We start from the raw sequence: 72,089 nt of genomic DNA, 5'->3' as shown, positions 1-72,089 counted from the left end.
CAAACTCAGTTGGGTCGTCCCTCGTCTCTTCTCCAAACCGTAATGCCACCCGAATCTGTTCAGAATTGAACTGAACCTGTTGATTGTTCACCGTCGCTCGCATGACCGGGGGCTCAACACGACAATCGTATTCTACCGTCTGCCAAAAGTCTTCGATATTTGGTAAGGATATCGGCAGAGTGTTCGTGATAGCATGAAAAATCCTCGAGCGTATGAGGAAAGTAATAATCTCGCGGTAATCCTCAACGCCGCTCGCTTCCGGGTCAAGGGTGATGTACATATTGTGACCCGGGAAAAATTGCCTTTGGTTATCACCATCGTCTCCTCCTGCACCTCCAGCACCAGCTACTGCAGCCATATCTGCAACAAACGAACCAAGTTAGATAAACGTTAATGAATAACACAAGTTCGCTAGTTACCATGAGCGAAGTTGTGATAAACTCTGTATAGGCGAAGTTAAAGATGAGGCGAAGTTGGGAACAACTTCGCTTCAGCTTTAAGTTCGTCTCATTAATATTAAGTAAAAATGATCTAGGCGAAGTTAATGTTAACTTCGCCTCATCACAACATCGCCTCAGGCGAATTTAAGTTTCAGGCGAAGTTGAGCAGCAGGCGAAGTTACGGATAACTTCGCCTCAGGCGAATTTAAGCTCCAGGCGAAGTTACGGATAACTTCGCCTAAACCCTAACTTCGCCTGAATCTGAAACGGCGACAGTAAGGATTATGGAACAACGTGCAGTTGATGTTTTTGTGATTTAAGGAATCCGGAAAACATGATGTTAAGGTTATCTAGACGATCAAAGTGTTTCTTAACACGTAAAAACAAGATTTGAAAATCGGTTTTTTAAATTCCGATTGTCCGCGGTTTCGAAATCGGTCCAAACGACCCCTGATTTGCATGAATGAACATGGAATATATGATAAATCGACATCTCGAACCTTGAATCTTAATGAAATCTGGGAAAAATAACTCGGAATCGAAATAAACAATAAGTTCGCCGGAAAATCAGTAAGTTCGCCGGATAAGTTCGCTGTTTTTTGAAAAGTGATGAACAGTTTGACTCTTGAACATCCTTATATAGGGTCTGGGTTATACAGGCGAAGTTACGGATAACTTCGCCTAGGCGAAGTTATTCACAACTTCGCCTGTTTAACAACATCGCCTATATTTACAAAATCAAACCTTATAATTTGAACATTTTTCAATTAAATCTTTAAAACTTCCCTTTAAGAAATAAATGACATGATCAATTCCAAGTAACCAGTTAAAAAATCATAAAACTATCTAAGTACAAAAACTTAAAAAATTTAAAGTATAAGGGATCAAATTTCAGTCTAGTTAGGGACTACCACGTTTTTAGAAAAGATCCGAACAGGAATCATACTAACTACGTGACTGTCACATAGATCAGTGTTTAGCTGTATTATGACATATAGAGACAGGTTGTAAGCAGGTATAACTTAAAGTGGTTTTCATCGTGTCTGTGATACGAGTTAGGTTCGATTAAGCCTCAAAATTTAAGTGGGCAACAACTCAGAAATATTGATGCCTCCTATCTATTCTCAAAGCGTATTTGGCTTTCCCCAAGTCACCCCGAATTGACTTCGACCCATAGTGTCTGATTAAACTTGTAAGTATTCTTGATCTGCTTCCCGTTCTTCTCTCTTACTCAATGATTGTGAAGTCTTGATTTTGTCATCTCTAAAATGTTTCAATAACTCCAAAAAAATATATTTTTTTTTTCGATACACTTTACATACACTTCAGAGTAGTAACTAACTGCAAGTCCCGAATCTGGATCACTGCAGTTTCTTGAAACGCTATCTCCACGGGAATCAGAACACACATGGGCTCGTGTATGACTGGGTAATCGCTTTTCTGCCTATCATTCGGAAAGATATGAAGACATGCAAAACTCTTAAGGAGTTTCCACGTAAAATCAAGTAAATTTAGTTTGTATCACATCTACTTTTACGCACCATTAAAAAGTTACCATGACATACAATGACTGTTCTAAAGCCTTTTAAGCCTAATAACTTCACTAGTTAAGCACACAGAATCAGTATAACTATCATTTTCCAAGGTTGGATCAATTTTCTGTTAAACATAGCAAATGAACTTCTTACGAAGTAGTAGACTTGAAAAGTAATTTCATTTCCCATTTCTTTCAAAATTTTAACATTAATCCCCCCGACCAAAACAAAGTCTTCAGGTAAACGGCTATCCCGAAGATCCAATGGATCAGCTGGACCGACCACATACTAGTATGTGTCCTTCTAACTAAGTATGATCGACTAATTTTAAGCGAAAGAATGAAAAACTCATCATAAACCGCCCCGGTCACTATCAGTAATCTGGTTAATGGCTATCCTCAAAATCTTCAAGTAGAAAATGAGGACCAAAACATATCCGAAGACAAGTCCTTCAAACTGATGTAACCGACATATTTTTTAAGCGAGTAGTGACGTTTTTTTTTTTTTTAAATATCACAAGAAAAGCATAGTTACTCGGGATTGATCATCCCATTCAGTTCAATAAGGTTTTGAAATCTGGATTTGTCAAACGCTTTAGTATATAAATCAGCGAAATTATCAAGCGTATCCACCTTTTCAAGCACAATCAATTTCTTCTCAGCACAATCCCGTATAAAATGATGACGTATGTCAATATGTTTAGTTTTACTATGTTTCACGGGATTGTTAGTTACTGAGATAGCAGCTGTGTTATCAATGCAAATAGGAGTAAGTAAGAAATTCAGACCATAGTCGCGCAACTGTTGTTGAATCCAAAGAACCTGAGAGCAGCAGTTGGATGCTGCCATGTATTCTGCCTCACAGGTTGAAATTGCGACTGAAGTCTGCTTCTTGCATTGCCACGACACCAATCTGCCACCAAAAACTGACATCCTCCAGTTGTTGACTTCCGACTCTGATTGCACCCTCCATAATCAGAGTCTGTGTAAGCGACCAGCTCCAAGTCTCCTCCTCTCGGGTACCACAACCCCAGCTTCGGCTTGCCCTTGAGATACCGCAGTATCCTCTTTGCACCTTTCAAATGAGATTCTTTTGGATTTGCCTGAAAACGTGCACAAAGACAAACATCAAACATTATATCAGGCCTAAATGCAGTTAAGTACATTAAAGAACCTATTATTGCCCGATATTGAGTTGGGTCCACATCTGCATCACCGTCTACTTCAGCACCCAATTTGTGATTGACGCAGATTGGAGTATCATATGGAGAACTGTCCTCCATCTTGAAGCGCTTGAGCACATCATGAACATACTTCGTCTGATGAATGAACATCCCGTCCTTCTTCTGATCAACCTGCAATCCTAGAAAGAAAGTTAGTTCACCCATAGCACTCATTTCAAACCTTTTCTTCATGACGGCTTCAAACTCCTGACACATGGAGACTTTTGACGCAGCAAATATAATGTCATCCACGTAGACTTGTACCAGCAGAAAGTCGCTTCCATCTCTTTTGAAGAACAACGTGCTATCAATTTTCCCTCTTTCAAAACCATTCTCGAGCAAGTAATCCGATAAAGTTGAATACCAGGCACGAGGTGCCTGATGTAATCCATACAACGCCTTGCTCAACCTGTACACGTGATCTGGAAAGTCTGGGTCAGGAAAACCCGGAGGTTGCTCAACATACACAACCTCATCAACTTTCCCATTCAAAAACGCACTCTTCACATCTAGCTGAAACACCTTCATCTTTTCATAAGCTGCAAACGCTAAAAACAATCTTATGGCTTCCAACCTGGCGACAGGAGCGAACACTTCGTTATAATCAATCCCTTCTTGTTGATTAAAACCTTTAACAACTAGCCTCGCCTTGTTTCTTATAATAATCCCCATATCATCTCTCTTGCACTTAAACACCCATTTTGTGCCTATCGCATGCACATTCTTTGGTTTTTCAACCAAAGTCCAAACTTCCATCTTCTCGAATTGAGCCAACTCTTCTTGCATGGCTTCGACCCACGAGCTGTCCTTTAAAGCCATTTGTTGGTGCATAGATGTCAGTAGTTCATATGTCAAATGTCTGTAATCGAGTCTGTAATATTGTTTGTGTATTTGTTTGAACAAGCGAAGTTGTTGACAAGTTCGCTTAGACGAACTTGTTAACCAAGCGAAGTTGTTGACAAGTTCGCCTAGGCGAACTTGTTGAACGAGCGAAGTTATAGACAACTTCGCCTGAGGCGAAGTTGTCGTGTATTTATATAGTTTACAGTTTACTGTTTACGGGTTAGAGTTTTGGTTGATCGAGTTGGTTATTTACGTGTAAGTCTATTGACGTGAGGTCGAGAGTTTGTAAGTAACACGGTTCGAGTTATTAATATAACGTGTGTTTGTTCGTATCGTGTTCGTGTGTTCGTAAGCTTATATTCTACGTCCGTAACGATCTACACAGGGATTCAGCACCTGTGTATATCGGGATATCTCTTGTGATCCGTCCCGGGAACCTACAATTGGTATCAGAGCTTTTGCTCGATTGTGTATATTCACGCGGGTGTAGAATTCGTCTCATTTCGGGTATTCACGGGACGAGTTTTTGGTGTTTTTGCTCATTCTAGCCTCCTACCAGTGTGTTCAAGCCTTTAAACCGTCAGAAACGTCGTTAAAATCCGTTTTTCAGATCTGCAGAAAGTTTAAGTTCGTCAGGCGAAGTTGCTGTCCATCAGGCGAAGTTGCCGTCAGGATACGTAGGGTTTCAGTGAAGATATAAGGAGAAGCGAAGTTATTCACAACTTCGCCTACCTCCTCAACTTCGCCTAACTCAGCGAAGTTCTCATCAAGTTCGCCCAGTTCAGCGAAGTTCTCTTCAAGTTCGCTTACTTTCTAAGTTCGCTTAGCCTAAGCGAAGTTATCCTCAACTTCGCCCAGTCACGCGAATTTAAGAAGAATCCAGCGAAGTTATTACTTAAGCGAAGTTATCCTTAACTTCGCCTACAGTACTGTTCAGAGGAAATTTTTTTTAACTTCGCCCTTTTTAGAATTTTTCGGGTTTCTTAGTCTTCAAGAAGGATGTCGTCGATCAACATTTCAGAGCTTGTAAAGATGGAAGTTGAAGCGGGGTCAGCTACAAAGGCCCCAAGGTTGCTGAAGGGAACCGATTTTGTCGCGTGGAAGGATCGGTTCATACAATACGTTAAGTACCAGGATGCGAAAATGTGGGTATGCATCCAAGATGGATATATTCCACCAATCATGGAGTATGAGGGTCGAGACCAAATCAAGAAATACAGTAAAATGGAAGAGGAGGAGAAAAAGATGTATGAAGCCGAGAGCAAGGCTCATGCTGCAATCACAATGGCTCTTCCATAGGAGATCCTCCAAACATTCAGAAAGTATACATCAGCTAGAGAGCTTTGGGAAGCTCTTGAGAGCAGATTTGAAGGGAATGTAGGTATTCGGGCTTCAAAGATAAAGTTGCTCAAGACTCAATTTTCAGTCTTTAAGTACTTAAAGAACGAATCTCTGGATGACATTATCACTCGATATTATCATCTAATGACTGAATTGAGTAACTACTCCATTTCATACCGAGAAGAAGAGATTGTGGAAAAACTTCTCGATGCTCTCCCACCAAAATGGGAGATGTATACTGTACTAATGAGGGAAGACAAGGACTTCCTTACTTATGATCTTGAAACCGCTGTCAACAAGCTCAGAACTTTTGAGCTTAATATGGTAAGAAAAGAAACATCTATGGATCAGGTTCAAGATCCAGGCATGTACGGTGCGAAAGTAAACTCCAATACAAGTTCAAAGACTGATTCTGCCGCCTACTACTCGAAGGGTGAGTCGGGTGCCAATTCTTCACAGGAGGGGCATGTCTCAGTAAACTCAAATGGGGATGTTTGCTTTGTTGCGGGTGGATCAAGTGGTACTCAACAGACAGCAAGCAAGAGTAGTGGATCTTCAAGTTCCTCAAGCAATAATTACTCTAAGATGCCAATGAGCGTCAAATCTGCTGAAGAGCAGTTTGGCCTCTATGCTTCGTTTATTGCTTCATACGAAAACTATATTCAAGGAAAGGTTGTTGATCCAGCGATGCTGGATGAAGACTACGACCAGATCGATGCTGATGATCTGGAGGAAATGGATTTACAATGGCAGATGGCCATGATAGTGAGGAGAGTAAAGAAGTTTATGAGAAAGACGGGAAGGAAGTTTGTTGGTGGCAGGCCAGGGTTCGACAAGTCTAAGGTGAGGTGCTATAACTGTCAACAAAACGGGCACTTTGCCAAAGATTGCAGAAACGAGCGAGTTGAACGTGGTCAGGGCCGGTCTGCACAGCACACTGTGAGTAGTAAAGAAGTCAATGCCATGCTGTCCAGAGAAGCAGGTGAATACAACTGGAACCTGCATTCGAATGAAACAAGTGAACAGGCAAATATGGCTAAGGTTGAGAATGAAGATTGTAAGAAGATTAACGGAGAAGAGAAAGCTACTGGTAAGGAAAAAGCTTTCATGGCAGATAACAATGATCAAATCTCCGAGGTAAGTTCTAAATCTTTTTGTACTAAATGTGAGAATTTGTCTGAGCAACTTGCTACCATAACTGATCAGTATGTTCGTTTAGATGCTGAATTTAAAACTCTTAAAGAAGATCATCACTTTACGAAAGCAAGAGAAAACAGTTACAAAGTTAAAATAAAAGCATGTGAAAAAGATGTTAAAAGCTTAAAAACAAAACTTGCTGAAAAAATTGAAGTAATTGATCTAAGTTATGAGGTTTTAGAAGAAAAGACTAAACTGATTGCTGAACGAGAAAAGCAGATTGTTGACCACCAGGTGAAAGTGGTGGAACTGAACCGAAAACTAGAACAGTTCAGAAATTCCTCAGCTATTCTTGATCACCTTGTTAGTGATCAAGGTACCTCTACAAAGAGAGGAGGAATTGGTTATCACGAGGTTCCACCACCTTATAACCACAATTACACTTTTAACCCTAGTGTTCAGAAATCTGTTGATTTTGAAGTTCCTCAGACAGTTCCAATCAAGGTTACGAGTAAAGAACCAAGTGTTAGTAGTGGCGAAACGAGTTCGCCTGTTTCAAGTGAGAAAATTTCTTTTACGAGTCCAGTCTCATCGGATTCGGATAAGTTGTCCGAATCGGGTAAGACAAAAGAGAAGGTAGTGTTACCCACTGGTGGAGAAAAAGATAAAATTTCTAAAAAGAATACTCCACTCAACCCGTACGTCCCACCTTATGTGAGACGAACGGCCAGTAACACAGCCTCTACATCCAAAACAACATTTGAAAAGAAAATGGAGTATAGTTGTTGTTTTAGGTGTAATAAGTTAGGACATCTTGTTGCAGATTGTCCTCTGACGCCGAAATTCAGAGGCGTGAAGCCTATTAAAACTGAGCATAAGTCTAATGGTAATTTTAATACTGTTAAAAATGAAAACCCTTCAAAGTTTCGAAATGTAACTAATTCAGGTTTTCACAGAAACATGCCTCAGTTTAACAATGCTAATAACCAAACTGCTAGATATAATACTTTCAATACACATAGGTTTGGAAGGCCTCACACTCAATTTCCAAGGAGATTTCCTAATAGGACTGACAGGAATTATCCAAATGCTAACTTTGGAAAGCAGAAGTACGGGATGTATAGATCCAAGACCAATTGGTCTTGGGTCCCTAGATTCTAATTCTTTGCTTTATTCTGCAGGAACAGTTGAACAGGGCTGCCCACAGTCTTTGGATTGTAGATAGCGGCTGTTCCCGGCACATGACGGGTAACAAATATTTGTTGCACGACTTAAAACCTGTTCAAGGAGCGAGAGTTAGTTTTGCTGGTGAAAGTGGATGAAGAATTACTGGAAAAGGAACGGTGTCCAATGGGAAAATGACACTTGAGAATGTGAATTTTGTAGAAGAGCTGAAGCACAATCTGCTGAGTGTGTCGCAGATTTGTGATAAGGAGTATACTGTTCATTTCACGAAGAATGAGGCGATCGTGTTGAAGCCTGGTTTTCAGATACCAGACGAGTGGATAGTGATGACAGCTCCACGTGATACAAATACTTATGTGATGGATATGAGGTCTACTGAAATGGCCACGGGAGAATCATGTTTAATGACGAAAGCAAGCGAATCGGAATCCGAACTATGGCACAGGAGGATGGGGCACATTCATCTTCGGAAGATGAACCACATTGTCAGGAATGGGCTTGTGATGGGGGTTCCCTTGAAAAGTTTTAACTTTGAAGACAAATGTATTGCATGCAAGAAGGGAAAGCAACACAAGAAATCCCATCTCACCAAGAAGGTCAACTCTATTGCCAGTACTCTAGAACTGCTTCACATGGATCTCTTCGGTCCAGTGAATGTAAAAAGTCTAGGAGGTACTTCTTACTGCTTGGTGATCACTGATGACTACTCGCGATATTCGTGGGTATATTTTCTGAAATCGAAAGATGAGACGGCTCAAATGGTGAAGAATTTGATTACTAAAGTTGAGAACGTCATGAGTAAAACAGTTAAGTTCATCAGAAGTGACAATGGGACGGAGTTCAAGAATTTTGAAATGGAGATCTTCTGTCTTCAGAAAGGAATTGAACATCAATACAGCGCTCCGTATACTCCGCAACAGAATGGAGTGGCTGAAAGGAAGAACCGAACTTTAATTGAAGGAGCCAGAACTATGCTGGCAGATTCGAAGCTTCCTGTGATGTTCTGGGCTGAAGCAGTTGCTACAGCCTGCTATGTTCTGAATAGAGTGTTAACCGTTAAGAGACTTGGTAAAACGTGTTACGAGCTTATGCATGGAAGAAAGCCCAACTTGAGTGGTCTTGAACCATTCGGGTCCCCTTGTTCGATCTTGAAGACAAACTCTAAATTTGGCGAAGTAGCCGATGAAGGTATCTTAGACGGTTATGTTGTTGGTACTCCCAACAGACGTGTCTTCAATACTTCGACCTGCAAGGTGGAGGTGGTATGTAACACTGACATCACAAGTTACCAACCGCCAAAACCAAGCAATGGACCTGCTGAGCTTTTCGACTATGTTAAGCTTTTTAAGTCGTTTAACGTACCGGATTTGGAAATTTCTGAAGAAGAAGAAAGAGCTGCGACGAAGATGATACTCGATGAGGAAGAAAATCTATTACAAAGACAGCTGATTGATAAATGTCAACCTTCCTCATCAAACACTATCGGTACCCCTGCTGCCTCAACTGAAGAAGAATTTATCAATCCATTTCACTCTCAGCATGAAACAACCATTGATGAGATCTCTTCTAATTTGGAAGATAATTTGCATGTCGGTTCTGTTCCGACCACGAGAATTCATAAAGATCACCCTTTGGATAATGTGATTGGTGATGTGTCCTCAGGTGTACAAACGAGAAGCAGCTTGAATGAACACACCTGTGTTTATACAAGCATTAAGGAGACAGGAATAATTGATGAATGCCTGTATACCTGCTTTATAAGCCAGATTGAGCCGAAGAATTATCAAATGGCTTTAAAGGACAGCTCGTGGGTCGAGGCCATGCAAGAAGAGTTGGCTCAATTCGAGAAGATGGAAGTTTGGACTTTGGTTGAAAAACCAAAGAATGTGCATGCGATAGGCACAAAATGGGTGTTTAAGTGCAAGAGAGATGATAAGGGGATTATTATAAGAAACAAGGCGAGGCTGGTCGTTAAAGGTTTTAATCAACAAGAGGGGATTGATTATAACTAAGTGTTCGCTCCTGTCGCCAGGTTGGAAGCCATAAGATTGTTTTTGGCGTTTGCTGCTTATGAAAAGATGAAGGTGTTTCAGCTAGATGTGAAGAGTGCGTTTTTGAATGGGAAAGTTGATGAGGTTGTGTATGTTGAGCAACCTCCGGGTTTTCCTGACCCAGACTATCCAGATCACGTGTACAGGTTGAGCAAGGCGTTGTATGGATTACATCAGGCACCTCGTGCCTGGTATGCAACTTTATCGGATTACTTGCTCGAGAATGGTTTTGAAAGAGGGAAAATTGATAGCACGTTGTTCTTCAAAAGAGATGGAAGCGACTTTCTGCTGGTACAAGTCTACGTGGATGACATTATATTTGTTGCATCAAAAGTCTCCATGTGTCAGGAGTTTGAAGCCATCATGAAGAAAAGGTTTGAAATGAGTGCTATGGGTGAACTAACTTTCTTTCTAGGATTGCAGGTTGATCAGAGGAAGGACGGGATGTTCATTCATCAGACGAAGTATGTTCATGATGTGCTCAAGCGCTTCAAGATGGAGGACAGTTCTCCATATGATACTCCAATCTGCGTCAATCACAAATTGGGTGCTGAAGTAGACGGTGATGCAGATGTGGACCCAACTCAATATCGGGCGATAATAGGTTCTTTAATGTACTTAACTGCATCTAGGCCTGATATAATGTTTGCTGTTTGTCTTTGTGCACGTTTTCAGGCAAATCCAAAAGAATCTCATTTGAAAGGTGCAAAGAGGATACTGCGGTATCTCAAGGGCAAGCCGAAGCTGGGGTTGTGGTACCCGAGAGGAGGAGACTTGGAGCTGGTCGCTTACACAGACTCTGATTATGGAGGGTGCAATCAGAGTCGGAAGTCAACAACTGGAGGATGTCAGTTTCTTGGTGGCAGATTGGTGTCGTGGCAATGCAAGAAGCAGACTTCAGTCGCAATTTCAACCTGTGAGGCAGAATACATGGCAGCATCCAACTGCTGCTCTCAGGTTCTTTGGATTCAACAATAGTTGCGCGACTATGGTCTGAATTTCTTACTTACTCCTATTTGCATTGATAACACAGCTGCTATCTCAGTAACTAACAATCCCGTGAAACATAGTAAAACTAAACACATTGACATACGTCATCATTTCATACGGGATTGTGCTGAGAAGAAACTGATAATTCTTGAAAAGGTGGATATGCTTAATAATTTCGCTGATTTATATACTAAAGCGTTTGACAAATCCAGATTTCAAAACCTTATTGAACTGAATGTGATGATCAATCCCGAGTAACCATGCTTTTCTTGTGACTTAAAAAAAAAAAAAAAAAAAAAAAAAAAAAAAAAAAAAACGTCACTAATCGCTTAAAAATATGTCGGTTACATCAGTTTGAAGGACTTGTCTTCGGACATGTTTTGGTCCTCATTCTCTACTTGTAGATTTTGAGGATAGCCATTAACCAGATTACTGATAGTGATCGGGGCGGTTTATGATGAGTTTTTCGTTCTTTCGCTTAAAATTAGTCTATCATACTTAGTTAGAATGACACATACTAGTATGTGGTCGGTCCAGCTGATCCATTGGATCTTCGGGTTAGCCGTTTACCTGAAGACTTTGTTTTGGTCGGGGCGATTTTTGTTAAAATTTTGAAAGAGAAAGGGAAATGAAATTATTTTTCAAGTCTGTTACTTCGTAAGAAGTTCGTTAGCTATGTTTAACAGAAAATTGATTCAACCTTGGAAAATGATAGATATACTAATTCTGTGTGCTTAACTAGTGAAGTTATTAGGCTTAAAAGGCTTTAGGACAGTCATTGTATGTCATGGTAACTTTTAATGGTGCGTAAAAGTAGATGTGATACAAACTAATTTTACTTGATTTTACGTGGAAACTCCTTAAGAGTTTTGCGTGTCTTCATATATATCTTTCCGAATGATAGGCAGAAAAGCGATTACCCAGTCATACACGAGCCCATGTGTGTTCTGATTCCCGTGAAGATAGCGTCTCAAGATACTGCAGTGATCCAGATTCGGGACTTGCAGTTAATTTCTACTTTGAAGTCTATGTTTATTTCAAAAAAAATATATATATATATATATATATATAATATTTGGAGTTATTGAAACATATTAGTGATGATAAAATCAAGACTTCTTAATCTTAGAGTAAGAAGAAGAACGGGAACCAGAAGAAGAGTACTTACATGTTTAATCAGACACTATGAGTCGAAGTCAATTTGGGGTGACTTGGGGAAAGCCAAATACGCTTTGAGGATAGATAGGAGGCATCAATATTTCTGAGTTGTTGCCCACTTAAATTTTGAGGCATAATTGAACCTAACTCGTATCACAGAAACGATGAAAACCATCTTAAGTATATTACCTGCTTACAACCTGTCTCTATATGTCATAATATAGCTAAACACGGATCTATGTGACAGTCACGAAATTAGTATGATTCCTGTTCGGATCTTTTCTAAAACGTGGTAGTCCCTATCGACACTGAAATTTGATCCCTTATATTTTATATTTTTTAAGTTTTTGTACTTAGATAGTTTTATGATTTTTTAACTGGTTACTTAGACTTGATCGTGTCGTTTAGTACTTCAAGGAAAGTTTTATAACTTAATTGGAAAAATGTTAAACTTCTAAGGTTAAATTTTGAAATTTTAGGCGATGTTGTTGAACAGGCGAAGTTGTGGATAACTTCGCCTAGGCGAAGTTATCCGTAACTTCGCCTGTATAACAGATCCCCTATATAAAGAATTCTTAGAGACACACTGTTCATCACTTTTCAAAATAACAGCGAACTTATCCGACTTTTCCGGCGAACTTGTTATTTCATCCGATTACGTGTTATTTTTCCCAGTTTTCACACCGATTCAAGGTTCGAGATGTCGAATTATCATATATTTCATGTTCATTCATGTTTTCCGGATTCCTTAATCACAAAAACATCACCTGCACGTTGTTCCATAATCCTCACTGTCGCCGATTCAGATTCAGGCGAAGTTAGGGTTTAGGCGAAGTTATCCGTAACTTCGCCTGAAACTTAAGTTCACCTGAGGCGAAGTTATCCGTAACTTCGCCCGAAGCTTAAGTTCGCCTAAGGCGAAGTTATCCGTAACTTCGCCTGAAACTTAAATTCGCCTGAGGCGATGTTGTGATGAGGCGAAGTTAACATTAACTTCGCCTAGATCATTTTTACTTAATATTAATTAGACGAACTTAAAGCTGAAGCGAAGTTGTTCCCAACTTCGCCTCAACCTTAACTTCGCCTATACAGAGTTTATCACAACTTCGCTCATGGTAACCAGCGAACTTGTGCTATGTCTTTATGTCGTTCTAACTTGGTTAGTTTGTTGCAGATATGGCTGCGGTAGCTGGTGCTGGAGGTGCAGGAGGAGATGATGGTGACAATCAGAGACAATTTTTCCCGGGTCACAATATGTACATTACACTTGACCCGGAGGCGATCGGCGTGGACGATTACCGCGAGATCATCACGTTCCTCCTACGCTCGAGGATTTTTCATGCCATAACAAACACTCTGCCGATATCTCTGCCGAATATCGAAGACTTCTGGCAGACGGTCGAATACGACTGTCGTGTTGAGCCCCCGGTCATGAGAGCGACTGTGAACAATCAAGAAGTTCAGTTCAATTCTGAACAGATCCGGGTGGCGCTACGGTTTGGAGAGGAGACTCGAGACGATCCAACTGAGTTTGTCGCTCCCTTTCGTGATGGAGCGTTTCTCCGAATGGGCTACTCTGGTCCATTAGGAGATACCCAGAGGAGGAAGGGTTTCCTTCTAGATCAGTGGCGCTTCCTCATGCACATTATGATAGTTTGCATGTCTGGGAGGAAAGCGGGCACTGACGGTATGGGTGCGACCATGCAGTCTGCAATGACTGCACTGACCTATAAAAAACGTTATAGCTTCAGTCAAATGGTCTTCTACGAGATTGATAGGCAGAGGAGGGCGATGTCTCGGGAGCGGTTCATTATGTACCCACGGTTCATCCAGATGATATTGAACCATGTCGCTCCGACTCTACCTCAGAGACGCCCGATAAGATACGTGGAATCTGTGAGCAAACGTATCTTTGCTCAATGCCGCACGTCGAGTGCGAGGAGCAACCCTGAACGTCGTCCCAGGCATACTCCACTGTTTGGGTTTTTAATTAACCCAGAGTATGTTCCTGCTGGTGGGGACGAGTTCAGAGATCCTCAACCGCGACAGGCAAGAGCAACTCAAGCTGTTCCTGCTCCTGCTGTGCCTGTTGTGTCTGCTGCAGAGGATATTGATCTTGACGCTGTTTTTGGATGTTAAGGCTATTTTGATATGGATCACGTTGAAGAGGTGCAGGTCTCGGCTGCACAGGGTTCGGGTGTAAGTGTTACTAGAGCAGCAACGTCGATGGCTGACTCCGATTTGGATGAGATTATGAATGAGGGGAGACGGTTGATGGTGTCTCGAGAGAGAACGATAGGGAAGAGGAAGAGAACGGAGGATGATGATGAGAAGAGGAAGAAGACATACATAAGCTGATAAGAAGATCAAGACGGGAGAGGACAGGTGCTGGCATGGGAGCTGGAGAGACTTCAAGGACTGTACGTTTTGCTCCGGCCGCACTGTCTGGTATGTCCATCGTTCCTACTTCTGTACAGGTGACAAGTACAAGCGCTGCGGATGTTCCCGTGGTGGCTACATCATCGGCTGGCATTCCATCCATCACTGCTATCCAGACGTCGACTCCGGAGATCGTGTCTCTACCGCCTCCAACGCTTACTCAGTCGGTGGTAGCTGCACGTTTTGTGGAGTCAACGGTCGTTACTGCTTCAGGGTTATCAGGTATGGTACCACCTGCGGTTACGCCTGCATCTGGTGTCTCGCCTTCGCCTACTTCAGACTCAGAGAGAATAGCTTCACTAGAGCGGATCGTGGCAGAGCAATCTAAGACTATTCAAAGCCTAGTGGAAGCAAATCAACTACAGGCATCCCTCCTGGTTGAGCATGGGAAAGTTATAGATGCCTTGAAGGAGTTCTTGGCATCTCAGGGGGAGATGAGCTGTAAGGGCGACGAGCTCAGAACGAAGAAGAGGAACGACCGAGACGATGATCCCAATGCATCGAAAGATGCAGGTGGTGAGCTGCCAAGAACTTCTCAAGCTCTTGGTACTTCCACAGCTGAGGGGGAGTTTACCGACGCGGCTGGTGGTGATGATGTGGTGTTGGTGGAGGATGACGTGATTGATGCGTTGAAGGAACTGGACGATGACATGTTCAGCGATGATGTGTTATTTGATGAAGATGTGCTGCCGAGTGATGTGATTGAGAATATCGGTGAGCAGATTGTGATTGAAGATGGAATAGAAGAGGGGGAGATAGTAGAAGAAAACGTTGAACACGAGATCCCTGATGTTGAGAAAGCCGACATGGGTGCTGAGATGGATGAGACTGAGTGGGAGGAGCAGCCTAGGTGGAAGGAAGGCTGTGCTCATTGGTTTATTAAGACCAAGAAGCCTGCTGTTCCAGCCATGTTCAAGAAAAGTTATAACATCAAAGGCTATGCTGAGTCGAAGAAGGGAATCATCTGTTGGATATATGATGAACAGATGAAGTTGTTTGTGGTGAAGCGTTATGATGGTATTCAATACTTCAAAAGAATGTTGAGATCTCTCAATACGTTGCCGGAATGTGAGGTGAAAGATTTGGCCAGGTTGGGCCTGATAAATAGAAGTGACAACAACATGGCAAGAGTGATTGAGAAGATTGTGTGGAAAGAAAGCATAAAAGAAAAGAAGTTTGAACTATTAAAGCCACAGAAGGGAAAGCTCGTGGAGGATACAGAAAGGGGATTGAGAGCAGATGGCAAGCCATGGATGGTGATGAAGTACAAGCCGATCCGATGCATCAAGGAGGTTCCAATGAAGAATATGCCTCAAGATGTGTTGAAGAATCTAAAATGGTGGTACGTTGATTGCCAGACTGCTGAAGCCGTGATGGAAGACGAAGATGAACAAGAAGTGCTGAGGGTGTATGACCCGATGCATCTTGTTAACTTATCGAAAGCTGATTTGCAAGTGTTGAATGAAAAGAAGATATTCTATATTCCTGCTTGGAAGGATGAAGCAAGGAAATATCAGCGAGTAGTCACGGTGTGTGTTAGAGAAGGAGTGCACGCTTGAAGATACAGGATTACGAGACAAGAGCTGAAAGATCAAGATATGAAGCTACTGCCAAGGGGGAGTCTGTTGGTGCATAGATGTCAGTAGTTCATATGTCAAATGTCTGTAATCGAGTCTGTAATATTGTTTGTGTATTTGTTTGAACAAGCGAAGTTGTTGACAAGTTCTCTTAGACGAACTTGTTAACCAAGCGAAGTTGTTGACAAGTTCGCCTAGGCGAACTTGTTGAACGAGCGAAGTTATAGACAACTTCGCCTGAGGCGAAGTTGTCGTGTATTTATATAGTTTACAGTTTACTGTTTACGGGTTAGAGTTTTGGTTGATCGAGTTGGTTATTTACGTGTAAGTCTATTGACGTGAGGTCGAGAGTTTGTAAGTAACACGGTTCGAGTTATTAATATAACGTGTGTTTGTTCGTATCGTGTTCGTGTGTTCGTAAGCTTATATTCTACGTCCGTAACGATCTACACAGGGATTCCGCACCTGTGTATATCGGGATATCTCGTGTGATCCGTCCAGGGAACCTACAATTGGTATCAGAGCTTTTGCTCGATTGTGTATATCGGGATATCTCGTGTGATCCGTCCAGGGAACCTACACCATTTGATAATTCTTCGGTTCAATCTGGCTTATAAAGCAGGTGTATAGGCATTCATTGATTATTCCTGTCTCCTTAATGCTTGTATAAACACAGGTGTGTTCATTCAAGCTACTTCTCGTTTGTACACCTGAGGACACATCACCAATCACATTATCCAAAGGGTGATCTTTAGGAATTCTCGTGGTCGGAACAGAACCGACATGCAAATTATCTTCCAAATTAGAAGAGATCTCGTCAATGGTTGTTTCTGGCTGAGAGTGAAATGGATTGAAAAATTCTTCTTCAGTCGAGGCAGCAGGGATACCAGTAGAGTTTGATGAGGAAGGTTGACATTTATCAATCAGCTGTCTTTGCAATAGATTTTCTTCCTCATCAAGTATCATCTTCGTCGCAACTCTTTCTTCTTCTTCAGAAATTTCCAAATCTGGTATGTTAAAAGACTTAAAAAGCTTAACATAGTCGAAAAGCTCAGCAGGTCCATTGCTTGGTTTTGGCGGTTGGTAACTTGTGATGTCGGTGTTACACACCACCTCCACCTTGCAGGTCGAAGTATTGAAGACACGTCTGTTGGGAGTACCAACAACATAACCGACTAAGATTCCTTCATCGGCTACTTCGCCAAATTTAGAATTTGTCTTCAAGATCGAACAAGGGGACCCGAATGGTTCAAGACCACTCAAGTTGGGCTTCCTTCCATGCATAAGCTCGTAACACGTTTTACCAAGTCTCTTAACAGTTAACACTCTATTCAGAACATAGCAGGCTGTAGCAACTGCTTCAGCCCAGAACATCACAGGAAGCTTCGAATCTGCCAGCATAGTTCTGGCTCCTTCAATTAAAGTTCGGTTCTTCCTTTTAGCCACTCCATTCTGTTGCGGAGTATACGGAGCGCTGTATTGGTGTTCAATTCCTTTCTGAAGACAGAAGATCTCCATATCAAAATTCTTGAACTCCGTTCCATTGTCACTCCTGATGAACTTAACTGTTTTACCCATGACGTTCTCAACTTTGGTAATCAAATTCTTCACCATTTGAGCCGTCTCATCTTTCGATTTCAGAAAATATACCCACGAATATCGCGAGTAGTCATCAGTGATCACCAAGCAGTAAGAAGTACCTCCTAGACTTTTTGCATTCACGGGACCGAAGAGATCCATGTGAAGCAGTTCTAGAGTACTGGCAATAGAGTTGTTCTTCTTGGTGAGATGGGATTTCTTGTGTTGCTTTCCCTTCTTGCATGCTATACATTTGTCTTCAAAGTTAAAACTTTTCAAGGGAACACCCATCACAAGTCCATTCCTGACAATGTGGTTCATCTTCCGAAGATGAATGTGCCCCATCCTCCTGTGCCACAGTTCGGATTCCGATTCGCTTGCTTTCGTCATTAAACATGATTCTTCCGTGGCCATTTCAGTAGACCTCATATCCATCACATAAGTATTTGTATCACGTGGAGCTTTCATCACTATCCACTCGTCTGGTATCTGAAAACCAGGCTTCAACACGATCGCCTCATTCTTCGTGAAATGAACAGTGTACTCCTTATCACAAATCTGCGACACACTCAGCAGATTGTGCTTCAACTCTTCTACAAAGTTCACATTCTCAAGAGTCATTTTTCCATTGGACACCGTTCCTCTTCCAGTAATTCTGCCTCCACTTTCACCGGCAAAGCTAACTCTCGCTCCTTGAACAGGTTTTAAGTCGTGCAACAAGTATTTGTTACCCGTCATGTGCCGGGAACAGCCGCTATCTACAATCCAAAGACTGTGGGCAGCCCTGTTCAACTGTTCCTGCACAATAAAGCAAAGGATTAGAATCTAGGGACCCAAGACCAATTGGTCTTGGATCTATACATCCCGTACTTCTGCTTTCCAAAGTTAGCATCTGGATAATTCTTGTCAGTCCTATTAGGAAATCTCCTTGGAAATTGAGTGTGAGGCCTTCCAAACCTATGTATATTGAAAGTATTATATCTTGTGGTTTGGTTATTAGCATTGTTAAACTGAGGTTTGTTTATGTGAAAACCTAAATTAGTTACATTTCGGAACTTTGAAGGGTTTTCATTTTTAGCAGTATTAAAATTACCATTAGGCTTATGCTCAGTTTTAATAGGCCTCACACCTCTGAATTTCGGCGTCAGAGGGCAATCTGCAACAAGATGTCCTAACTTATTACACCTAAAACAACACCTATGCTCCATTTTCTTTTCAAAGGTTGTTTTGGATGTCGAGGCTGTGTTACCGGCCGTTCGTCTCACATAAGGTGGGACGTACGGGTTGAGTGGAGTACTCTTTTTATAGGTTTTATCTTTTTCTCCACCAGTGGGTAACACTACCTTCTCTTTTGTCTTACCCGATTCGGACAACTTATCCGAATCTGATGAGACTGGACTCGTAACAGAAATTTTCACACTTGAAACAGGCGAACTCGTTTCGCCACTATTAACACTTGGTTCTTTACTCGTAACCTTGATTGGAACTGTCTGAGGAACTTCAAAATCAACAGATTTCTGAACACTTGGGTTAAAAGTGTAATTGTGGTTATAAGGTGGTAGAACCTCGTGATAACCAATTCCTCACCTCTTCGCAGAGGAATCTTGACCACTAACAAGGTGATCAAGAATAGCTGAGGAATTTCTGAACTGCTCAAGTTTTCGGTTCAGTTCCTCCACTTTCACCTGGTGGTCAGCAATCTGCTTTTCTCGTTCAGCAATCAGTTTAGTCTTTTCTTCTAAAACCTCATAACTTAGATCAATTACTTCAATTTTTTCAGCAAGTTTTGTTTTTAAGCTTTTAACATCTTTTTCACACGCTTTTATTTTAACTTTGTAACTGTTTTCTCTTGCTTTCATAAAGTGATGATCTTCTTTAAGAGTTTTAAATTCAGCATCTAAACGAACATACTGATCAGTTATGGTAGCAAGTTGCTCAGACAAATTCTCACATTTAGTACAAATAGGTTTAGAACTTACCTCGGAGAGTTGATCATTGTTATCTGCCATGAAAGCTTTTTCCTTACCAGTAGCTTTCTCTTCTCCGGTAATCTTCTCACATTCTTCATTCTCAACCTTAGCCATATTTGCCTGCTCACTAGTTTCATTCGAATGCAGGTTCCAGTTGTATTCACCTGCTTCTCTGGACATCATGGCATTGACTTCTTTACTACTCCCAGTGTGCTGTGCAGACCGGCCTAGACCACGTTCAACTCGCTCGTTTCTGCACTCTTTGGCAAAGTGCCCGTTTTGTTGACAGTTATAGCACCTCACCTTAGACTTGTCGAACCCTGGCCTGCCACCAACAAACTTTCTCCCCGTCTTTCTCATAAACTTCTTCACTCTCCTCACTATCATGGCCATCTGCCATTGTAAATCCATTTCCTCCAGATCATCAGCATCGATCTGGTCATAGTCTTCATCCAGCATTGCTGGATCAACAACCTTTCCTTGAATATAGTTTTCATATGAAGCAATAAACGAAGCATAGAGGCCAAACTGCTCTTCAGCAGATTTGACGCTCATTGGCATCTTAGAGTAATTATTGCTTGAGGAACTTGAAGATCCACTAATCTTGCTTGCTGTCTGTTGAGTACCACTTGATCCACCGTCTACAAAGCAAACATCCCCATTTGAGTTTACTGACACATGCCCCTCCTGTGAAGACTTGGCACACGACTCGCCCTTCGAGTAGTAGGCGGCAGAATCAGTCTTTGAACTTGAATTTGAGTTTACTTTAGCACCGTACATGCCTGGATCTTGAACCTGATCCATAGATGTTTCTTTTCTTACCATATTAAGCTCAAAAGTTCTGAGCTTGTTGACAGTGGTTTCAAGATCATAAGTAGGGAAGTCCTTGTCTTCCCTCATCAGTACAGTATACATCTCCCATTTTGGTGGGAGGGCATCGAGAAGCTTTTCCACAATCTCTTCTTCTCGGTAGGAAATGGAGTAGTTACTCAATTCAGTCATTAGATGATAATATCGAGTGATAATATCATCAAGAGATTCGTTCTTCAAGTACTTAAAGACTGAAAATTGAGTTTTGAGCAACTTTATCTTTGAAGCCCGAATACCTACATTCCCTTCAAATCTGTTCTCAAGAGCTTCCCAAAGCTCTCTAGCTGATGTATACTTTTTGAACATATGGAGGATCTCCTGTGGAAGAGCCATTGTGATTGCAGCATGAGCCTTGCTTTCGGCTTCATACATCTTTTTCTCCTCCTCTTCCATTTTACTGTATTTCTTGATTTGGTCTCGACCCTCATACTCCATGACTGGTGGAATATATCCATCTTGGATGCATACCCACATTTTCGCATCCTGGTACTTAACGTATTGTATGAACCGATCCTTCCACGCGACAAAGTCGGTTCCCTTCAGCAACCTTGGGGCCTTTGTAGCTGACCCCGCTTCAACTTCCATCTTTACAAGCTCCGAAATGTTGATCGACGACATCCTTCTTAAAGACTAAGAAACCCGAAAAATTCTGAGTAGGCGAAGTTAAAAAATTTTCTCTGAACAGTACTGTAGGCGAAGTTAAGGAAAACTTCGCTTAAGTAATAACTTCGCTGGATCTTTCTTAAATTCGCGTGACTGGGCGAAGTTGAGAATAACTTCGCTTAGGGTAAGCGAACTTAGAAAGTAGGCGAACTTGAAGAAAAATTCGCTGAGCTAGGCGAACTTGATGAGAACTTCGCTGAGTTAGGCGAAGTTGAGGAGGTAGGCGAAGTTGTAAATAACTTCGCTTCTCCTTATATCTTCGCCGAAACCCTACGTATCCTGACGTCAACTTCGCCTGATGAACAGCAACTTCGCCTGACGAACTCAAACTTTCTGCAGATCTGAAAATCGGATTTTAACGAAGTTTTTGACGGTTTAAAGGCTTGAACACACTGGTAGGAGGCTAGAATGAGCAAAAACACCAAAAACTCGTCTCGTGAATAGTCGAAACGGGACGAATTCTACACCCGCGTGAATATCCCGAACCACACAATCGAGCAAAAGCTCTGATACCAATTGTAGGTTCCCCGGGCGGATCACACGAGATATCCCGATATACACAGGTGCGGAATCCCTGTGTAGATCGTTACGGACGTAGAACACAAACACACGAACACACGAATACGATACGAACAAACACACGTTATATTAATAACTCAACACGTGATATAATCACAGTTACAGACTCTCGACCTCACGTCACTTGACTCACTGATTTACCCGAACTCGAACTACTTGCTAAACAGTAATCCGTAACCTATATAAATACACGACAACTTCGCCTCAGGCGAAGTTGTCCATAACTTCGCTTGGTTAACAAGCGAACTTGTCAACAACTTCGCTTGGTTAACAAGTTCGCCTAAGCGAACTTGTCAACAACTTCACTTTAAACAAACAAATACATAAACAATATTACAGACTCGATTACAGACACTAGACATATGAACTACTGACATTTATGCACCAACAGGTGCTGTGAGCGTTGGGAGTTCGATCAAGCGTGACCGAATTTCCTGAAAAGCTGTTTCCGCTTCTGGTGTCCAGCGGAAGTGCGTTTTCTTTAAACAGTTTCTCAATGTTGACACGAATGGGAACGACCTATCCGCATGGTTTGCCAAAAAGCGGTTAAGTGCGACTAGGCGTCCATTCAGTGTCTGAGCTTGCTTGATGGTAGTAGGTGATTCTATTTTGATAATGGCTTCGACCTTTTCAGGGTTCGCTCTGAAGCCATCTTTAGTAACAATGACTCCTAAGAACTTCTCTTCTTCCATCCCAAAGGAACACTTGCTCGGGTTGAGCTTCATGTTTATCTTTCTGAGCGTGTTGAAATTTTCTTCGATGTCTTTCAACATCGTTTCTGGGTCAGGGCTTTTGATGACCAAGTCATCCATGTAGACTTCCAAGTTCCTCCCAATTTGGGCATGAAACTCTTTGTCCATCAGGCGTTGGTATGTGGACCCGGCATTCTTAAGTCCGAATGGCATCATTTGATAACAAAATGTGCCATCGGGCGTCCGAAATGCGGTTTTGTCCTGATCGTCAACGGCCATGTGGATTTGATGGTACCCCTTATACGCATCAAGGAAGCATTTAAGGCGAAACGGTGCTAACGAATCTACCTTAAGATCAATTTCGGGTAACGGGTAACAATCTTTGGGGCATGCTTTGTTTAAGTCTTTGAAATCTATGCACATGCGCCATTGTTTGTTAGACTTCGGTACCATAACGGGATTTGCAACCCATGTTTGATATCTGCTAACGCGTACGATGCCCGCGTCAAGGAGTTCCTTGACTTGGGTTCTACACGCGTTAGCTTGTTCCGCCCCCATTACTCTGCGCTTTTGTATGACTGGCGTAAAAGCCGGGTCACACTTGAGCTTTTGCTCTGCCTTACTTCGAGGTACACCAGTCATGTCAGCTGGTGTCCACGCGAAGATGTCAGCGTTTTTCTGTAGTAAGCGTTTGAGTAAGGTGCGCGTAGGATCAGTGACTGTTGGGCCAATGGTAACAGCCTGGTCAGGGTATTTGCCATTGAAGGCCCATTCTTCTGGTTCGGTGATGGTTGGTTTAGCCATCTTTGGTTTGGGTTTTGATGAGACAGATGCGATGCATACCTGGGAAATACCGGTGATCATCGCGACACCCTCAGCTGTTGGCCATCCCATCATGCCGTGGACTGAAGATACCACGGCATTGAATCTTGCCATCCCGTCTCTCCCGAAGAGAATGTCGTATGTGTGGTGTGGCTTCCTCATTACGACAAAGTCCACGTCTTCTGTGCGGGAGTGTTTCCCGTCTGTGAGAATGACGGGGAAAGATAGGATACCCAGGGGGGTGTTTGTGCTGCCATCGAACCCTTCCATCGAGGCGTAGACCGTTTCCAGGCGTTCCTTGTCTTCATCGTCTAGCTTGTCGAAGAACTGCCTGTACATAACCGTTGACGAGGAGCCGTTGTCAGCAAGAGTGCGGGAAGTGATGTAGTGCCCCAGCTGGCTTTTGATGACGATAGGGCCTTCTTTGCTGGGTCCTCCTGGCACTCGCGGGAAGCGCACCTCAGCTTCCTTCCACGGCGCATGGTTCGGTCGTTCGTCTTTTTCTTCCTCTGACGTTACTATGAACCATGTGGATGCTGATGTCAACGGGCTTTCGTCCGTTGCTTTTGTATCGGTTATCATTCTTCCCTCCATTCTTGATTGATGCCACAAGGTGTGTAAGTTTTCCATCCTTGACGAATGTTTCAACAATATCCCTCAAGGATATACACTCCTCAGTGGTGACCCTTTGTCCCGTGGAAGTCACAGGATTTGCTCTGATCCGCGTTATGTCGCTGCCGGACCATTGGAGCTTTTGGCCATGGGAGTTTTTCGGTGGCAAATATCTCCGTGACGCTTTTGGTGCGTGGCGTCCACCGGGGGTTTCGGCTTGATGGGTGCGTGTTATCCCTTCCGCCTACTAGAGGGCGAGAGCTGAATGAGGTGTCAAAGTTTACCCTTGACTGCCAAATGCCTAGCTTCCTCTTTTTGTTTTGCCGGGCGGTCCGGACGTTGTTTTCTCTAGTCCTCTGCGTGTAGAGGTTTGTACTCTGGGGAAGATCCCTACCCAGTTGCTTCTCCGTTTCGGCAAAGCGCTTGGCCGCCGTCATGATGGCATCCCATGTGGATGGCATGCCGTCTTTACCCGTCAACGTGCGGATAAGCTCTGGGTATTCGGCGCCCTGGATGAAAGCGGCGCGAACAAGATCTTCGCTTATGGTACCCAGACCCAACTTTTTCGAGTTGAAGCGAGTGATGAAGTCTAGTAAAGATTCATCATCTTCTCTAACGCAGTTGAGGATCGTCCACTGCTCTTCAGTATATTTCCTCTGTTGGCTGAAGTGCTGGCTGAACTTGTGTTGGAAGTCCGCCCAATCATAGATGTGGTGGACCGGTAAACGATCAAACCACGCCCTGGCCGCTCCAACCAGCTTCATCTGGAACATATAACACCACGTGGGTTCCGTCCAGTTGTTGACGGTTGCCCCCGCTATGAATCTGTTCAAGTGATCATCAGGGTCGGATATACCATCATAAGTGCCGATGTTGGACATCTGTTTGGCACTCTTCGGGGCGATTGCTTCCGCAATGTCCCTTGCAAACTTGGACGTTCCCGCATTTGCAACAGTTGGTCTAAAGGTTTTGGAGAAGTCACGTGGGTTTCCCCCCGCGTTTCTTGGTTTGAAGGTTTCTCCAAAATTTCTTCTGTGGAAATCTGCTTCTTTACGCTTCCCTTTCGCCTTATGGCGCGGGTTTGCGTCACTGTCAGATTCTTCGCAATCTTCATCATACTCGCACTCATAACTCATGTTGAGCTGTTGTCGAGTGCTTCCGAATTCGTCAGCCTGTTGGAGTGAACGTAAGCGTTCATCCAACTCAGCTTGGAATTCCTTCTGACGTGCTTCCGCCCACGCTTTAACTTGATCAAGTGTTTGGCGGGGGAGCCTCGTCTGTTGTTTCTCCAACTGGGTATCAATGAATCCCAGGGGAGGATTGTTTACTGCACTTGCCCCGGCTTGGGTAACCGGGGTAGTGTTCGTAAAAATTGTGTACTCGCCGGTGTTCCCCCCAGTAGCTGGGGTTGTGGTTACCGGAGTTTCTTGGTCACTCGTTGGCCTTGGCATCGGAGTAACCTTGACCATCTTTCCACAGGTTTTGAAAAAACTGAGAAAATTAGTTCTAGCTTTTATGCACGGATGGCGCCAATGAAGAAACACTAAGTGACCCCGGCAGATTACGGATAATCTTAGGGTCAAGTAGATGTTTCCCACGAGGGTTAGGTCCGGCAAAGATGGTTATTCTTCTGATGACCTGCAAAACAGACACCGTGAACTCGTCACTGAGAAAGGGGGGGTACCTCCTTGTGACCACCCTCCGACGTGAGAATCAGACTAGATTGCTCTGAATATAAGTGTATATTAAGAGAAATAGATAGAGCAGATATGTGAGTATGAGATGTATATGATGATAATCATACCGTTCCAAGGTGTTGGAGTATTTATAGCCGAAGGTAGGTTTCCAAGCAGGTACAGCCAGCTGTATAATATTCCTTTTCTACCAACTGTGGGCTACGCACGTGCCGTGCTGGTGGTTGGTGGGTAGGCAGCGGATGATAGTGACATGGCCGGCTGTGTACTATTCATTTTCCACCAACTGCAGGCTATGTACGTGCCACGATGAGGGTTGGTGAGTAGGCAGCGGCTGATAGTGACATTAAGTACTAGAGCGTGCTGCTCGTCGTACTGTTGTCAGTGAGCTGTCACCCTGTGATTGGTTCATGGGCTGCTTTGGTCAGATCTTGTCTATTTTGTCCATACCTTGGCAGGTATAGTACAAAAGATCCTCCAGAAGCGTACGGACTGGCTCATTTGGGCGGGAGTATTCCCGCCTTGCTCATTCCTTCTTCAGGTGACATTACTGAATTATTGAGAGTTAGTGCCTTGTGCGTGTAGCCTTGCTATTAGTGCGGGTAGCCTTCCCTGATGGCTTGTATCCGCAGCTGCGGGAACAGGCGGGGTACTTCACCATTGAGAGGCTTTTCCTGCGGGAACAGCTTGCGTACTGCGCGTAAGGTCTTCATCTCTCTGAGCATGGTGGGTCCTGCGGAACCAGTTGGTCTTTGCGCAGACGTCCCTCTTCAAGGTGAGTCTTGCGGGTCCAACTGGTCTCTGCTGGGACCTACCTCTTCAATTTTTATACACACAACACAAGATAACTAAAAAGGAAAAAAAATCCATCTTAAAAAAACAACGGCTATTTGCCGCATAGCATGAGTTGATATAGATTCCTGAATAATAATAATAATTGAGGGACCATTATTCTTTGGAACTCCTCTACTTCTTCATGTGTTGGAATATTCATCTTGTCCAAAGGATGCTGACTAGGATTCTTCCTTATCCAATCCGAGGTTGACAGCAAGCCATCTATGTTTACTTTCCCGCGTGAAAATAATGTTGACCTTTACATGTCAGCAAAATATTGACCAATTGATATGCCTCAAGTGGGATCCTTTTAGTATGGTCCTCCATATCAGTATATTCTGATTTTCAGAATTTTACAACACTACTCTTGTACCCACAAGGGAGGTATGGTATGGAATACGCGTTCGATAGTCATTTATTAATCCTTCGTATCGTCTTATGAAATACGATTTTAATTATGTGTAAAGTTACGCGCATTTCACACGCATAAAATATTTCATAGAGTTAAATAATTACTGATTGTTGAAATCAGTGGCGGAACCACAACTTTTCAACTGGAGGGTCACAATAAAATTTATTATTCCCTTGCTTTGTCCGAACCTATGAAACGAAATCTCTTAACATGGCAAAAAGATGTGTAGTTATATAAATAACCATATTAATAGTAAAGAAGGTTGATAAATTTTGAAATAAATGAAGTAAATAATATATTGTATTAAAATCAAATTTAAAAAATAAATATATCAAAATCAAAACTACATGATATAAATACATAAAAACAACAAAACTTATGCAAATTACCTTTCAATATAAGATTTATTATTTAATTTTTTTATTTAACTTTAATACCCTCCTCCATCTAATAATAAAAATAATACTTTCTTTTTACCCATATGACCCACCTACTCCGTGCATTTTATCTTCTTCTTCTTCTACAAACCAAAAGCTCAAACGCCTCCATCATTGCATCAATTTTGCCTTGAATATGGTCTGATCAATTTGTTTTTACCCTTCTTTTTGGTGTAAGTACTTTAACAACATCATTTCAAGGGGTCAAACTATATCACTACATCTGACCCCTCTATAGTTTCGTCTCTGGTTGAAATGATAAAATATTATTAAAATTGGTTAGTACGGGACCCTAATCGATCAATACACGGGTAAAACTAGTTTTAACTTTTTTTCTAGCCGTTCGATTAATCAATCTCACTTGAAGTCCATAACCGATGATAAATGGAAAAGGTCCAATTTCATAAGATGGTAAAAGGACGTTTAATTGACTATTGAAAGCGTATTCAACACATCACTTGTGGAATACACATAAAGTTATGAAATTTGTCAATAATTTCAAAAGTCGATAAAATGTCATTTTACCATTTCATGGAATATGTTTTCAATAATCATTTTTAATCCTTTGTATTATTTTTATGAAATATGCTTTCATTAGTCATTTATAATATATAATTATGTATAAAGTTGAATAATCACCACAATAACTATACGTATAGTTGAATACTTTTTTCGAAAAATATGTTGGGACCAATGAGTATGTAGCCGTAATTGTGTTGGCACTTATGTATGTATATTTTATTATCCATGACTTCTAATATAACGCTTTCACTGTGTTCTTGAGTTTTATTTAAGGAGAGAAAAGAAATGGAGGAGAATTGAAAGAAAAAAGAAAAAGAGGGGAAGGAAAATGTGTCACTTCATTTCATGTTCCTGAGTTTAATGAAAATGAAAGGAAATGAAAGAAAATTTATGAGTTAATAGGTAGTTAATGTTATACATACACATTTTCTCTCACAATCTTTCCAATTTGGAAGGATGAGTATAGACTAAAATTTTATAGCCTTTTTCTCTCCCCTCCTTTCACATCTCCTCCTTAAAAAATCTCTGGAACATGATTCCTTTCGATTTTCTTATTATTTCCTTCCCCTCACCTCTTTAAATAAGACTCGGGAATCGTACGGCTAATTTACGTAATTGATTCAAATATATAAGTGAAATTCATTATCTAGCTAACTTTCAAAGTATTTGTGATTGTATCAATGATTTTACACGTGAAACTCACTACCATCTCCATAGAGGTTACAATTCACCGAAAATAAGGTATACGTTGGCACTTATGTATGCATATTGTATTATCCACAACTTATGATATAACTATTCGAAGTATCATACGACTAATTCTAGTATTTGATTCAAAGATATATACGTGAAATTCATTATTTAGCTAACGTTCAAAGTATTTATGATTAATTGTGCCTTATCAACGATTTCACATGTGAAACTCACTACCTATCTTCGATAGTGGTTCTATAGTGTTCCAATTCAACTAAAACAATGTGTGGGTGCGCGCGCACACATATACACATTTATACTGGCGTAAAAAATCCTAGTTTGAAAAAATACAAATTTAATCTAATGATATTGATGTGAAATAATTTTATCTTGTAAAGTGAGCACTGAATCTTTAAGTGGGGATTTGAATTATTGCCATAAAAATAATCGTAAGCGAAGAAGAAAATAATTTTGTATTGGTGCATTGTTCCATATATTAGGACCAAAATAGTTGTTATTTTGTATCTTAGTACAATGTATATGAAGATGTGTGTATGTCCATGCCATCTAATGAGTGGGGCCATCATGTGAGAAACCAATGAAGGGATGTATCATGTTATTTCTTTTTGTTAACGAACAAGTGTAATGGGTTGTTTGAGACTTTGAAAGACTTACTGTCTGCATATAACTCGTCTAATCTGAATTCAAATCTCCCTTAAAGTGGCGATGACCATATTTTAAAGTGTGCACATGAGCTAAAAATCGAACTAGGGACCTCCTAGACAGGAACCCCACATTAGTGGGTAAACCTTCCCACCTCTGACCAGTTGGACCAAACATCATTAGCAAATGTATCATGATTCATGTTTACCTTTTTTTATTATTGTTAAAAAAATTAAAAAAAAAACAAATTACAATTTCTAACCATAATCTTAAATTATTTAGTTTTTCTTACAACTACAGGATTTAAATCCTCACCATTTAACAAAACATTATCTAATACATTAATATTACTAGGTCAAAGACCCGTTGATTGTCGCCTTCTTATTTAAGATTAATAGTGCACATAATATATTAACTAAAAGTCGAAATAGTAAGAAAGAATAGCATGAAAGACTTTTATTTAAATAATGCAAGAAGAATCATGTAAAGAGGGGCACATATGGCATTTGAATCTTGTAAAAAAATGTTCTTTTGCTACATAACCACCTGTTGTTCACATTTTAGTAGTTTAATGTAGGAATTAAGATAGCATGGATTAGGGATTTATGACCCTTGTACTAATATAATGCAAGAATTTTTATAAAATTTACACTCGTCTCCCCAAATCAAACAAAGAACTTTAATTTGAAACCCAAACAAACTTTTTACTAAAAACTTGAAATCAAACTATGGATTTAGGATTTATTGTTGTTAATAGTTCCAACAATTTGAAGCGGATGTGAAAATCTGAAACTCGAAATCTTTTGGCTCAACTACTCAAATATATTATTAGTTCTAAAACTTTAGGGGTGTTGGACGGTTTGATATTACTCTAATTAATTTACCCGCATTCAATTCGAATATATTAATATATCACGTAATCTTGAAATTTATTACGAATAGTCTATTTTTCTAGAGATTTGAAATTATTAAAAGTGCATAATTATATTGAAATTTATAGTTAAAATCAGGTTTGTAGATGAATTTAAGATCAAGTTTTGGACACTGAGCATCAAACCCTATGAATAACGTATAATAATTACCCGACGGTTATGAAATATGGTTTTATGGTTACTAACCTGTCCCATATATGATCCGTTTACACGTGTGCAAGATCGACAATCATAGTCCACCCAAAAACCCGTTTACATTCTAAGATGTATTTAAATTCTAAGACATTTGTTAACTTATGAATATAAGTTAAATAGAAACTCAAACATCATAAAATAACTTAATTATAGATACCCTCTCTTAAAAGCTAGATTTTATCATCTTTAACTAATTAATACTCATGTTTAGATTGTGTTTGTATGGATGATTTTTTCTACACAATGGGAAGGTTTATCTGAACCAATGTGACACTTGTTAGAAAGGTTTATCTGAACCAATGCAACTCTTCTACTTTTGAATCTCATTCCAAGGAGAGACCATATGAAAATACACTACTAAAAATGTCTAAAAAACTTTAAAAGATTACTACTTTCATATTTACATGGGTCCCATATTTAGAATCTTTTGGCAAGTATATAAACCCTTCAAGTTTCAATCAAGAAAAACCACCAACTCAAAACACAATCATAAATCACTCTTTTGTTTGTCCTGTTTTACTTCACTCCACCATTACAAGATCAACATATTCTCAAGGTTAGTACTAATTTCTTAATTAATAGATTGGTATTTTTAGTATTTTTAAAAGGAAATGAAATGTGATTTATTGTTCTTTTGTTAATATTTTTTCAGATTCTAAAACTTATAACAACAAAGAATGAGCAGTGGAGATTGGATGTGTGCTGCATGTCAACATTTGAACTTTAAGAAACGTGATGCGTGCCAAAGATGTCAGTGTCCCAAATTCGCGACACCTGACGAGGTTTCATCTTATGGGATGAATAGAGCAGAAGTCTTGGCCGGCGATTGGTATTGTGCTACATTCAACTGTGGGAGCCACAATTACGCGAGTAGGACCGCTTGTTATAGATGTGGGACGATAAGAGATTATAGCACTATGATGGCTGCTTCAACCGCAACATGTTATGGCTATGATGCTAGTGTTGTTCCAGGGTGGAAAACCGGAGATTGGATTTGCAATAGGTATAAATAATAAAGATTTTCAACTGACACAAGTTATATAGTTAGTTATATGTGTAATGTTACTAAATCTAATTTGTTCATTTTTTAATTTGAAGTAGATTAGGTTGTGGGGTGCACAATTATGCTAGCAGGATGGAATGCTATAAATGCAAAGCATCAAGGAGTAATTGAGGTAATTAAGCTACTTCTCATTTCTCTAAGTTATGCGTGTGTTTGTTTTGGTAGTTTTTTACTTTTTTTCTTTCCTGATTAATGTATAAAGATTTATTTATTTACTTTTTGTTTTTTCTTTTCAGGATGCAAATGAATTTGAGGAAGGCAATCTTGTGCTTCAAAGACCAACTTAATTTCTTTTTTCTCTTTGTTTTTTTTTCATGTCTTCTTAAGTAGTGCTCTTGTTTTTGCTTTAAAGATCGCTAGTTTATGACTTTATGTTCGGTGTAACCTCTTGTTACATGAAGTTTATGGAACCGTTCATATCTTTTGATTGTTCATATATTCATACATATTTCAACCCCCCCCCCCCCCGCCCTTTCTCTCTCTCTCTCTCTCTAACACACACACATTGTTTATTAATCTTTTTTTTTTAATCTCAAGAACTTGTTACATAAAAACTTATGATAAACATCAATACTTTGCTAACCAACATATCAAGTAAATCGTGGTGTAGTCAAAACTTTTCTTGCAAGAAACTTATAAATCCGGCCTATTAGCTATCTTCTTTTGTTTCAGTTGAAGATTTTTTTGGTTTCTAATATGAAGTATAAACTAAGTAATTATTATTATTATTATTATTATCATTCCACATAGAAGTTATGATGCCCCAAAACACTTTTGCATGTTATCACTCCGCTTTCAATCAATTAAGCAATCTTTTTTTAGCTTTATACATGCATGGTGTAAGATCATCTTTACATGAAGCTAATGAAATCCACCCTATTAAACTTTTTGTCTTATCTTGAATGCTCATTAAATCATTCTCACACAAACACACCAAGAACACACACACACGTTTTCGAGCATCAATAATTTTGTGACCTCTTCGGTCCATACTGGAATATGAATCATAACTGACAAGAAAACCATTGATATATGCTCAAGATTGGATAGAACTTCAAGGGACCGATTACGGACCACCATTTATTTCCTGCCAAGTTTTAATCCATAAAAATACTAAAAATAAAATTTAAATTATCCATTAATAGATCTATTGCATCGAAACATCTTGCAAGTTGCAAGTTACTTGAGATTGAATCAAACTTAAGCTTAAATCATGATGCTCGTTTGATATCAGGCTCAAGCACAAGCCCTAGCTAGCTACAAACATCGAGTTTGATATGGTGTCGAGCCTAAGCAAACCTATTATATGTTTCTGTATTAAAATACTCCTATAATTACATAATAAGAGTCACTCCATGTGTGAGATTAAAAAATTTAATAAAAATATATTATATATCATGCTATAGTATAATTATAATATAACTATACATAAATAACATAATTATAACTTTAACTATATTATTATAACTATAAATAACATGTTATAACTATACATAGTTAGTTATAATGTTATATTAATATTGTTATTTTATATTATAATTAAAACGGTACATTATTATAACTAATAGATATGTAAATTAGAAACGAATCAAGTTCAAACAATAGACATAGAACCTGAAGATATTAATTGTGCTAAAACTTTCTTAAAACTGTAAACAAGTCGAGTTTAAGCTTAATCCGGTTAATTTTTACTAGCAATAACAATTTATTCCACAAGAATAAAAACAAAATACTTTCAATAATTTTGCATAGATAAGAACCAGATGCTACTTTTAATGAGTGCTTCATACATAACTGACAGTCCATTTCACTTTCCCCCCAAACATGAACCCAAATCACTTTGAAGGCAAAACCTCTATTTATATACAATTAAACATCTTATTTCAATGATTCTTATACATTGTTTTTCACTAGTTCAAAGAACTAAAGATTTTGTATAGTATATATTATATTCCACACAATGATGGATCGAAGAAATAGATTCTATGATATTTCGACGTGCTTGATTGTTGTTATCGTATTCGATTTCAATTCGAGTGAAGTGAATTCAATTTGTTCCCTAATATCAATCAAGATGAAATTTTGGTTGAGCTTGCATCACAAATAGAAGATTTAAGAACATCATAACAAAATGATTTTTTTTATAATGGACCAAAAACGTTACAATCATCAAGAAGAATATTGTTTTCCCGAAAGGCAATTTAATAAGAATATGTTATAATCGGCGTTAAATAGCATATTTATGATTTAAGCAAACGTAGAGAGCACAACGAAATACCCTCAATGTGACAATTAAGCCTTCAAAACGCATCAGTTTTTCTACAAAGGAATATAGCCTTTTCTTTCAACAACTTTTTGTTATTTTATTTTTGTCACCCGTGGGATTTGATCACTCGTCACTTGAAAATCCAAAGTTTTATCAAACACCTTGATGCCGATAGGCAAAGATTATGATATAACATCTAACGTATTGTTTTTCGATTTTTGAAAGCGCCAGAATCCCATTTTTCATATATCACTACTTAGACTAGCCCCTAAACTTCATATGTGGGTGATGTAACGTTGGGCCTTCAAGACCCCATGGATGAAAGCTTATTTGAAGTTACTCCATCTAAATACACTAAAATTCATAAACTTGTCTACAATACATGTATTTATGATATAAAAATAATAAAGAAAAATGTTATTTTATTTTGTCCAACTTAACAGGTACATATAGTATTGGGCCTAGCTACTAATTACTAACTAGGGTAAATGGGCCGGATCGTTGCTAACTGTAACTAAGCAGGCTTAAGTTAGTTAACTTTGAATTTGGGCAGATTAGCTTTGGTTGCACTTGGACCGTAGACCTTGCTAGTATCATTGGGCTTGTGAATATATATTTACGTTGGGTCGGACCAGTTAAGCCCATTCAATTAGGAGAGCCGTATGTACCAGGCATGCCGCATGACTCACATCACATGATGTGTTTGGGTGTTGCTTAGCGTACCCATCTTCTAACATTTTTTTACTGGTTGTACTCCCTTTAACTTATAAAATAAAAAAAAATCATCCTTTAAATTTTTTTCTCAATATCCCTATTTCATCATCATTAAAAAAAAATATTTCAATGAAAATTTAAAAAAATAAAAGTATCCACTTCATGTTTTTCTATAAATCAAAATATCTCATCCTTGTGATCTAACAACAGTACAATATTGTATCCACTTCATAGTTCAAAATCAGGGGTGGGTGGGTGTCAAGTAAGAGAGATGTACGTTTAGCTTAATCATGTGACACATAAAACTTAAGGAATTTAACACACACATAGCACCATAAAAAAACATGTTTAGAGGCATATGTATCTAACCAAAATAAAGTTAAACTATGATTGTATATCAGTATTCAGCAGAATATAAATATTAGTACAAGTGTTGGTCACACAAAGCTGAAACCCCCAATGCCAACATATGTTATGGGAGTTATAGAATAGTTGGTTGCTTCACTTCCATATGCTCTACACAAACCTTTATGTATCTATATGACTATATCTATCTATTCTATATAGGCCACTTTATAACTCCATATTTTGTATCTAAAAATAGCTTTCTCACTTTGATAAGATTAAGTATCTTGATCAATTCAAATAGTAGGAGGAGCAATACTGCCATCATTGTTGCCATTCCCTTCCATGGATGCAGCCGGAGCATAATCATAATCATCATCGTCGTCGTCATCACCATCAATGGCAGCATGATCACCATCATAGTGGTTAGAACCATCATATATATAAGCATGATCATAAATAGGATTATGATGATGACCATCGTATTCAAATTCATCGTGACGTAGATTAATACACATCATGTTTAGACCATGAAGCATTTTCATCTTTGTGTAGAGAAAGATAAGTTTACAACAAAGCTTCTTCACTCTCAAAAGTGAAATGTGTTTGTGGAAGAAAGGTACATAAACTGATAACTAAAGTCTAAATATATAGGCGGCTCGAGAATGATACGAACGTGACATGTGAATAAGTTCAACTAGTCATATTCCATAATGTTCGAGTATTTCCTCACTCCGTCCACAAATTCAATCATAAAAACGAATATTTTTTTTCTTCGTAATTTTGTTGATTTGCTAACAATACGCAAAATACTCTTTGTGTTGTGATCATGGCAGATTGTGCGGTTCCTGTGGGGAGTTGTGTGATACTGCTCGCTAAGTGTGTCGAGCGCATGGAAAATTGTGCCATGTAGATGCCTTCTTGGCATACTTTTATTCACATTTACACAAACCGAACCAAATTAGTTTAGGGTACTTGCAAAACCAAAAGGAGAGTATGTGATTATGAAATGACTACATGATGCATCATTTGTCATATCTTAATTTGGTGAGCATATTTCATATATATGTGCATAGATGTGTACCCATCTTAAAAGTTGCTTTTGTGTTTATGATATGTCCAAGATAAAAAATAACTGCATAAAGTTATATCATTGTATGACTGTACATACTTGCAACACTAACTTTTTCCTATATATGCTATATTTACAGTTTTTTATGTAGTTATTGATTCCTATAGAATGATTTGAGTATATGCAAATACATACGTACACATAGGCACTTGTCATCTTTGAAATTGAGAAATAGTACTTCATTAACTTGATTTAATGATGCAGTTTACTACGCATCGTTATAGGTATAGACAGTTTTTATTTAGCACGGTGATCTTAATCCTAATCTACTTTTATTAACCATCTATAGCTGCACATTGCAAGATTTGAACCCTTTACCTCTTGGATAGAAGAAAGGCGCAACACCTTAGCAACATGATTCAGTTTAAATTTATTACTTATATTTAGAGTTATTCTAGAACTAATGTCTTACCCTACCTATTGTTGATCAATATATGGTCTTTCATGAATCTACAAGAAAATTATCATTGCATACTGGATGGGACGGTATATTCGGAAATCACAAATAATGTTAAACTCCATATGACGTTTTATGAACACGATGGGACGATATATTCCGAAATCACAAATAATGTTATGTGGATGTAAAATTGAATGTTAACAAATACGAAAGTAAATTTTAAGAAAATCGTTTGTAATACCGTCACGAACCCAAATTTAGCCCTTAGTAAAATTATTTAGTAAAATAGTAAAAGAATAGAAAAATAAAATTAGTTACATAAAATGAGTTGGGTCAAAAAGGTCACCTATAAGTCATATTTATCACTTATGTGTGTAAGAGAAGACTGGACTCCTTGAGAACACATCTAGCCATGAGTATAAGTGTGAAGTTATAAGTGAAGTGTGTGCCTAACATGTGAAATAAAATTCACTAGACACCTCAGCAATGCATGTACAATCAGAATAATTGCAACTTTGCAAAGTACTATTGGTAAAACATGACTACATTACTAGTTTACTACATATGCCTGTAAGTTAACCAATAAATAACACAAACGTATAATCAAACAATTTTTTGAGCTTATGTTCGTTTATTTAGAAAGCGGTTTCTTCATGTTCGTTGATACGTCGTATAAAGCCAAAATGAATAGTTCATGAACGCAAACAAACAAAAACAAGCAAACTTAAACGAACATAACATAACAAACATAAACGAATGCAAATGAACATGTTATAACCAAAGAGAACCAATATATACCTATACATCAACTATTGTGTGTTCATGTTCATTCATTTAATTAACTAAGGAAAAAAATATATTGTTCGTGTTCATTCGTTTCATTAAAGGAAAATTGGATTTTAATAAGCACACTTTTTTTTTGTTGCAGTTGACCGATTATAATCCCACCTGAAAAATAGGTGTCACTAGTCTCACATTTCACACTAATTGTTTTCATTAGATATTTGTCAAAAAAAAAGAGTTAAAGCCGTTAAGTTTTTTTTCCAAATTTTAAACTGACGTTTTAAAGCTTTTGATCGAAATGAGGATACAATTTGGATATATGGTTCGATTGATGTAAAACATACCTCGAAACGGTGCTCCAAACGGCTTGATTTTTGTTAATTGGAAGTTTAAACAACTGAGTTGAAGCAACGTTTCGAGATAAGTTTTATATCAGTCGATTCGTAATATCATTCTTTTCAAAACCCTAAAACATTAGTTTGAAATATGGGAATAAACTAACGTCAACTTTTTTTAACGGACGTCCAATGAAAACAATTATGTGAAAGTTGAGACCGGTGATAACTATTTTCAAATGTGATATTTTTTAGTTTCAGTTTATTTTAAATAATTAAACGAAACAGTTCACGAACATTCTGCTCGCTATGTCTAGTTGTCTACATGGTGCAAGTGTGCAACATCTGTGTATCACAAAGCATCAGCTTAATGAGTAACGAAACACAAATACAAGGTTTATGGAGCACAACAGAGCGAACATGTTTACATCTTTTACAACACAAAACTACCACCAAACACCATCTTCTTCAAATCCAAGCTTTCATGCTTCGAAACCATCTATACAACAATCAAAACCTTGCCGCCAAATTCATTGCCACGTGTTCATCCATTGCCGCCACGTCATCCGCAAACGCAACACGTCTAATTCAACATGCCCACCAAGTGTTCGACCAAATGCCTGTCAAAGATGACACCTTTATTTGCAACACCATGATGAAAGCTCATCTGGGTATTAACCAGTTTCAAGAATGTGTGTGTTTGTATAAAGAATTAAGAAGAAATATTGATTTTAATGGTTTTGAATTTAAACCTGATGGTTATACATTTTTTACATTGGCTAAGGTATGTGGGTTAAAATTGGATGTGTAGGGAGGTCAGCAAGTGCATGATCATGTTGTGAAAGAAGGATTTGAGAATGATTTGTATGTATCGACATCGTTGGTGGATATGTATGCGAAATTGGGGTTAATGGAGTGTGCACAGAAGGTGTTTGATGAAATGCCTGAGAGAAGTCTGGTTTCGTGGACTGCGTTAGTTTGCGGGTATGCGAAGCGTGGGGAGATGGTGAATGCGAGAATGTGGTTTGACCGGATGGATAGGAAGGATACGGCTGCGTTTAATGCGATGATTGATGCGTATGTTAAGGTCGGAGATATGAGTTGTGCGAATAGTTTGTTTAATGAGATGCCGGAAAAGAATGTTGTGTCGTGGACGAGTATGGTTGATGGCTATTGTAGACATGGTAATGTGTTCATGGCTAGAACCCTTTTCGATTCGATGCCGTATAAGAATTTAGTCTCTTGGAATGCGATGATTAAAGGGTATTACCAGAATAAACAACCGAGCGAGGCATTAAAGTTGTTTCAAAAACTACAACTTGAGGCTTCACTTGAGCCTGATAATGTGACCATTGTTAGTGTTCTTCCTGCGATTGCGGATTTAGGAGCTTTGGATTTGGGTAATTGGGTTCATGAATTCATCATAAGAAAGAAGATGAACAAAGCAACTAATGTATGCACCGCATTAGTCGATATGTATGCTAAATGTGGCGAATTTACAAAAGCCCGAAAAGTATTTGATTCAATGTTAACAAAGGAAACGGCCACATGGAATGCTTTGATACATGGTTTAGCGGTTAACGGATATGGAAACGAAGCGATAAATGTGTTTCTAGATATGACAAAAAGCAAAGTCAAGCCGAATGAGATAACCATGACTGCGGTTTTAACAGCTTGTAACCATAGTGGTCTAGTGGAAGAAGGTAAAAGTTGGTTCAAATCAATGCAAGATTTTGGTATCGTTCCAAAAATCGAACATTACGGTTGCATGATCGATATTTTGGGGCGAGCAGGGTGTTTGGAGGAAGCAGAAAAGATTATGGATGATATGCCTTATGAAGTTAACGATATTATATTAAGTTCGGTCTTATCTGCGTGCGGTTACGCTAAGGATGTTAAACGGGCCGAGAGGATTTTGAACAAAAAATATGAAAAGGGAGTTTATAATGATGGGAATTATATTACATTGAGGAATTTGTATGCACAAGATAGAAGATGGGTTGATGTTGAAGAAGTGTTGGGGGTTATGAGAAGTAATAATAATAATAAGAATACTAGAAAAGAAGTTGGTTGTAGTGTTGTTGAGGTTGGTGGTCAAGTGTGGGGCTTTGCATCAGGAGATAGGTTTCATCCTCAATGGTCAACTATAAAGTCAATGTTGGAGGTGTTATTGATCCATATGAAGAAAGAAATCATGTTTGATTTACATTAGTCATGAGTTAATGACATATTGACATATTGACATATGGTTGTTAGTTGTAACTCTTACTCATTTAATTTAGTTTATCAATTTATCATGATTAATGCATTATTCATGACTTATGATTACAAATCAATATTATAATAATAATATGAGTCTTTGGATAAAATTATTCAAGAATTCTTTGAAAAAAGTTCTTATGAATAGCCTGATAATTTTACAGTAAGTCATAAAAAATATTATTATTAAATGATTTAGCTTTTTTATTATTGTAAATTTGTTACCTTGACAGTTGATTTGAGAAAAATCATTATTCAAAGCTAAAGGTGTAAATGAGCCGAGCCGCCTGTAAGCTACTCGAGCTCGGCTCATTAAAAACTCGAGCTAAGCTTAAATGAGCTCAAGCCCGATCTCGAGCTTTTACAGAGGCTCATTCAATAAACAAGCTCGAGCCGGCTTGCAAGCCTAAACGAACTTTTTATTTGTATAATTTTTATTTAATATATTTGTATAATAAGTAATATTATGCATGAAATTCTAATAAAAATAATTAAGTGATATATTATACATAAAAGTTACAATAATAGTTATAGATGTAAATAATTTTATAAGTATATAATTATAATAATTAAATAATTAATAAATAATTAACGAGCCTAGCTCGAGCTTTAAAGATAGAGCTCTAAACAAGCCATTCTTGAGCTTGAGCCTCTTAAGCGAAAACGAGTCGGCTCGTTTAGTAAAAAGTCTAGATAATAAAAACAAACACAAACTGAAGACCCACTAACAAAAGCCCAATCTTTTCTAAATAACTATTATGGATCAGGCCCATTTAACTTATCTGGTTAAAAGATATGCCACCTGTACATCACTTGTCCGCCACAAATACTTTCAAAAGTTAGTTTGTGCCTTTGTGAGTTTGTTCTGTGGCTGTGAACCATAACACTAAGAAATGGCCACCACACATATCTCAGGCACCATTATCCGGCCAGTTTCCGGCAACTACACTCCTCACCGGAACTTAAAACCACCACAGAACACTCTTTTGCTCATCAAACAATCAAGAAACAGGAGTCTAGTGGATAATATTAATATTAATAAAAGTTGTATTAGAGTGAGTTTAGTAGAACAAGTTCCACCAAAATCTGCAAAAGTTGATGTTGAAAGATTAGTGGATTTCTTGTATGAGGACCTTCCACACTTGTTTGATGATCAAGGCATTGATCGGACTGCTTACGATGAACGGGTCAAGTTTCGGGATCCGATTACTAGTTATGATAGTATAGGTGGATACTTGTTCAATATTGCATTGTTGAAGTTGATGTTTTCTCCTAAGTTTCAGCTTCATTGGGCCAGACAGGTAGTTATTTAGGTTAATTTTTATAAATATGTTTTACCTGTTTTTTATATCTTTTTGTTTAGTAACTTTTAACAACTTGATTATAAATTTTTTATACGATAATCAATACCATTTTTCTTATCCTGAAAAAAATTATTTCACTCAATACCTTTTTTATATGAGATGAACAGATGACAAAATCACTTTGATTTGGCTAGACAAGAATCCATGTGTATGTATGGTACTATGTAGGTACGCACGGTTCGGTTTGGGTCGTTTTAGGCAAAAACCGAACCAAAACCGAAATTTTGGTTTTTGAGTTTTTGAATTTGAAAATGGTTCGCTTTCAGTTTGTGTTTGGTTCGGTTACGGTTATTTTGGTTTAGCCATTTGAGCTTGAATATTTTGGCCTAAAATATTTAAGTTAAAAAGTATATAATAAAAAATGAAGAGATATAAATTCAGTTCAGTTCGCTTTTTTCGGTTTTATTTCTTGAAAAACCAAAACCGAACCGTAAGTTCGGTTTATACGGAAAAATAAAACCAAAACCATCAGTTTTTTGTAAGGCCCCGTTACCGGTAGCCCTACTTTCGTGTTGGATTTACTCATAAACGCAGTTCTAAATATCAGAGTTAATTAAAACATTCGCGGAATATAAAAGCTTTCATAAAACTTTTCATAACAAAACACGTCTTGTCTTAAAACATCATTTTGTCTTTCAAAATAAACGAAACATTAAACTTAAACGTCTTGAGTCTTCCGATGCCAGCCTCTTATTCAGTGCCACGTGTCTCCTCAAGCGAGCTGCCTCATCCTACTCACCTGCGTGCATACTAAAAGTCAGCTACGCTGAGTGAGTTCTAGTTAATCATACACTATACAATACACATAAACTTATATTCTTTCATTCATACTTTCATACTTTCTTTTGTATTATCTTACTTTCATATCTTACGTTATAAAGAGCATTACGCCCTACATTCCTCGAGTATTATTAGGGCTCGGTACCCTCCTTCCTCGAGTATTATTAGGGCTCGGTACCCTCCTTCCTCGAGTATTATTAGGGCTCGGTACCCTCTTTCCTCGAGTATTATTAGGGCTCGGTACCCTCTTTCCTCGAATATTAGTAGGGTTCGGTTCCCTAATTCTCGAATATTAGTAGGGTTCGATTCCCTCTTCGTTACCATACAACCATACATCATACCTCGAGTATTATTAGGGCCCGGTACCCTCTTCGTAACCATACAACCATCCTTTCCTTCTTTTATTAACTTTATCACATTCATACACATAAGCATACATATCATACTTACCTTATACTTAGCGTTACAACCTGACAGTACGTGCAATATCCGAAGATCGTTCACGTACCGTCAAGCCATCATTCATACATATCACATCATTCACATAAGGCATACACTTATCTCTTAGGATAAGCGTATTAACAAACATATCGGATATGCACACAGCCCCGAAAACATAACACATAATTGGGGCTAGAAACTCACCTGAACACGGTTACGTTCACCGTTAATCGTAATCCCTTTCTTCAGTTGTGCACGGCTGACTGTATAACAAGTATACGTATCAATTAACTATCACTACTCATATCATCTTTCTAGTCTTAACTACTACCCACAACGAACGGGGGTCCGAGGGCAGCGCCCCTGGCAGCGGGGTCTAGGGGCGGCAGCCCCTAGCAGGGTCCAAGGGGCAGAGCCCCTGGCTGGGGTCGAGCTGCCAGGTCAGCTTGGAAAAATTTTATTTACATTAACTGTCTTAACACATTTTCCATTAGGTTTTTAATTTATTTTCTAAGCGAACTTAACTTTAGGCGAAGTTAAACCTTAAGCGAACTTAGCTTTAGGCGAAGTTAGCGAACTTGGCCTTAGGCGAAGTTACCAGTTAGGCGAACTTGGCCTTAGGCGAAGTTACCAGTTAGGCGAACTTGGCCGTAGGCGAAGTTAAGCCTTGAAGGCGAAGTTAAGCTTTGAAGGCGAAGTTAAGCTTTTGCAGGCGAAGTTACCCAGTTCAGCTACGGGTTTAGTTTTTATCAAGCATTTTGGCGATTTTAATACCCTTGTTATGGTTCGACATCACCCACTACGTTCCCTAACCGTTTTCGGTCGTATATATATCCCGTATATACTATAAAGCTTGGACCTTTAAGTAAAAACGTTCAATACTACGTAAACTTTAAAGGTCAAGAACATACCTTTAGCGCTCGTTTGATCTTGGTTAGCTTGTTTATGCACTCTAGATCTCGTGTAATAAGATCTAATACCAACTAACGTTTACTCTCTCTCGGGTCTTGCTCGTTTATGGTGTGTGTGTGTGTGGAGTGTGTAGAGATTATGATGGAAATGAAATGAGGGTTTAGGGTTTTAGCTTGGTTTAGGGGATATTTATATCCCTTAAAGCCCATGGACCTAAGGCCCATTCTCATTTAACCCATCTCAATTAATCTAAGTCCATGATCCGTTCTTTACTCGATATTAATTAATTAATAACGCGAAATCACTAAACGTAACTTTCTTTATTCAACATTATAAATTTTAGGATGTTACATTTTTGTTCCGGTCGGGATTTTTTGGTTTCTAGGTTTTAGATCAGTTATTTCGGTTTTTTCATCAAACATCCACTAGGTTCTCATCTTTTATTAATAGACAGGAACATATGAAATAACTACAAGGTGGACAATGGAATTGACATTCTCTCTTTTACCATGGAAGCCAGTGCTAGTCTTCACAGGCACTTCAGTTATGGGCATAAACCCCGAAAACGGAAAGTTTTCTAGTCATGTGGTACACGCGCTTGTCACCCTTAACTTCAATCACGTGTAATCTTCGCAACATTTTTTTGTTATTAACTTCTTGTTTATTATCACTTTCATAGGACTATTGGGATTCTATAAAGAACAATGAGTACTTCTCTTCAGAAGCTCTCATGGATTTAATAAAACAGGTATTGATTAATTACAATGTTTGACTGTTTGGTTGATCATATGTTTATAGATTTAATTTTTTGTAACATGTTTTGTTACAGCTGAGGATATACAAGACTCCTGATCTTGAAACACCCAAATATCAGATACTTAAAAGAACTGCAACTTATGAGGTTTGTTAGTACTTTTAAGACCAAGCTTTGCTAGTGTGTGCATGAAAGCGAAAAAACTTAACTACTGAAACAAAAACCGATGCTTTGGTTTTATGTTTTTTTCTGAAAACAGAACTCACAGTTCGGTTTTGGTTTTACATGTATTAGAAACCGAATTCTGTTTTTTGGGCCAATATTTTTTACGGCCCAAATTAGTTATTAATTAACAATACGATTTAGGCCCAAATTCTGTTTTTTGGGCCAATTTTTTTACGGCCCAAAATTTCAAGTTCAAATGACAAAACCGAAACCGGATGGTTTTTTAAAAGTTCAAAAACCGAAGTTTCAGTTTTTTATTCGGTTTTAGCCCAAAACCGACCATAACCGTGCACACCCTTAAGTTTTGCTAATTCAAGATAATATTGTGATGATTAATCACACTAATCAAAAGTACTTATCCAGGTACGAAAATACGACCCCTTCGTAATCGTTGAAACACAAAGTGACAAGCTTGCTGGAAATACAGGATTTAATGATGTAGCTGGGTGAGTTTTTAGTTCATTTAAGACATTTAACAACTGGTCAAACATTGGTTTGACCATGCTAATACACACCATACACACACTTTGTAGGTACATATTTGGTAAGAACTCAAGGGAGGAAAAGATACCAATGACTACACCAGTTTTCACTCAAGCATTCGATCCCGAGATGTCGAAAATGTCCATCCAAATCGTTCTTCCGTCCGAAAAAGACATAAACAGGTCAACTTTAGTTACTTCAGTCAAACAAATCTTATCATATGATTCATCATAATTACTGTTAAATGCTAATAACATAAGGTTTATTATATTCTCCAGTTTACCAAATCCTAACAAAGAAAATGTTAGTATAAGAAGTGTTCAAGGAGGATTTGCAGCTGTTTTAAAATTCAGCGGTAAAACAACCGAGGATATTGTTTATGAAAAAGAGAAATTACTGAGGTCTAGTGTTCTTTCTGATGGTTTCAAACCGAAAGACGGGTGTTTATTGGCTCGTTACAATGATCCCGGTAGAACAAAAAGTTTTATGATGGTAAGTTTTTTTTACAATGTGTTGCATATAATAATTTAACGGTTTCTAACCTTTGTATATATTTGTTGTGAAATGAAGCGGAACGAGGTTCTTATTTGGCTCGAGGAGTTTTCGTTGGACTAGGTTGTATGATTTTTTGCTTGCTTAAAGTTTGAAGATAGAAACAATATAAGCAAATACTGAAATACACATCACATGTATTATAAAGTTAATTATCACATTTTACTTGAAAATGAGATGATGTATATATATTATAATCACTCTTTAGAAGTTTTGTTGATGAGTGATTTGTGAATATGAGGAATGACACCACCATGTGTTATTGACTTATTGTTGGTAATAGTGTATATGAAAACTGTCACATAGGCGTCACTATGAAATAGAATATCCGCTCATTTTAACTAAAGAGGTGTTATGGTTAGTGATAGTAAAAGGTTAGCCTTGGCTTTTGCTTGGTTGAGAACTGGCTTTTTGTTATACGCGTATGGGATAGTGTCTCAAAATCTTTGTGTTATACGCGTTATGGAGGTTTTTTGACACCAACCAAATTATCCGACCATTTATGCTCTATGTGCTTGAGAGGATGGTTTGTAGTGTTAATTGCTAACGACATTCACTTGTCTCATTTGGTCCGCAAAGGATGTTTTGGGCTTTCTTAAATGTAACATATTGGTAGTTTGTTAGTAGTGTTTATGGTCCGGTTCAGTCAATTTTAACAAAAGAATTAAGCTAAATTGTTTCACTGTGATTTCAAAGGTTAAAAAAACCCACTAAATTGGCATGGTTGTGTGGGTTGGTCAAATCGGTTAGTATGACGGTTTAACAATTCAGTTTTGACAATTTAGCTAATAGTTTTTACAAAATCGAATAATATGGATCTCTAATCAACCGAATTATGCTGGCAAAGCCCGAGCACCAAACCCCACTTAATAGGGGTGAGCAATGACCGAACAGAAAACCAACGAAAGCGAACCAAAATTAATCGACAATTGAATTAAACCGAATTATTTTTCTACCATCGGTCAACCAACCATATATCTATCTATGATATATATAAACAAAAACATAAAAATCCTACGTGTCGCGATGCGGTCGCTCCCTTTTTTTTGAGTCACCAGATTTGCTTAATTTTTAAATGGATGTTTCTCATGCATTTAACTCGAATTCATGGGTATGAGTCTTATCAAACCCATATATTTCATAAACGGGTTATAACATCTCATTAAATTAAAAACTAATCTCACCAAATATTTGATATAAAAATCCAATAAAGTAGGGATATATTAAAAATTAATATATGATTTATTTAAAAAGAGATATTTATAATTTATAATTAAAAAACCAGTTTTATAGTAAAAAAAAATAAACGGGTCTTGGGTCTCATCAAACCCATATAGCTTTTAAACCGGGTTATAATATATCATCTATTTATGAAACAATTTATCATCAAACCATAAGTATATTATTAACTTTCATACAATAAAAAAAATAAAAATTCAAAAAGCAAATAAATATTAGAAACAAATAATATAAAACAACCCCCGTAATACGAGGGATCAAAACCAGTATTATATATATATATATATATATTTATAGCTTTCATGTATTTATATATTTCTAAAATTTTAGCCAAAACTTAACTATGGCTATTAACCGAACAAACCAAAAAATTAACCTAACAAACCAAAATAATTAACCAAAAACCGATTGATTAGTTTAGTTAAGGCTATTATCCGAACCAAATTAAACCAAACTACCATTAAGACAATTGTAGCAACACAACACAAGACAAAGACACATTACCAAAGTGTTAAAAACCAAAACCAAAACCAAAACCAAAACCAAGCAGGCCCATAGTTTAGTTTAAGCAGTGTGAGTGGACTGGACCCGGTTTAGCTTAGCTGATTCGATAGAATAGATAGCATACGCAATAGTACCACGTGCCATGTCCAAAAATCATCATCATCGGTTCGGCCAGTTGACGCGTATTTCAGGTTATCATTTTTCAATCTATTTCTTCATCTCTTATCTCTATTTCTACAATCAAATTTTTATATTATTATTATTATTATTGACGATCGATTATAATTTAAGCTGGTTTTGGTTTATTTGTGGTTATGAATTAGGTTAGAGGAATTTATTTATTTATTAGATGAACGGCGAATTACAGCTGGAAGAAGCTAGGGCTTTGGATAACCCTAGCGATTCCGATCCTCTGCTTCCGAATATTCAGCAGCATCACGCTGAATCTGAATCACCTTCACAACCACCACCAGCTGTTGTTGTTAATGCGAGTGCTAGTGAGATCAAGGATGATGTAGTTAATGAGGATGATGTTGAAGGCGGTTCCATTGCTACTTGTCGTATTTGCCTCGAATGCGACGGAGAGGAAGGTGTGATCAATCAATTCTAGTAATATATATTGCTTCTAGTTATATCTATTGGAATAATTAGTGTGACATTTTCAGTTAGGGATGTAAACGAACTAAAACGTTCGTGAATTGTTCACCTGGAAGTTCGTTTATGTTCGTTCTTTTAATAAAATTAACGAACACAAACATAGGCTAATATTTGTTTGTTTATATTTGTTCACTAAGGTTTTTAGTAATTTTAATGAATTTTCTAGTCTTATTGTATAGGTTTAAGCAAAACTATTAAGTATAAAACAAAAAAGTATATGAGTATTTATATATGCGATTAATCTATATTTGAAATTAACATATTAAAATTGAAATAAATGATGGCCAAATTAAATTAAACGTTGTTTGTGATATGTATTCGTTCGCTTGTGTTCGTGAACGGTTCATGAACAAGTTCATTTCATTAATGAATGAACACAAACAAGAATTTTGTTTAATTAGGTGTTTGTGAGCCGTTCACTTGTCCGATAAAAGCTTAACAGACGAACATGAAAAGGCCTTGTTCAGTTAGTCTTGGTTTGTTTGCAGCCCTGAATATATTACTTGCAATACTTCTTAGTGATAATTGCTTTCAATTCATTCTGAATAAAGCTTAACAGATGAACATGAGAAGGCCTTGATGCCTTGTTCAGTTCGGCTTGGTTTGTTTGCAGCCCTGAATATATTACTTGCAATGCTTCTTAGTGATAGTTGCTTTCAGTTCATTCTAAATGTTGTTTGGTTACATCAATTGGAATAATTAGTGTTACAATTCAGTTATACTTTTAGAATAGTGTGCTCAGGGTTGAAAATCTCATCAATTATCTGCTTATATTCTGCAGATGATGATCTGATATCACCATGTATGTGCAAAGGCACACAGCAGTTTGTGCATCGATCATGCCTTGATCATTGGCGATCTGTCAAGGCGAGGACTTACCTTCTGTATTGTTTGATAAGTACTGTATAATTTCCTACTTCTCATACTTTTATGTAACACTGTTAATCTTAACAGGAGGGGCATGCCTTTTCACATTGCACAACTTGCAAAGCTCAGTTTCATCTACGAGTTGTTGAGTTAGAAGAAAATTCATGGCGCAAAATAAAATTCAGATTATTTGTCGCCAGAGATGTTTGCCTTGTGTTTTTGGCCGTACAAACAGTTGCGTATTCGACCTTCACTTCTTGTGTTACTTTACCAGATTCTGAGTGATTAAAATATTTTATTGAACAGGTGATTGGAATGATGGGAGGTCTAGCATATCTTGCTGACAAAGACGGGTCTTTTAGAGATTCATTTAATGACAGTTGGGATCGTATATTGTCAAGGCACCCTATACCATTCTACTATTGTATAGGTAAGTTTACGCTGTATAGTGTATATCATACAACAGAAGATAATTTTTTTTTTGTTTTAAAAACTAAATAATTCTTCTATGATTTACTGATCATCACCTGCCACTTAAAGTTATGGTGCAGTTTTTGAATAATGACCTTGAAAAAGTGTTTGTTTAATTCATTTTCTACTGTTAAAGCTCTTCTAGAGAATGATTCAAATTTAATCCTATATATATACAACAGTTTTATACATAGATTCATTTTATATGTAAAATTCAATTTTGGGTTACAAGATCGCCCAAACAGGAAACAAAGCCATATTCAAAAACTACAATTTCTAAACCAGGACTAGTGAAAAAGTACATTAGCATGTTCTGTTAACAACCATAAAATACAAGCAAGAACATGTGAAACCTAAGTTCTGGAATGTTTATCCTATATATTTAATGTACGTGTAATGACTTCCTTTTATCGGTTTGATTTGCTTCAAGCACGTTTTTGTGTCCTACATTCGATGCATGAACCATAATATTTTTTTAATCACATGTATGCTACACATTAAATCTTGGCGTACATCGGTATCAAGCACCTGTATCATTGCAGCATATGTTAATGTGATTGTGGCCCACTCAAGCAGCAAGTATGATATGTTCTCATTGATATTATCTTTGTTTGACAGGGGTGCTTGTGTTCTTTGTGTTGCTGGGGTTTTTCGGGATAATATTACACTGTTCTTCCTTGAGCAACGATCCACGAATGGCTGGCTGCCACAACTGTTGCTATGGTTGGGGAGTGTTGGACTGTTTCCCAGCATCTATGGAGGCATGTTTTGCTCTGGTTATAGTCTTTGTTGTCATATTTGCAATTCTTGGTATTGCATATGGCTTTCTCGCTGCCACCATGGCCATCCAAAGAATTTGGCAGAGACATTACCACATCCTCACCAAAAGAGAACTTACCCAGGTAATGTTTTTAGTTGCTTTATCCATGTTGTCACAAGCCTGTAAACAAACCAAGCGTTCAGTGAACAGTTCTGTGTTGTTCGTTTATTTAATAAACGAACGAACGTGCACACAGAATACATGTGTCGTTGGTTCATTTATGTTCGTGAACGTTGGTTTATGTTCATTTGTTTTAAGTCTGTGTGTTTATGTTTGTTTAACCCATTTAACTATATAATTTTATAAAGTTTAAAAACAATTAAAACATGTATTAGACTTCGAATGGTGTTCGTTTATGTTCATAAATGCAATGGCGAAGGATAGTTGGGGCCATGGGTGGCCCCGGCCCCCTTCGTTATTTTGTGTAGAAGTGTAAATTTACCCGTTTTCGTTCAACATTTTTTATATTTAGTGTAAATTTACCCTTTTCTAACTGAAAATTTAATCTCGACCCCTTCGTTTACGGATTTTTTTAATGTGTGTTTTCGTCCGCCCCCCTCGACATCTTCGTCCAAGCTTCGCCACTGCATAAATGTACGTTTATGTTCATGAACTTTTCGTTTAGATTATTTATAGTTGGGGGTCTCTTTGGAAGCAACCTCTCTTATCCTTTGGAATAGGGGTACGGTATGCCTACATCCCACCCTCCCCAGGCCGTCCGTTCATGGGATTTTAACGTGTATGGTTGTTGACTGTTCCTTTAGTTTCTTAGCGAACGAACATAAACGCACAAGAACATGTTCACTTTCTTAATGAACGGACGTGAACCCAAGAAAGAAAATACGTCCGTGTTCGGTTTAAATTGAATGAACAAATACAAACACACCCTCGTTCGTGTTCGTATATTCATTTTTCATAGCGAGAAACAATATTAAAAATGTACTATAATCATTATTTTGTAGGAGTATGTAGTGGAGGATCTTCAAGGGTGTTACGCTCCTCCAAAACTGGATCCGGAGCATATGGAGCGCCTCAAGATGCTAAAACTTTTGTAAACATGATAATAATAATAATAATTGGTTTGTTTTGATGTTGTAGATATATGCAGAAGAAAGAATTATAACTAAATTCACATGGGTGACAACTTTCTTGTTTCTAAATTACGTTTTGTACCCATCACATTATTTCTCTTTCTTCATAAAACTTATATTATATATGCAGTCTCTTTGAAGGAAAGTATATTGGAATCAACTATTCTCTTCTCTATTCTTGCTTGTGTGTATATGTGAACTGTGATGGTAAATTGCTAAATAATTTTTCTTAATTTGTGTTAATTGGTTGAAGAATAAATATTAAAAGGTCATAATATGATAACACTAGCCTCCAAACACACATCATAAAGTGTTCCTTATTCACACATGGGTTATTCATTTTTTTTAAACCTAAAATCTGTCAACAATTAATATAATATTTATCTGATTTAAGTTTCTTCTCACATGTAACCTAAACATCAAAACGTGATGGTATAAAAAATAAACGTTCTTTATGAGCTTAAATACTTGATATCTACTCAGTTGTCAACTTAAGTCTGTTTATTGCCGTTACCTTGTTTCGGTTATTGACACTTGACAGTTTACTAGTGCTACACTGTAATTACGTTTCATGCGGATATAGTCTTGGTTGCTTAGATTCGTTTTATTATGCTATATACATGCACTATATGTTTCATAAATGCATTTCATGTGATTATTAGAGCCTTGGTCTCCCTGTAAAATGTCTTTCTATCTCTTGGAATATGTGTATGGCCTACCAACATTTCACTCTCTACACACCCTACTGGTGAAGGGGGACGGAGCATCCCATAGCAAGCTTCGAACTTATGTGGTAATATCGTCGTCACCTATGAACCCATGCATGACTTCAAACGCATGTGGTAAACCTTTATCGTATAAACCCACATCAGTTTCCTAGTTACTTATATCAACCAAAGTAAAACAAAAAAGGTATACCGTCAGTGATTTTATAACTTGTAGGTACTTGAATAGTACCCATGACATGGGTGTTATAAGAGCATTCACATCTCTTCAACTCTCTCAAAATCCAAAATTATACTAAAAAACATTAAATTTTCTCTCTTTTTCTATTAAATAATTTTTTTTACACCTTTATCATTATCATTTATTTCTCTTTCACTCACAATCACTTTAAACAAATATTAGAAAATTATAAACAATAAACAATAATTTTTCAGATATACAGAAAAATCACAACATTTTCTTTTTCACCTGCTCCTATCACCTTAAAACACTTATTAAATTATAAAAACCTCAATGCTCTAATTTACAGTTTGTTTATGAAGTTGCAACTTGCAAGTGTTTAATGAAGTAGGAAGTTGATAATAATGACACAAGGGCATAATTGGTAACTAACTATACACACTTCACTCACATATCTTTATGTCCACACACATCTTTTCTTTCCTTGATTCCTTCACCCCCAAAACACCACTTTCCATTTCCAATCCACCCACTCACCACCATGAAACAACTCATCACCACCACTCTCATCCTCCTACTCCTCCACCTCACCACCACCACCACCACCACCACCACCCTCACCCTAGACCCAAAACAACTAGCAGCCCTCCACTCCCTCTACATCCCCACCACCCAAGACCCATGCACCCACCCCACCACCACCACATGTGACTCCACCACCCCATTCCGCCACCTCACCACCCTCCACCTCACCAACTGCCCCACCGACCTCACCCTCTCCACCACCACTCTCTCCACCCTCTCCACACTCACCACCCTCACCTTCACCAACTGCCACGTCACCATAGTCCACTTCCCATCCACCCTCACCACCCATCTCACCACCTTCACCTCCACCAACTCCCTCCAACACCTCACCGGAGTCTTCCTCAGCCGCTTCACCAACCTCACCACCCTCACCATCTCCGGCGACTACATCAAATCCTCCGGCGTCCACGTCATCACCTCCAACATGAAATCCTTAAACAATATCACCCTCTCCAACACCAACCTCTCTGGCTCCATCCCAAAACATTGGAACCCAAAACTCACCCACATGGATTTATCCAACAATAACCTTAACGGAACCATACCCACTTCACTAACACTCTTGGATACCTTAAAAAACCTTAATTTATCATCAAATCACCTTACCGGAGAAATACCCACTTCATTTGCTGACTTGGTTTCACTCCAAAACCTATCTTTATCATCTAACTCTTTATCCGGGTCAATACCCGGATCCATATCCGGTATGACAAAACTGGTTCATTTAGATCTGAGTTCAAATCAGTTAAACGGGTCAATACCAAGATCCATATCTGAAATGAAGGGTTTGAAATATTTAAATCTTGGAGATAATAATTTTCATGGGGTTTTGCCGTTTAATGTGTCGTTTATTAAAAAGTTGGAGGTGTTTAAGGTTAATGGGAATGATAATTTGTGTTATAATCATACATCTGTGTTGAAAAGTTTGAAGCTTGGGATTGCGAAATGCGATAAACACGGATTGCCGATTTTGCCCCCGCCTGCGGCGGATGGGCCGGGTTCGTCGGCTGATGATATGAGTAGTGGGGATTATGATGATGATGATGGTGGTGAGAAGAAGAAAAGTGGTGGTGGTGGTGGTAATGGTGATGATCATGGGCCGAATAAGGTGGTGCTTGGTGTCGCGATCGGGCTTTCGGCTGTGGTGTTTTTGATTATTTTCTTGGTTATATTGTCTAAGTGTGGTGGTAGATGTTGTTGCTGTTGCTGTTAGGTTAGTTATTAGATTGGAGATTGGTGATTGATATTTGTTTTATTCATTTGGTGAAATGCAGGGTATACCACGGATATGTTATTAACTTATTATGATTTATTATCAGAGATTATTGACATATAAAAGAAATTTGTTTGATTTGATGGTATGTGTTGTTTTAGCTAGAAGATTATTAGGTTGCACTAATGATGTATTGATTGTGTCTACATCAAGATTATTAGGTTGCACTTTATGTGTAGTAATGATGTTACACATTTTGTATAGTAGCAATTATGATGACCAAGAAATGTTATGGTCTTCGCAGACCAATATGGAACCATCTCCCTAACACTGTTATTAAGTTCTATTATGTGTGGTAGACCGGCAATCTTGAACCGCCATCTCAACAATCTGTTGATATTGGTCGTGATTCAAAAAATTTTGGGTTTATATGGGCGATCTGTTTCTCATTGAACGTGTAGCATTTCAAAATATGTTGGTTTATAAAATGCTCTTCTTTTAAGAAATTACTGTACGTACCGACGCCAGTTTATGCGCTACACTCTTAACATACTTTTGACCCAAAATTGTTATATACCAAAAGGCAAAAACCCGTTGAGACATGACCTTTTAAACCTGAAACAAAACAACTTTTTTGAAGCAGCCCGTTTCGACCATAACCCATTCTAACCCGTGACCCCACCCTTTTGCTAGTCCTAATGTGTAGTATTAAAAAGTCAAAGTAAGATAACAAGTTTGTATTTTAAAACGAGGATTATGACAAAATGATCATGGGTACTATATGTTTGGAAGCCTTGAAAAAAATACACCGGCTATATGCCATGATAATATGTAAAGATTTACATCAACATAGATTAACATGTAATGATCTGTTATACACTTATAGAGTTATAGGTGTAGGGATGGCAATGGGTCGGGTTTGGGTCGGGTTTAGGTATTCCCAAACCCATACCCGGTTATGAAAGTCTGTCCCAAACCCGTCGGGTTTTAATCGGGTAATTACCCGTCGGGTTTCGGGTTTCTTATCGGGTTTTGATAAAATACATGCCGGGTATACCCGGCTCAAAACCCGCTAGGTTTCTACTGAGTTTTGACAAAATATAACTAATCGATTACAAAGATGGTTACCATAAAGATAAAATGTTTCAAATAATTGACATAAACAAGTTTCGACAAATAATATATTTGGATAATAGTATATATATAATATAATAAGCTATATCGGGTACATCGGGTATATAATCGGGTAAATGAGTTTATGTTATCGGGTAATCGGGTATATTATAAATCCCAAACCCGTCCCAAACCCGCGAAAAATTTTAAAACTAATCCCAAACCCGTCCCAAACCCTAATGGGTCGGGTATTACCCGTCCCATTTATTTCGAGTTTTGGGTTTTCCCATCGGGTTCGGGTTCATTGCCATCCCTATATAGGTGGTGAGAACTTGGTTTAAAATCAACTTCAATACATGATGAGATACTCTTATATTGGACAACCAGAACAACATGTTAGGCCCAACCCAAATAACCCAACTTTTTAAGCCCAATTCACGCCTAGACCGTCAGGAATAAAGACATAAAGCCCAAACAAGTTCATACAAATTACAAATATATTTGACTCCAACACCATGTTATACTCCTCTTTCTTTCTCTATATAGTCATAGATATGACCCGACTGACTTGATCGACAGAGTGTCTATAGGGTCGCTTGCATTGGAGATTGAGCTGATTCTTAACCTTAACCAGGAAACTCACTCCCTTGCACCGCTACCCGAGTCTATTGGCTTTAGCCAAGTAATTTTTTTGTCATAGTCTTAAAGATTTGTATAAGAGTAAACACTATAAAGTAACAATAAGGTGACCATTTTAGGCCTTTTTTTATATATTTTTCCATATGGTGAATAGATTTGATATATATATATATATATATATATATATATATATATATATATATATATACTTGCATTGTATGTGTTATATATTAGCAAATAAAACAAAGTTGATCAACAAACCAAGTGTTATCTTGGATTCTGACCATCTACTTGTTGATCATTTGGGACATCATCACCATCAAAAACCAAGTGATCACCGTCTCGAATCAACTCAATCTCATCAATCTCAGCACCCTCCATGTTCATAACCTTCGACGCCAAGAAACCAAACTTTTTAACACTGATATCCAACAACTCTTGGAAGCTTTGCGGTAAAAGAACAAGCTTCCCGACAACATCCCCTTTCTTAGGACAGCTAACAACCACACGGCAGTTCTTATCTTTCCCATATTGAGCCATCCTCGGAGAGACCAAGTCGACGTTCTTCTCACTGTTTGACATTATCCCAAACAAAGAGTTATGAAAGTTATTAACCCTTAGTCTTTGACGAGGCTGAGTCAAATGACTATCGTCCCCATTTGCATGTCCATGTCCATGTCCGGGTCGGATCAATGTGGGGTCGCTTTTAAACCTCCCAAGGAACTGAACGTGCCGTGACTCAGCTCGTTGAAATGGCATGAGTGACGCGGTTTTGGTCAACTGTGTGTAGTCTTTGTCCGTTGTTGACTTAACGGATGAAAACAGTTTTCTAATGTCATGGTGTCCTTGTTGGTCAGCTAAGTCTCTAGGTGTCCAACCATGGTCATCTGGTTTATCGATATCCGCTCCTTGGGCTAACAGAAACTTAACCATCTCAATGTTGCCTTCACAAACCGCCACGTGGAGGGCTGTTGAGCCATTGGTTTTTGGGACCGTTACATTGCCACCATGGTTAATAATTTGTTTAAGTATGTCTAACTTGTTTTGCTCGGCTGCAATGCACGAAAACTGTCCCACTTCACCGGATAATAATGTGGCGCCGCTGTCTTTTAATATCGTTATAACTTGTTCATGGTTTCCTAGTATGGCCTCCCACAGTGGAACACTACCTTCTGAATCTGTATACATCAAAAGATAGATAAAACTAAAAATAAATAAAAAATTATAATTTTGTACAGTTTTAAACTTTTAATGACTAGATGATTGATGGCAACGTGGTAACTATAATAGTTGACTTTAAAAAGTTCATAACTGTTATTGAGTAAGGCTGAGGGGTGTGGGGCGCTAACCTGGGCGCGAGAGCCCCTCCGCTCGCGCCCCTAGGCGCTAACCCCACACCACCGGGGCGCGAACCGGGGCGCGAGCGCGAGCCCCCAGGCAGGCGTGAGTGTGGTCGCGGGAGAAGAGAGAGAAAAAGGTGATGTGGATATCGAAAAGAGCCGTTGAGCTCGGATAAAATAAAAAAAAAACATTAAAAAATAAAAAAAAAAAATCGCTGGAGCCCCTGCTGGAGCCCCTCCACACCAGGGCCAGGGGCTCCAACGGGGGCTCCAACACCCCCCTTATCCAGTTTCTCTCTCTGCCACACGTCATAATATTATTGGCTGGAGCCCCCACTGGAGCCCCCATTAGAGCCCCCCACACCCCTCAGCCTAATCATAAAAACATGGATGACGATGCACACATAATAAGACTTTAAAAATTAAAATAAAAAAAGGCCCATGAGGTGTCAATAATTCATATTGTTTGACTAGCATGTAGGTGTTAAAATAGAAATAATAACTTTGACTAAAAAATAATAATTGGTCACATTAAGAGTGGCAAGAGGCGTGCAATGATTTGAGGGAAATCATAAACTATGTTATTCTGGTCGCTTAGTTTATCAAATATTAAAGTCACACCAGATCTATTGATTATTTGACCGTTGGAAAATAAAATATGTTTGCTTAAAGTAAATCAATTACCTCTACTATTTGGATCAGCTCCATAATCTAGAAGTAATAGAACACAGTTTATAGTTCCTTGTGATGCTGCTATGTGCTGCAAATTACCAAAAAAATAATTAAAATATGTAAACTGTATAGAATATATTAAAAAATTTAAACTCAGTTTATTAAACAAACCAGGGCTGTTCTTCCATTGCTATCAGATTCATTAGCATCGAGACCGCGTTCCAGCAATTTCTGAAGTAAAAGATCGTCTCCCCGAAGAGTAGCAAAGCATAAACTCAAGGGCAAATCCATCCTACCACGAGCCAACATATGCTCGGTTTCTAGCAAAACTCCCTCCATAACTGGATCATTAATTTCCTTCAAATGCTGTTTACATTAACCAGTAAAAAATAAGCATGGTTATATTTATTAATCTTGATATTTTAATTTTGATAGATGTATACAATACAAATTACAAACCTTGAGGAGGTTGTTCATGATAATGGTCCCGTCACCAACATTGGCTTGAATTATGCTCAAAAAGGTAGTTCGGTTCAACCGAAGTAACTGACTTAACCGTTTGGTTCGAACTGTGAAGAGTTGTGGTCTGTAACAAAGAACTCCAATCTCACCACAAAGTTCACCGGATTTAGCTTCTCCGATGGTCTGTATGTAGGCATTAGACATCATTTTCTTCGGTAACACTACAATCTTAATTTTGAAAAATAAAATCAATGTATTTGACTAAAATCTTGCCTGTTCAACTCCATTGTTGATGCGCAAAAGTTCCTGATAAAAAAATTTAACCATCAAACATCATATAATAAATGCAATACCTCTTTTAGGCTAGTAGATATATAATAAAGAAATTCAAGACTCACCACTGCTCCTGTAACAAGAACATAGAAATCGGTCGGTGCTTCATTCTGCAAAATGACATCTTCCTTTGGAGGAAAGTATTCGGCCTTCATTTCTGAAACCTTTAGACGCGGTAACATGTTAGTTATATAATTTTTCGTATTTACAAAGTTATACAAGTGTAATATGATTATGTAGTGAACCATACCAGCTGAAAAAGCAAGTCGTTTGACACGCCACGAAACAAGTAGGCCTTATCTAAAAGTGAATAAAACAGAAAATGAGAAATGCTTGACCGAATGGCTTTCGGTAGGGAATCAAGACTTTCTTGTTGCTGAAGTCCCTCTGAATCAGTTCTGAATTTCAAGCACAAATGTGCAAGCATCTGATCTTGCAAACGAGCAGGCAACTGGTTTCTCTGTGCAAAACTCGAAGCAGCTTGAATCGTGTCCCTCTATTTTCAAAATAAAATATGATAAGTTCTCAATTCTCATAATCATGTGTCAAAGCAAGATAACAAATACACTTACAAATTGTCTAGTTTTGCTGGTTCCATGAACAACCAAGTTGGTCATGTTACCTATCAAATATGATGTCATTCCAAGGTTAAAAAGCATATAGCATATGACAAATATCATCTCCCTTCTATTTTGAGCATGTAAATCGCCATATCCGACAGTAGTCAAAGTTGTAATTGACCAATACATCGATGTCACATAGCGAATCCACAAACTTTCTGTCTCAAAGTTCTCATTACCGTACCCTATCCAAGTCTTGCCTGGATTAGGATAATGAGCAGCAAGATAATAATAAAAGCACCCAGCACAATGCACTGCAAAAAGGGTAACCTACATGTATAAAGTTATAACATCTTATTGTTAGTTTTATACAAAGTGACTAAATAATATCGTTTTTTCGTTACTGAAACAAAAAGATACTTACAGCAATAAGTTTGGCACATCGGACCCAAAAGTAGTTGAAGTTCCTATCTTTCTCCAATCTGTTTTAAGGACATAAATCATAAAACAAAGATATTAATTATACATTTATACCAAACAAGATTATGTATGTTAAAAGAATGTACCTTGCAAATAAGGAACTAACTCTGCGCAACCGCCAGAGTCGACACATGTTAAATAAGCCATAGGTTTGAAAGCCACCATGGGATAATTTCCTAACTAACTCAGAAGGAATTGTGGAAATGACATCAAATACCAACCAAGTGCTTGTATATCTCCAAGCAATCTTCTTTCGGTCATCCACGAGAAGGTAGCTACTTTTGTCAAGGTATGCTAAGAAGAATGTAAGGACAATATCAATTGCAAAGAACCCATTCACAACATTATCAATGATTGATAGTGGTTGTTGTGGTTTTCTAAGAAATCCAAATTCAAATGGTGACACCCAAGCGGTATACAGGACTAAAACTACAAGATATGTCTCCCATGCCCTGAAAAAATGAGTTTATATTTTGTAAAACTGGACATAACTACATAAGTAAATATAAATATGTTTTGGTGCATTGTTTATGTGACTTATAATCATGCCATAAACTATAATCTAAGTTATGGATGATAGTAACATGCCATCCAGGATAAAGTTAACTCTTGTAATGCTTATTGAAGATACAAGAAGTCAAAACAACAGCACAAAGCAAAAAAAATTATGATTATGAACGAAATGGAGAAACATATGCAAAATCGATACCAATCAAGTAGAACTCAAATGTATAAATCTATGACAATTACGCTACTGAGATTGCTCTTGACAACGAAAGTGAAAGTAAGTACGAATTATTAAAATCCAATTTTCCTTGTTTAAGTGACCTATAATCCTGCAAATTAGGCTAATGTTAAATCAGTATTATCATTATTATTATTAATTACTTGCTCCATAGGAATCAACTACCAAGGAGATAGAAACAAGGAACTATTGATTAGTGAAGTCAACTGTTGTAGAGACTAAAGATAATTGAAGATACAATAAGTTACAAAGCAGCAGAAAGCATGAAATTGAAGGTCCATAAAAAGTTACGATCGCTATTGATCAAATTCCTGAGGTATTGTACTAATTTATATTGTTGTATATCACTGATCAACTATCTACAGAACTACAATAACAATAATTACAAAACGAAACCTAATCGAAATACAATTAGGATAATTACAATGGAAACGTAATCTAATCATATTTCATATCTTCTAATTATGATCGAGGTTGCAGAAGTTGCAAGGCGCACTCAGATAGGTTGATTGGGGAGTTGTGAGTAATTGGCCTAGGCAAGGAGTACTCAACGAGTACCCCGACAAGGTAAGTTATACATAAATTGATTTTCAAGAAATTATATATATGTCAAATATCAAAGTTAACTAATGTTTATAAAAAAATATGTGAATATCAATATAAATTAAAAGAATAGATCTTCATATATATACAAAGATATTTAAAAATCGATTCTCGTTTTAGTAATAATTTAATTCTTCTCCGTGAAAACAACGGAAATCGCTAAAAAGTATGTGTAAACAGTGAAAATCCAAGTTATCCAAGTACGACTGACTAGCTCGGACTTTGACAGATTCCGAGTAATATTGGCTGAGATGAAGAAACTTTCCTCGGTACCCTACCGAGTACTCGACCCGCGTAGATTGATTTTTACAAATAGACTACAACTAACATCTCCTAACACTACAGAATAAAATCACCACCGCAATGATGATGCAAATCAAAATGAGATTTGACTATGAACAGAACGATGTATATTTAAAATTTAAATAATAAAAGGTGTACTACTCGAGGATTAAAATAACTACTAACATGTGCAGCATAATGAACGAGTCATCAATCATTAAACGAATCACGACGTTACACCGATAATATGAACAATAACTTCTAATAACAGTAATTCAGTAATAACTAATTATCGCTGAGAATAACTAATCCGGTATAATAATAATAATAATAATAATAATAATATATATATACCTGTAACGGCAATCGTACGGAGATATAATTACCGGTGAGAATAATTAGTATAAATATATATATACACCTGTAACGGCGATCTTACGGAGATATAATAAACAGTAAGCCAGTCACTAATTATCAACTAAGCATCGGTGAGAATATTCCGGTATATATACTAGCATACGAACTAATTATCAGTGAGAATAATTAATCCGGTATAATATATATATATATATACCTGTAACGGCGAGCGTACGGAGATATAATAAACAGTAAGCGAGTCACTAATTATTAATTAATAATCGGTGATAGAGAATATTCCGGTATATACTAGCATACGAACTAATTATCGGTGAGAATAATTAATCCGGTGTGTATATATACATATATAATAATATATATACCTGTAACGGCGATCGTAAGGAGAAATAATGAAACTACGAAGCTTAACACGGCGGTTACTGCGAGCGCCGAGAGACGGTAGGATAGCGGTGGTGAGGCTGTAATGGCTGCCGTCTCTAGACATCTGTTCGAGTTCTTCAGCACCGCCGCACATTGAAACCCTAAATACGCCGACATTTTTATTGTTATTGTTATTGTTCTTCTTTGATTGAGTATCGAATATTTCCGCCATTAGTAGGAACGAAGGAGGTCAATTAGCTTCGCAATGCCTAACGACTTCTATATATATACACTGGATGGATATATATGCATGACTATGTGTGTGGGTGGGTGGGGCCTATCTAATGTTTTTTTATTTTATTTTATTTTATTTTTGCTAAATTGTTAACCGGCTCAAAATACCGTCGTGGCTGGACAAAACCGGTTCAAACCCATATATGCATGACTATGTGTGTGGGTGGGTGGGGCCTATCTAATGTTTTTTTATTTTATTTTATTTTATTTTTGCTAAATTGTTAACCGGCTCAAAATACCGTCGTGGCTGGACAAATCCGGTTTAACGGGCCGGTTTGAACCGGTTTTTACAACACTGGTTTGCTCTTTTAGTAAAAGTCTATTCGTTTAAAACTTAAAAGTAGTGATCACATAAAAAGATAAAAGGAAAAAGTAAATGAACAATAAGCTACGTCGCTAATGTTTTTTTGAATTTCAAATCCTAATCTTTTTAAAAACTATATTTGTTGATTTTGAAAATATAACATTACTATGCATTACCCATTAAACTCGGCTTCGTAGCTTCACAACTTCAAACCCAAAGGGAAAATTTTTTTATTAAAATCAAAATGAATAAATAATATTATGTCTGCATAGGGTGGGTGAGCCCTAGCTTACGTTAATTTATTTATCTTTTTGCTAAATTGTTAATTAGTTTATCTAGTAACATCAATCACGTTGGAGACTTTGGAGTCTTCGTATTTAAAAGTTTTCTTCTATTTTTCTTTATGTTACACGGAATGGAACCATAAAAGTGATGAATATGGAATGATTAGATAAAATCATTTGGGAGAAATTTTGCTATGATATCGAAAGTTGTCGTTAATATTACATATGTGCATTTATTTATGGGCTATACCGGTAGCCTACACGTTAAACTCGGTCGAAGATCATAACATATGTATCAGTTTTAGTTGGTCTTGTAGACTTTAGTTTGACTAAAGCTATATGTAGTGAGGGTTACAAATTGAGAGGATAAGTGTCATGTAACGCCCAGTTAACAAATGGAGGATTTTTGTTTTGGGTGTAGTGGTGTATATATATGCTGCACACAAAAGAATTAAATAATATTATTTCAAACATGGAACGGCGACAACCCCCTGTCGCCCCTCTTATAGCCGGGTCGCCTCTTCTTGCCTGGAACTGCCGCCCAATATACACAACTTAAGTATAAAAACCATTCAAATTAAGACCAAGTTATTAAAAAAATAGATTTCAAGTTGGTTATTTATTATTTATTTATTTTTTTAGTTCGTTTTTCACCATTTTTTCACATTCACTTTGGTCCAAATATAAGTTGATAATTTGATTAAAATACCCCACATGGCTGCATCACTATCCAAATTTCATCTCGATCTCTAAAATATAAAGATTTGATGTACCAAATCTCTATATACATCTTCAAGATTAAAAAATTATACATATTATTTTGGTTTATATCTTAAGCATTTAAGTTTGAACTTTAAGTATGGAAAAAGAGAATATAATAATAATACAAACGTGGAGATTAACAAAATTAGAGTAAACTAAACTAAAAATGGGTTTTTAATTTTTTATAGCCGAAGACAGATATATTACAATAGCTTGTTATTAGTTTCTCCGTTACACTATTTACAATTCATCTTTGAATTTTAAAGAGATTTAACTAATCTATCAAATTTTGTGAGGGAAGTTTTTATAATATATGGGGTGGTTTAGGGTCTTTTGAGTGAAAGAGAGAAATTTTTGTGATTTTTTGTATATTTCAAAAATTACTTAGCATACTATAGTTTTTTTTTAATATTTTTTGAAAGTGGTAAGTAGAATATATAGAAAAGGTAATGATAAAGTTAAAAAAGTATTATTTAATTAAACATTACAGAGAAAATACAATGAGTGTTAATTTAATTTTTGGATTTAGGGATATAGAATTGGATGTGAATGCTCTAATTACTTCATCAAGATTCCTAAACTAAAATTAATCTTTTTGATCTCCAGTATGATTTTGAGAGTGTACGGGTTTTACCACCAATGGTTGTATGGCTGGGTGGGTTTTTCTCGGAACTGGATATAACTAGAAGAGACTTAAGGGCTTTCAGCTGATAATAATATTTCTCTGTTTGTTGGCCGTTAAAAAAAATAAGAAAAAGCAACATTTATTGATTAATAAAAACATACATGCATTTTGCATTGGGTTTGAGAATAGATAATTGGACTACAGAAAACAATTAAATTCGTTGACTTTCTAGACACATAATTTCAAGAAAGAGTTGGCTGTTGAAAATACTAATGTTTTTTTTTTTTTTAAATGTTTAAGCTTGCCTCCTACTATTTACAATAAACCGTCATTGCCAGGGATCGAACCCTGGACCTGTTACCCAAAGGCCTAAGCCTTTACCATCCCACCAAAGTGGAGATGGCAAAATAAAAAAAATACTAATGTTTGGCATGTGACACACCGACAGGTGCTTCATCGTGTAGAATATTGAAGATATATATTTTATATCAAATTGACCAATAGATAACAGTGTTACGATAAAAAATAATAACAAAGAATAGCTAGTGTCAATTTTCTTTAATAAACTGACCAATAATAACACTTTTATTATTATGAAAATAATTACAACACAATTATTGAGGTCAATCTTGAGAGTGAGCGTGATAGCATTGGTAAGCACTAAAGTCGTTTTTGAACAGGTTTTAGTTTGTCAAAGCATGGCTTCCTTTCCATTCTACTAATAATGCAATGTCTATTGATTGTGTCTTTGATAGAATAGTCGACAAAAAACGAATTTGTTATTAGTCTCTATTAATGGGTGATAATTTGATCGGTTGGAGGATTAGATGATTCACAACCTCCTTGAAGTTCCATCAACATGATCGAGACTCACGATGAGCCCATATGGTCTACTGCCTCCATGGAAAAAAGAATCAGTGTTATATACTCGTTAATATCTCGATCACTCCTATAAAATACATAACAAATAAATTTCCGACTTCATGAAAAAAATAAGTCCGCTATAGTTCACCGATGATCCAAATAGTTTAGTAATATGTTTTATATGTTAAATTATAATCAAACATTTTATTTAAATTTGCCACAATATCGATATTAAAATATTAAATGCTTAGAGTAAATGATCAAACCCTCGAAAAGTTGTGTTAGACGCAACTAAAGTATGATTGTTCCACATAAGCTATGTTTCATTTTTAATACATAAAGCAGTAAACAATACTAAAATAATTAGAAACACATTAAAAGACGATTAACATATATTTTTTAGCAACAAATCTACGCTACTCCTATGTTACTCCAACCTAATATATCACATGTCCATACTTGAAATCAAGGCGTCCCGTCTAAGAAGCAAGAGTCTCAACCGAGTGGGTTGCTCTCACGTTGGCATGGTCAAGTGTCAATATACTCGACGCATTGATCCATTTGATGCTATAAAATAACAGTTTCAATAAAAACCAAATAATAATAATAATATAACATCACTCGTAAATGAAAGTTTTCTCACTTTGGTTTTAAGTTCTATTTAGGAGTTAACTTGTTTAAAATTATCTTTTTATGTCACATCAGGTTATTTTGTATTCATTCATGTATTCCATTTCAACTAACTAAACAGAAGTGAAAAGTATTTTAAATATTACAACGTAAATTGTAAAAATACATAAACTAATTTAAATGTAGTATATAACATTGTATTTAAATTATTATTATACTAATAATCTTATTATAAAAAACTCATAAAGTCACAACTACCAAATTTATTTCATTTTCATTTCATTTTTTGGACATTGTTTGACTTTGTATTGTATATTTGAGGAATTAATTGAAGAGATAAAGCCGAGCCATTGCACACGACGAGGGACCATACACAAAGGTCAACGGTTTCGCTACTAACGAAGCTCACGACGAACAAAGTTTACTTAAAGATAATATACATTTGAAATCTTATATATATGACTATTTTAACAGCTTTAAGTTTTTTAACATATATATAATGATTTATTCAATGTTAGTTATAGAAAAAAAAAAATAATAATAATAATAATAATAATAATACATCACTTTATCCATTATCTAAGTAACTAGTTGACTTTACTAAATTATGGACGTGTAAGCTAAAAGTTATTTTAAAAATAAAAAAATTATTATAATGTGCATATAATTTAATTAATATGTTTGTTGAGCGACATCATATTGTTCTGTAGCCGGTGGCATCATGGATGTATTAATTGAAAAATTAAATACATGTATTATATCAAGTTTACAACTATTTTTATGTTTTTATATGCAAAAAAGCATGTATATCTTGTATCTTATGATTAATTTATAACATTAATTAATCATAGATTTATTCTTCCTCAAAACCATAACTTGTAACTTGTAAGTTGTGATCTAGTAAAAGAAAGCTAACTTTTAAGTCCAAGGTGATTAAAAATGAAAATAGCAACGTGAAGTAATTGAATTACAGATTGGTTGTAAGATCATTCGTAATAAGGCATTATAAAGATGAACATAATTTTTACGCCATCTCCGGAGTACTATGGGGGCGTTTTAGGAACATGGATGTTTCTACATTAAAGCCTAGTGGTTTGAAATGGTAATGAATTAAAGGACACTAACCATTACACGTGTTTTTGTCTAAAAAAAGTGATGATGATGTGGTGAAAAATTTCCCTTAAGAAGCATTAACTAGGGCTGGCCCCGAGAAGTGAAAAAAAAATTGGGTATAGGCGAATAATATTTTGGCCTTAAGTAAAAAGAGTATTTTTGTTGGGTTTAAACAATTTAATTTTTTAAATTTGCTTACTTAGTTATGATTTGGGTTGTGTAAAAAACTTGTGTATAAAAATTAGTTTAAACATGTCTCAAATGAGAGTAGAACCCATAACTTTTTCGTTGAGAGTTAGGGGAAAGTACTTACAAATGAAATTTAACATGCTAATTATGATAATCAAGTAGATTAATTATGTATACAAATAAAGTAATTATATAATTACATCATAAAAGTAATTATGTAATAATTCTATGATGTAATTTCATAACTAATTTACTTGTATATATAATTACTTTACTTGGATCTTCCAACTAATACGTTAATTTCATTTGTATTTGATCCAAACCCTGAGAGTTATACCCTTTTGCCGTTAGAGCAAGTTAGTTGTTATGTAATTGAGTTTAAATATTAAATATACATATTGTTTTTTCATAAAAAAATAAATATATTTAAATAGAAAAAGATTGTGTCTAGCAGGGTGTCGAGTTAAGGGACGTCAACCACCCAACCTCATTATAGGGGCGGCCCTGCATTAACCATTATGTATAGGATGATGTATAAAACACTTGACACTTCTAATTCTAAATCTTATGTAAGTCCTAATGCTCGTGGAGTCGTGACTATACTTCCATTTATTAACCCTTATAAATGCAATATTTATAAGAGGTGTTAATGGTTTGATTTTTGAAATTTAGTTTTTCTTTCAAAATTTATTTGATTAGAGAAGATAAACGTCTTATCAACACGTTGGGGTATACAAGAAGAATTCGTATTTTTTTAGAAAAAAACATAAAATGTTGTTTACTGTTTGTATTTATTTATCTTGCATATTCATAAAACAGAATATTATACTTTGGTTGTTTTTTTAATAAAGTGCACTTTGTTTTCAGCGTTTAGTTGACATCTAAGTAAAGTCGTGAATGAGAGATGGAGGTGAGATGATAAAATGTTCTCCCTCCGTCCTATTATAAGTGTCCTAGTTTGATTTTTCAAGTATTTTTTGTTTAACTTTGACCAACAATATTTTTGTTTGTGTTATATAATACTTGATGTAAAATATATGAATGGATTGAGTTTTAAATGTATTTTACATTGATATAATTTTCATCAAGTATTATATGACACGAACAAAAATATTTACGGTCAAGGTTGCAAAAAAAAGACTTGAAAAGTCAAACTATGACACCTATAATGAGACGGAGAGAGTATTAGATAAGTAATGTTATCATTAATATAATAGAAAGTATTCATGTGTAATATTATTCTTTTTATTAGTAAAATGACTTATAAAAATTAAAACAATGTATAGAACACATATATAGCACAAAATTATATATATAAACTAATACTTAAGTAAAAGACATTAACGTTAACTAAAAACGAAAGGCAAAAGACCGAAAGAGAGATAAATGGACCTTATATCTGATTCAGTTATGACACCGTCCATTTACAAGGACATTTTCTTGCTCGTCTTTCAGCTCCATTAGAGCCCTTTGTGACAGTACCGTTGCCACATACTCCACGAGCATATACAAATAACACCAACATGGATATTTTAACCAGTACTAGACCGATCTTAGGGATTAGCAACCGGAAACAACATCTTCTTACGATTAGACATTTATCTTTCTCTTAAAATTGTATTGATTAACTAGAAAAAGAAAAAAGAAATAATAAAACTTATTCTAAAAAGTTTTATATTTCGACAACTAAACAACAATAACAATGTGTCAATGTTGTCACCCGACTTAGATTGTTTGACAAGGACACCACGTGTAAAGAGAGTTAGAGATAAAATGCTAAGCCTACATTAGGCTTTGGATTGTTGATTAGCATGTTCAAGTTAGAATGACCATCAAAACTGCTAACTCAAATTTCTTTTACACTAATTTACTTTATTTTTATACAATACTTTAGTTTCATAAAGGTATTTCATATTTTAGTATACGTATGAAATTTAAAGCTAAATAATAAAATAAAACTTGGGTTTAAGTTTTAAGAATTAAACATTTGCTTGACTCTTGATCTCCCCAAAAGGTAGATCTCTCTTATATGTGTTTGGGAGAGCACAATTACAAGAGTGGATAGACAACTTAGGGTCAAATATTAGAAAATTTGAATTGAGGGTTTAGAGAAATGATAACATATAATATAAAACTAGTATATGTGCCCCCGCGTTGCAGCGGGGACGCAATGAGGATGCGGCCGGTTTGTGGTGCGGGCGTGATGCAATAAGGATTTAGTCGTTAAAACGGTTTGTGCAGGTCTATGCTTAGGAGCTTAGGTTGACCAGCCTCCCAAATTGCTAATAGCAAACAATGTGTTTATTATGATTAGCATAAAGTCTTATCTTTCTATAGCTTATATTAGCTATAGGTTGTGGTGGATTCTAACTCATATTCTTGGGTAGAAATTTCTAAAATGTATGTTTATGAAGATATGTTAACAAAAGACAATATAAGTTGAAAGTTAATGAATATATCATAACAAAAATCAGAACACTGCTAGCTATATATGTATAAAAATATAAGTTGTTACTATGTGCACCGAATTTCAGAACTTGACTAAAAGGTAGTTTGCCAAAAGAGTATAAACAGTAGACATGTTAAAGTTATGCTCAAAATCCAAATTAAGAGATGATGTTCTTGAAATAAGAAATTTATTGTAAAAATTTTAGATGTATTCTTTGCGGAAACAAACTTAAAAACAAACATGAGGCGCAAACCACCTTATGCAGCACCGTGTTGAACTCTAAAAGTTTATTATATGTTTGTAGTTTCTAATTGTTGGCATTTAGTTTTTATAAACACAATACATGGGTGTATGAACATATTATGACAACTAATAGCAACATATAAGAGCAAAGTTTTTATAGGTGGACCGATTGTTTTACCGGTCTACTGGTTAGACCGGTTGAATCTAATGAATGTGCTTCTTTAGAGTTGCATGTTTCATCGAGAATCAGCACATCAGCTTCTTCGGCATCATCTTCATCCTTGAGCCCATAAGACGGTTTAGGTGGCGAACCTTGCTGACCATTTCTTTTGGTAAAGTCGAAATATTAATCTTTTTGATATGGGCCCGTTTAAAAGAAGCTTCCATAGGATAAAACCAATATGTATTGAACTGAGGAGACATATTATTTTTAATTGCAGTCATTGCATAAAATTGAGCACAAATAAACACAAACATATAATAAAGACGACGTAGAGATATCTAGGCATGTTAACGAAGCAAACGTTAAACCGTTCTCTTACGTTTGTTTATGTTCGTTAGACCCATTATAATTTAGTCTAGCTTATGAAATTAAAGTATCATCAATTATATTTTTTTCTAGTTTTATTTAGTTATTAGGCCGAACATATGAATGTTCATGTTTATTTTTAATTAGTGTTTGCTCAATTATGGTCATCTATGTTCGGTTAGGTGCGTAAACTGTTCGTTTACGTTTGTGAACCGTTTGTTTATACTATTTACAAACAAACATGAGTATTTCAACCGTTTGTTTATACTATTTACAAACAAAGTCAGACCGGACCACTTCTCAGGTTCTTAAGTTCCTAATTTAAAGCCTATAAGTTTCAGCAAATAAACTGTACGACACATCCATAATTAGAGGCTGCAATTTTCTATTTGTGGGTCTTGGGATCACATTACTGATCCTGACAATTGGGGGAGTATAAAGGCGCGTTTGGCTTCATCTTCAATTTGTAAGATAATGGTTTGGTATTCGTACACTGCACCTCAAATCTTTGCCTTTTTGTATACGTGAAATTTGTTCACGCACTTAACAAAATGTTAAGGTAAATTTTATCTAATATATCACATTAATATACCTAAAAATGATTATTCTCGTAATCTATAAAAAAATGAACAAAATAAGTAACAAGATAAGTAACGGGGTTATGTTAAAATTGAATAAAGATATGAAACTTATGTCAAAGTTATTACTTCTATTATTATTTTGTGCAATTTACTTGACCATACAACACAATACAAGAATATCTGAAAATACTTTTTACTTCGAGTTTTGGATTATTGATTCCATTCTATCATAGAGAATTAACTAAATTTAACTTCATCATCATCATCGTACTCAGTATATCCCACCAATAGCAAAGCTATGGTAGGGTCTGAGGAGGGTAAGATGTAGACAACCTTACCTCTACCCTATAAGGATAGAGAGGCTGCTTTCGGTGAGACCCCCGGCTCGATAGTAGTTTTGCATCAAGCCTTGGACATAAGGCACATAGCACTCAATCATCGGGACACCGGCTGATCGGTGCATGTACCCTTGTCTTTCGGCTATCAACGCCACTACATGATGCCTGATTAACCGTCCGTCACTTTTAACGTTATTTTCACGAGATTAGTAAAATAACGTCAAAATTAGTGCAATTTCACTTTTGCCCACCCGAGGGTTCACACATATATACATCATATGTGCGCACCACAAGCAGGGCACAACTAAATTTAACTTGTTACAAAATATTACTTTAACATGTGAATCATACGTGTTTGTTTCATGCGGTTGCCTGCTTTTTTGAATGGACAATGTACATCGGGTCAGATCGACCAGGATTAGGAGATATATCTACAGCCTGCACGACTATTGTAACGAGTTTCTGGTAAAAGTCATGATTCAGTGGGATTGACCTTCAAAGTCAAAATTGCAACTTCTTCTCTACATAATATAACTCACCTTGGGTGGTTCAAATCCTCCAGCATAGTGAAAATATGCCCCCACTATCATCACGTGATCTGCATCGCACGTTGATGTCCATATCGATATCGCCTTTGTCCAAAAACACCGATTCGAGAAAGCTGCAATAGAATTGATTGTTAGAGCTTTTTTGTTCGAAGCTAATCATTAGCTTAAATTATGGTAATTAAAAACTAAAAATAGTTATCACCTCAAAATAGCCTTGCCACCTGGCTTAAGGACACGACGCATCTCCTTGAACACTTCAATCGGCTTGGTCAAATAGTCAACACTAACCTGCAATTCGATACGATTAAGCCAAATCCCGGTTTGACAACATGTGAATAACTAACCAGTCACAATACGCACCACATTCGTGATAACATCAAAAGAATTATCTTCAAACGGAAGCTTAGGTTTCGTGTTCAGGTCTTGCACAACATACTCTGTAAGTACCTACAACTATAAACGTTACACAAAAATGAATATAAAAAATGTGTCACACGGGTACTTTAATTCTTACTTTATTGGCCTTGAGTTCTTCTTCGTTAAGACCCATACCCGCTATTCTTTCTTGCTTATATCCCGCGGGAAAATGACTCACCCAATTGCTACACATGTCTAGAAGAGCTACACCCGGGGTGTTACTTGGAGGGAAAACTTGTTTGTAATATTTCGTGAGAGCGGCTATCGCAGGATCGTCAATGTGGGTTACAAAACGCGGAGATTCATAGAATATCAAATCTGATGATCCAGAAAAACAACTCTTTTTCACTTAAAGTTGAAAGTAACATGTAACACATAGAGCATGGACACGTTAAACAGGTTCAGTTTTGAAGTCACACAAAGTAAGTGTAAACATCCTTTCAAGGTGCTTTAATAAGAAAAGTTGCATCAGTTTTTAAGAATAGGTTATGTAATTAATTAAATATAAATAATATTTTGATACCCGGCCCGATTTAACTATATACCCGTCCTACTGGGTAATTTTTAACAAACTAACAGGCATACCGAATACCCAACGCGTAATAGGCCGGGCATGAGCCTGGGCCGACCCAAACCCATACCATTTCCAACTCAATTGCATCTGAAATTGAAGTACACGTTTAGATTTGGAAACTCAAACCC

At 37.1% G+C, this 72,089-nt stretch overlaps 6 protein-coding genes and 1 long non-coding RNA gene across 7 annotated transcripts in view; 5 read left to right on the top strand and 2 right to left on the bottom strand.

The window, feature by feature from the left end:
* Positions 1-30,567: 30,567 nt before the first annotated feature.
* On the top strand, positions 30,568-31,557 carry LOC143634630 (uncharacterized). Its single transcript, XR_013153895.1, has 4 exons — positions 30,568-30,642; positions 30,739-31,089; positions 31,188-31,261; positions 31,386-31,557. It is a non-coding gene; the product is annotated as an uncharacterized LOC143634630 (long non-coding RNA).
* A 5,879-nt stretch (positions 31,558-37,436) lies between these two features.
* LOC143634669 (pentatricopeptide repeat-containing protein At2g44880-like) lies at positions 37,437-39,336 on the top strand. The gene has a single exon (XM_077102686.1). The coding sequence runs from the start codon at positions 38,014-38,016 to the stop codon at positions 39,334-39,336; it is 1,323 nt and encodes a 440-aa protein (XP_076958801.1). The 5' UTR covers positions 37,437-38,013.
* A 735-nt stretch (positions 39,337-40,071) lies between these two features.
* On the top strand, positions 40,072-45,067 carry LOC143634629 (uncharacterized). Its single transcript, XM_077102659.1, has 8 exons — positions 40,072-40,684; positions 43,331-43,468; positions 43,560-43,628; positions 43,710-43,781; positions 44,223-44,305; positions 44,393-44,524; positions 44,621-44,834; positions 44,913-45,067. Exons 1-8 carry the CDS (start codon positions 40,277-40,279, stop codon positions 44,955-44,957), a joined length of 1,161 nt encoding a protein of 386 aa, XP_076958774.1. The 5' UTR covers positions 40,072-40,276; the 3' UTR covers positions 44,958-45,067.
* A 1,913-nt stretch (positions 45,068-46,980) lies between these two features.
* LOC143634628 (uncharacterized) lies at positions 46,981-50,672 on the top strand. The gene is made up of 6 exons (XM_077102658.1): positions 46,981-47,227; positions 48,076-48,161; positions 48,249-48,395; positions 48,468-48,591; positions 49,251-49,534; positions 50,415-50,672. The coding sequence occupies exons 1-6, from the start codon at positions 46,987-46,989 to the stop codon at positions 50,505-50,507; spliced, it is 975 nt and encodes a 324-aa protein (XP_076958773.1). The 5' UTR covers positions 46,981-46,986; the 3' UTR covers positions 50,508-50,672.
* A 1,249-nt stretch (positions 50,673-51,921) lies between these two features.
* On the top strand, positions 51,922-53,466 carry LOC143634627 (receptor-like protein 51). Its single transcript, XM_077102656.1, has one exon. The coding sequence runs from the start codon at positions 51,991-51,993 to the stop codon at positions 53,248-53,250; it is 1,260 nt and encodes a 419-aa protein (XP_076958771.1). The 5' UTR covers positions 51,922-51,990; the 3' UTR covers positions 53,251-53,466.
* Positions 53,467-55,243: 1,777 nt separating this feature from the next.
* Positions 55,244-61,473, bottom strand: LOC143634688 (potassium channel AKT1-like). The gene is made up of 11 exons (XM_077102702.1): positions 61,220-61,473; positions 58,936-59,301; positions 58,794-58,851; positions 58,382-58,699; positions 58,060-58,305; positions 57,875-57,973; positions 57,750-57,782; positions 57,474-57,659; positions 57,186-57,380; positions 57,027-57,102; positions 55,244-56,180 (listed from the first exon to the last, which is right to left on the bottom strand). Exons 1-11 carry the CDS (start codon positions 61,447-61,449, stop codon positions 55,270-55,272), a joined length of 2,718 nt encoding a protein of 905 aa, XP_076958817.1. The 5' UTR covers positions 61,450-61,473; the 3' UTR covers positions 55,244-55,269.
* Positions 61,474-70,782: 9,309 nt separating this feature from the next.
* The window catches only part of LOC143634668 (uncharacterized), a 2,004-nt gene continuing 697 nt past the window's right edge, over positions 70,783-72,089 (bottom strand). The window contains exons 3-7 of the mRNA XM_077102685.1: positions 71,485-71,727; positions 71,331-71,417; positions 71,173-71,258; positions 70,962-71,082; positions 70,783-70,860 (exon numbers count right to left, since the gene is read on the bottom strand). Of these exons, the coding sequence (XP_076958800.1) occupies positions 70,783-70,860; positions 70,962-71,082; positions 71,173-71,258; positions 71,331-71,417; positions 71,485-71,727 (615 nt within the window). The remainder of the gene's footprint in view (positions 70,861-70,961; positions 71,083-71,172; positions 71,259-71,330; positions 71,418-71,484; positions 71,728-72,089) is intronic.

Source organism: Bidens hawaiensis, unplaced genomic scaffold, assembly GCF_021521415.1.
Source record: "Bidens hawaiensis isolate Kalapana, Puna unplaced genomic scaffold, B.hawaiensis_p1.1 tig00007139_1, whole genome shotgun sequence".
NCBI lineage: Eukaryota > Viridiplantae > Streptophyta > Magnoliopsida > Asterales > Asteraceae > Bidens > Bidens hawaiensis.
This window is presented reverse-complemented; position numbering and strand designations above follow the sequence as displayed.

Coding starts and splice junctions, on each gene's coding strand:
- LOC143634669 (XM_077102686.1), top strand. CDS start 38,014: ATGTATGCGAAATTGGGGTTAATGGAGTGTGCACAGAAGGTGTTTGAT.
- LOC143634629 (XM_077102659.1), top strand. CDS start 40,277: ATGGCCACCACACATATCTCAGGCACCATTATCCGGCCAGTTTCCGGC. Junction 40,685..43,330: donor AGCTTCATTGGGCCAGACAG/GTAGTTATTTAG, acceptor TTTTATTAATAG/ACAGGAACATATGAAATAAC. Junction 43,629..43,709: donor TCATGGATTTAATAAAACAG/GTATTGATTAAT, acceptor GTTTTGTTACAG/CTGAGGATATACAAGACTCC.
- LOC143634628 (XM_077102658.1), top strand. CDS start 46,987: ATGAACGGCGAATTACAGCTGGAAGAAGCTAGGGCTTTGGATAACCCT. Junction 47,228..48,075: donor CGAATGCGACGGAGAGGAAG/GTGTGATCAATC, acceptor TATATTCTGCAG/ATGATGATCTGATATCACCA. Junction 48,162..48,248: donor ATCATTGGCGATCTGTCAAG/GCGAGGACTTAC, acceptor TAATCTTAACAG/GAGGGGCATGCCTTTTCACA.
- LOC143634627 (XM_077102656.1), top strand. CDS start 51,991: ATGAAACAACTCATCACCACCACTCTCATCCTCCTACTCCTCCACCTC.
- LOC143634688 (XM_077102702.1), bottom strand. CDS start 61,449: ATGGCGGAAATATTCGATACTCAATCAAAGAAGAACAATAACAATAAC. Junction 58,852..58,935: donor GTTAGTTCCTTATTTGCAAG/GTACATTCTTTT, acceptor TCCTTAAAACAG/ATTGGAGAAAGATAGGAACT. Junction 57,783..57,874: donor TTCTTGTTACAGGAGCAGTG/GTGAGTCTTGAA, acceptor TTTTTTTATCAG/GAACTTTTGCGCATCAACAA.